We start from the raw sequence: 59465 nt of genomic DNA, 5'->3' as shown, positions 1-59465 counted from the left end.
CCAGGGGATTCAGTGCCTCTGGTCTTTGAGCCCACTCATGCATTGAGCACACACGTGCACACACACGTGTACACACACACACTATTAAAAACAAAATATCTGAAAGAGAAGCATGTGTCTTTACAGAAGAGCAGAGGTTGGCTGGGCAACGTAGCACACACATGGAATCCCAGTCACCTGGAAACAGATCTAGAGTTTAAAACAGCAAGGGAGAAAGGGAGTCTAGATCCTGAGTCTCTCTGGCTGCCTGTCTCACACAGTCCTGCCAGGATGCTGTCAGCACATGTAATGTAGACAATGAGGTCTCAGCAGAGGCTAAACTGATTAGCTCAATCTTGGCCTTCCGGCCCACAAAACTGTGAGATGAATAACCTTCTTTTCCTTATAAAGCGCTCAGCCTCGGGTATTTGGTGATGGCTACAATAAACAGACAGATTCTCAACAGACTCCTCAGAAACACTAGCCTGTCCACCCAAATAGCGCGAACTGAGCCACTAGCCCCCAGGTCCCATGATGAATGCTGTCCCATGGGCTTGTCACATGGGCACAAGCAAGTCCATGTCATCCACTAGAGTGCCAAGCACTGCATACGAAGTTCCTAAGATCACATCACGAGTGCCAGGTACTAACCAACACGCAGTGCAAGGCATTTATAGTACAAGACTGGACCTAATCCCCTCCTGAGTTGTACAGGGCCTTGACCCCAGCAGAGAGTGATTGGTTACCTCCCACGCCGCCTATAACAGATGTGCCACTACCACACGAGTGTGCGAATGCTGCATGCCATGCTGGTATTATAGTTCATAGGGTATAATCGTCTCCACGATTTTTCTCCCCTATAACCTGCATAACACCTTTCAGTGCTACGAAAACCACCCAGTAGGGCAGCAATGAAGAGTTCCAACTGACTCACTTACATCTCGAATCAAAATGTGTGGTGTCTTCAGAGTAAGCACTTGCCATGTAGGTCTGATGGGCAACCTAGAGGACCGACAGGAGCCTGTATTATCCAGGGCCTTCTTGGACAATGAATCATAAGGGTTTATCCTACCCTTGGCACTGAGAATCTTGCTTAATGATCCATAGCTTCTGGGAGAAGCTTTTCAGGGAATCTCTTGTCATAGTCTCTTCTTAGTAGATTAGATGGATGGATGGATGGATGGATGGATGGATGGATGGATGGATGGATACATAAATACATGTATACATACATAGATGATAGAGGATAGATAGATGATAAATGGATAGATAAGTAGACAGGTGAGAGATGATGGATGGAAGGATGGATGGATGGATGGATGGATAGATGGATGGATTGATAGATGACAGATGGATAGATGATACATAGATGATAGATAGATAGTTGATACATAACTGGAGATATATATATGGTTACAAGATAGTAAATTTCCATATGACTTTTCCATATTTCTTTCTAACTCTTGCTTCCCACTTCCACCCCCTCCTTGAACCTGTCATCCTCTTGACTGTCATATTCCCTGTGTTCTGTTGTCCTCTGTCCCAGCAAAGCCCCCACCATGGCCTCTCTCTAGTTTTCTGGCTTCTACTGGTTCTCTAGATTGAACTCACACCAAGAGACACAATACCAGATCCCACATGAGAGGGAGAACATGCAGCCACGGCCTCTTCGTCAGCCTGGGTGACTCAATTCAATGTTTTTCCATGTCTACTTACGTATCTACAAATTTCATGATTTAATTTTCCTTTACAGCTGAGCAAAAGCCCAGTGTGTAAATGTCTTCTTCTCCAGTGGGTGAACATCTGGGTGGCTTCCACTGCCTTGCTACTGTGAACAGAACAGCAGTCAACATAGATGAGGAGGTTTCTCTGTAGAAGAATGAAGCATCCTTTGGACATGTGCCAGGAGTAGAATAACTGGGTCACATGGTAGTCCTATTTATAGATTTTTGCAAATTCTTCACATTGATTCCATAGTGGCTTCCCAATCCCACCAAAGGTGAGTGTGGGTTTCATTCCCCTGAATCCTCTCCTGCACTTGGTGTTACTAGATTTCTTCATTGCAGGCTTCGCTTGGCTAACTGTTCCCTCTGCTGTACATCATAACTTCTCAGGTTCACAAGGCCCCATTCATCAGTCATTGGCCTTATTTCTTAGACAGCTGGAGTCCTGTAGCAGAGACTGTAGGGATCCTGTATGTGCACAGTGCCCACATCCTCCAGCGCTCACAGAGTTTCCAGTTTTATGGTGAGGTCTTTGATGCTTTGGGGGTTGGTTTTTGAGGGTTGAAAGATAAAGATCTGGGTTTGTTCTTGCATTTGTCATCTAGTTTTGCAGAGTCACTTGTCGAGGTGGTATTTTTTTTTCTCCAGTGTGTATTTCTGATGACTACAAAATGCCCAGGTACCCAGAATTGCATGGAGCTACATTCGGGTCTTCTAGTGCTCTCTCCTTTGCTGTCAGAAACTGGGCTGTTTCTATTTCGATGGCCCTGAAGTGTGACTTGAGATCAAATATGGTGATGTCCCCAGTAGTTATTCTGCAAGGAGAGATGCACAGTTGAACACGGAGCACCACCACCATTAGGCTGTGTGCATGTCTTGGTATACGTGTGTGTGTGTGTGTGTGTGTGTGTGTGTGTGTGTGTGTGTGTGTGTGTGTGTGTGGGCATGCTTCTCGGGTCATCAGGCCTGTCAGCAAACACCTTTACCCACTGAGCCATCCCAGCAACCCCAACCATTTGGTCTTTCTAGAATGGGATACCCTTGTCATTCTCCCTCCTGGGAGCAGGGCTCCTTCCCAGGTTACTGTGAGGAACTCACACGGTAGCCTTCCCAAAAGCCCAATCTTGGGACTGGGTTCTGGCTAGGTGAGTATGAATGTGCTCTGATCCTTCCTGTCTCCTGGCTGCTCACCTCAGTGGGCAGGCCAGCTGCTGCACGATGCCCAACGTACCCTGGGAGAAAGTGAAACCTGTTTCTCCTGGGGGTGGGAACAGGGAGCTGAGAAGCAGAAAACAGCCCAGGAATTTGGACAGAATCAGACCCATGCTCCTACAGGGCGGGGTTGGGGGAGGACAGCAAGACGGAGGCGCTAAAATAAATAAATAAATAAATAAATAAATAAATAAATAAATAAATAAATAAATGCTCAAAGACTCAGTTATGACCCCGACATTTTTAAACGATTACATTTTTAGCCCTTCTCTCCATTTGTGAGGTAGAAGTTCAAAGAGGTCTCCTCTCTGGAGCCTCCCAGATGCCATTAAAGATCACCAGCCAACTCCAAGAGAGATAGAGACTTGCAGAGGAAACGCTAAGGCCAACACTGCTCTCCCTCCCACGGGCTGACCCCTGTGTCCTGTTGGCTATGTAACCACCACGCTTAGGAGCTGGAGAGGAAGTCCCAGACACGAGCCCCACCCAGGCCTTCTGTGGGCTGCAACGAGGAGTGTATGACTCACAGTGTCTTCCTGTGTGCCCAGGTTCTGCTTCTGTCCTGTGAGATTCCCGGAAACAGGCAGTTAGGCAAGCCCAGATGGACATTCCCACACAGGGTGCCCAGTTGGGTGCTGGGTCCAAGCACACCCAGTGGCCTGCCAAGGACTGGTTGGGGGTTCTAGCCGAGCCTGTCTCCAAGGAGCAAGCTCTAAGTCTGCCTGGAAGCCAGTGGTGAAATACAACCGGGCAAGCCTTTCTTGAGATATGCCAGACAGACATGACAGTCCCCCAAGGCCTCTCAGAGCAAATGTTCCCTCACCCCACCTCAGAACACCATGTGCCTGGATCCCAGCGAGACATAAACATCACGGCTGAGCCCTTGTTACTTTATGCTCAACAGAAACTCCAGATCCTTCATGCCTTCCCATTCCCACGGGTGCATAGCCATGACCGCCACATCTGAGAGGGAGGCAATGCCGTGACCTTTGACAAAATGTCTCACGAGGCTCCTGAAGAAAGGGGGAGTTCATTTTAGCTCATGGTATCCGAGTACTTCACAGTGGCATGGCCAAGGGAGGGACTGAGCCCCCGAGTGCCAGGAGCTTGGTCCGTCTGACAAAAAGAAAGAAGGACTCCGATGGGGACTAGAAGGAGGAATTGCCTTCAGTGCCTCCCCACCAGCCAAGCCACAGCTCCTGGAAGTTCCATAGCCTCCCATACAGTGTCACTATCTGGAGACCGAGCGGCCGGACGAATGAACCTGTAGACACTTCACATCCCACCCATCACAGGGGTTTACCGTAGTGGGGTTTTGCTGTGTGATTCTGTTTGGTTTTGTGTTTTCATGTAGCCTAGGATGGCCCTTGAACTTAAACTCAATATAAAGTTGAGGGTAGCCTTGAACTCCACATGCTAGGGTCCCAGGTGTGCACCATCACACCTGGTTATGCAAACCCAGAGCTTCACCTATGCTGGGCTAACACTCTACCCAACGAGCTACAACCCCAACATAACCCGGGTGGTTGAGTTTGATGCTGAGGAACCAAAATCATTCCCCAACCAAATCTCTCTCAACGTCCCGATATAACAATACAGAGGAAAGAGGAACAGAGGAAAGAGAAAATCCCAGTCCACAATGACTCTCTGCCATCACCCCCCAAGGCAGCCACAGAACCCCAGAGAATCCACTTCATAAACCACTGCCCCAGACACCTGGAGAAACAGGCCCAGAAAGGAACTCACCTGGCCCAAGATTCTGGAGAGAGAGAGAGAGAGAGAGAGAGAGAGAGAGAGAGAGAGAGAGAATATGATGTTTGATGTTTGTACTGACTGGTTCTGTGTGTCAACTTGACACAAGCTGGAGTTACCACAGAGAAAGGAACCTCCCTTGAGGAAATGCCCCATAAGACCTAGCTGCAAGGCATTTTCTCAATTAGTGATCAAGGTGAAAGGACCCAGCCCATTGTGAGGTGGTGCCATCCCTGGGCTGGTGGTCCTGGGTTCTATAAGAGAGTAAACTGAGCAAGCCAGGGGAAGCAAGCCAGTAAGTAACATCCCTCCATGGCCTCTGCATCAGCTCCTGCTTCCTGACCTGCTTGAGTTCCAGTCCTGACTTCCTTTGGTGATGAACAGCAATGTGGAAGTGTGAGCTGAATAAACCCTCTCTTCCCCAACTTGCTTCTTGGTCATGATGTTTGTGCAGGAATAGAAACCCTGACTAAGACAATGTTACAATGAGGCCCCTCCCTGCCCAGCAGACAAACTGGCCCCTGACCAAGACCCAGTCAGGCTGTAGGTCTCTTCTTAACAACAGGGGAGAAAATGATGGGTCTGCTTGTTAGGAGACTAATTGGCTGCTCGCATGACTCTTGAGGTAGATTGGCCGCCTCATTACTTCATTGAATCTTCAGGTGGATGGCTGTGCAGTTGACCAGTTGGACAATCAGTCCGTTGATCGGTTGGCCATCTGGTTGATTAAATAATTAGCCGGTTTCTCTGACTGGCTCCTCAGTTGTCTAGGTGAGTGAATGGGTTTACTCGTGATTGGGCAGGTAAGTGAACAGGCGTGGGCATGGGTGGGTGGGTGTGGGTGGGTTCAGGCCAGCGGGCAGGTGACTGTGAGTGGGGTGTGTGGGTAGAGAGTGGGGAGTGGATGAGGAGGGACAAGGGCACATGGGTGAGTGGGAAGGTGAGTCACAGTATGCATGGGGGACGGGTGTGGGGTTGCCTCAGTGGGCTCTGGAGAAGACTGAGACCTGGACAGGACCCACAATGGAAGAGGCACTGAGCAGACAGCATGGTCAGAAGATCCATGGTTGTCACCACGTCACCAGAGCCTGGTATGGGACAGACACATGAGCCAGTGACTGGGAGCCTTCTAAGTACTGTGCCATCCAGGATACTGCAGGTGTCCTCACCTTCCCAACCCAGACATCCAGGAATGTATTTCCTCATCTCCTTCCCAAACAGCCCTGCTCTCCCACACTTAACCTTAGATTGTGCCACGCAGCAACTAGGTTGTGGGGGGGGGTAGCTTAGATGTGTTTAGATGTGTGTGCCTTAGCATGCACATAATATCTTGGAACAGGTAGAACCTGGTTTGTAGCAGAGAGTCCCTGTGGGGACAGTCATTGCAGCCCCCTGCCCAGCAGGAAATGTAGCAGAGAGTCCCTGTAGGGTCCAGTCGTTACAAGCCACTACCCAGAGGTAACCGTGCAGGCGGTAAAGGTGACAGAGCCTCTTGTCTTAGCCATTCCAGGGACCTCAGCTCTGAGGATTGACTCAACCTCACGTCAAAGGCAAGATCCAAAGAGGGTCGGGCCTTTGTTCTGGCTGGGAGAAAGTCACTCCAGTCTCCAAAGCCGGAACATTGCATCCTTTCTTAACCCGGACCACTGGGTGTTCAACTACCCCAGGGCCTCCCTAGCCTGCCTTCTCCCGCCCCAAGGCTTCAGTTCCCTCCCCGTTGGTGTTCCAAATGCCAACGGTGCTGCCCATGGGGATCCCACGGCGCTGGCCTCATGATTCCAGACAGAACCTCGGATCACAGCCCTGTCCCTGGAGCGAAACCAGTTCTCAGAGTTTGTTTGCAAGATTAATGGCTGGTACAAATTGCTTCTTCACCTTGGGACCAGAAAATCTGGAGAATACCATGCATCAGTCTCATAAATATCCCTGAAGGCTATTCCAGCCATCTGCCACACCCTCTGCCCTCTGACAACTGACTGTAGGTGCCTCGTGCTTTCCCATATATCCTTGCGAGGCCGGGGAGACACAGCGGGAGATGGGTCTGGTTTCGAGGGGTAGAGGAAATTGAGTTCCCTCCCCGCTGAGGGCTTCACTAGCCACTCTTTCTGGGTATTCGGGGAAAGATGGCGGTTCAGGGGGGCGCCCGCTGCTCCCCCCACCCCCCGTCTTAACTCCTCTAACAGAGGTTAGGGGCTACAGACATGGCCACACGGGTAAAGAACGCGCTGTAGAGGCGTGTGAATCAGAGTCTGGATTCCAAACCACACATAAAAACCCAGGTAGTGACAGCAAATCGGTAAACGCCTGTAACCCCGCACTGGCTAAAGCAGAGACGGGCAGATCCCGGGTATTCACTGAACCAACAGCCGGCAGAGGCAAAACACCGAGCCCCAGGTTCAGGGAGAATGTGGAGCCCTGCAGCAGTGGCTCGGAGGTTAAGTGAGCTCGCTTCTCTTCAAAGGACCCGGATTCCATCCCTAACACCCGTGTGGTGGCTCACAACTGTCTGTCTACAGTTCGAAGAGATACAAGGCTCTTTTCTGGCCTCTCTAGGCACCAGGCATTCTCATGGTTCACACAGACTCAGGCAAACGTATAAAAATAAATAAATCCTTCCAAAAAAATGTTTAATAAGATGAAAGGGCTCGAAGGAGACTCATTGTTGAAAGGACCACTGCTCTTCAGGGGAACCAGCACCCGCACGGCAGCTCAAAACCACCTGCGACTCTAGTCCTGGAGTTCTGATGCCCCCTTCAGGCCTCTGCAATACTGCACACATGTGTTGGGCATACACACATACATGCATGCATGCACACATAGAAAATAAAATTAAATCCTTCAAATTTTTTAAATAAAGTGGGCCAGGTTTGGTGATGCACACCTTTAACCCCACCAATCAGGAGGCAGAGGCAGCCTATGAGTGTGAGGCTACCCTGGTCTACATAGTGAATCCAGGTCAAGTTACATAGAGGGGCCTTGTCTCAAGAATAGAGAAGAATGACAGAGGAAGATGACCTCTGGCCTCCATGTGTATGAGTAAGCAGACCTGCATACACATGCACAAGCACACGCGTGCACACACATGTACACATAGGCATACAGACATGTACAGTCATGTGCGCACACGCACAACTAACAACAACGGTGCCATGTAGCTGATCCACTTTGCAGGCCTGCCTGCCACTGAGCAGACTCTACACATGTTCTCTTGGTCTAGCACCAGCCTCTCAAGCTCCGTTCTCTGCCTCCATGGGCAGATGACATAGCTGAGGCCCAGGGGGAGGAGCCACTCACAGCGGACTGGAGGATTCAGGCTTCTGGAGCTGGGGCACTTTCACCCCAGTGTGTGTTACACAGACAGAAGGCATAAATTTTACACCTGCCTCAGGGCCACAGCCCCTGGCAGAACTAAGAGAGAGAATTTGACCCTAGGGGACCGCCAGGGATGAACGCTATAAACTGCCTGCTAGGAACTCCTCCACTTCTGTCTGAGCCAAACTTGCCACTTAGGAGCTGCCCAGTCAAGCCTTACATCCTGGCCTTGGCCTCACCACCTCTCACTGCGGAAGCTTTGAGCCTTCTGAGCTTGTGTCATCTCTGCCCAGCTTTCATACGCTTGTTTTTATTACCAAGTAAAAAGGGCTCACAATTTAAAAACTCCTACAGACACGGCACCGCAGGCTTGTGACCCCTCAACCGCTCAGGAGCCTGAGGCAAGAGAACCCCAAGTTCAAGGACAGCCTGGGTTACGGGGGGCGGGGGTGAGCATCAGTTCAGAGGTCAGCCTGGGCAATTTAGCAAGACCAGATCTCCATCGTGCCAGAGAGTAAAACCTTACATCTTGTGGGGAGGCACCTTCAAACAGGACTCGTCCTACACAGCATGTTCTAAGGGAAGGGCCATACATCAGGGGAGCTAAGCTCAGCAGGTAAACAACCAGAAGCTTCACGTCCCCCAGACTAGCCAGGTTTGCTAGGCCTCTCCCTCCCCACGCATCTTTAATCCATATAAGGCCTGCCCAGAGGCTCTTTCAGACCAGCTCTAGTGCCTGGATAGGACATCCCCAGCCTGTGGAGCTGCCTGCAGGCTGTGCAGCGTGCTCTAGGTTCCCAGATTTTATGAGCTGTCACCATGCGGGGATGTGCTTTGCTGATACCGCTGTTTTAGAGTCCCTCCTGCTCCCGGGAGCAACCCCAGTAAAACTCATTGTTCGCCAAGTGGGATTATGGTGGTGTCCATGCTTTGGTCTGTCGTGGATTCCCTGTCTGGTGGGAGGAGACATCTGTTCATGTCCCCCCAGGAAAAGTGTGATACAACTGGTGATACAACTCAGGGAAGATCACACTCCCCCAGCAAGGCCCTCAGTCCAACCCTCAGCCTCTTGCTTTAAAAACCACAGTGTCCCTTTGTGCTAGTCAGCCTTCCGTTACTGTGACAAAATGCCAAACATAAGCGATGTTAGAAGGAAGAGAGGTTCGGCTTGGCTGGGCCATGGTTGGCTGGTTCTGTTGCTTGGGCCTGAGACAGTATGCTGAGGCAGGAGCACAGAGGAGGCAGGCCTGTCACTTCAGAGCAGCCAAAGAGGAAGGAGCCACAGCTCCACACCCCCTTCAAGGGCAGGGCCCCCTCCACCTTCCTCCTCACTTGACTCCATTTCCCAAACCTTCTCCCCGCCCCCCCTCAAAAAATGGAAGCCACACTCCAGAGCCAGGGATGCGCAGTGGGTAAGAGCACTGCCGTGCAAGCAAAAGACCTGAGATCAGACCCCAACACCCAGGTGGAAACACCAAACCTAGTTGGGCGAGCCCACAACCCCAGCTTCATGTGGGCTGAACAGGGGCTGCAGGCAGCTAATAAATGTCAAAGTGGGCTCAGCGAGGTCCTGTCCTAAGAGAATAAGGTAGAGATTGGCAGAGCAAGACAGGTCTTCCTTTGACCTGTATGCACAAGCAGGGCACATACATACACATATACACACGCACACACACACACATATACACACATACATATACACATATACACACATACATACACACATATTCATACACAACACACACATACACAACACACACATACACAACACACACATATACACATATATACACATACATACACACATACACACACATACATATATACATACACACATATACACATACACACATACACATATCACATATACACATATATATACACATGCACATACACACATATACATACACATACATACACATATCAGATACATACACATACACATATACACACATATACAGACATACATACACACATATGCACACATACACATATACATATACACACATACATATATGCACACACACATACACATATACACATGAACACATATATACACATGAATATATACACACATACATATACACATACATACACACATCATACAACACATACACATATACACACGAATACATATACATGCATACACATATACACATATGCACATATACACTTATACAGATATCACATACACATACTTATACACACAAATACCTACACACACACACACACAAACACACATGTCCCTTTCCTCTCCTTGTATCAACCCTTATATCATGGTTACTGCTTTCTTGTCCTTTTTCCTGGCAGCCCATTACAGCCTGCACTCCAAAACACTGCCTAGTATAGTGGCTCTCGCCCTTCCTAACACTGTGACCCTTTAACACAGTTCCTCATAGTGCAGTGGCCCCCAACCATAAAATTATTTCCTTACTATTTCATAACTGTAATTTTGCTACTGTTGTGCCTCACAATGTAAACTCTGATAAGCAGGATATCTGATATCCGACCCCCAAAAGGGGTCCCAACCCAGAGGTTGAGAATCACTGATCTAGGGTGTTCTTGACACAGAGTTAAGGCTGTGAGGACTCAACTATCCATTCCACTGATCTTTTCTTTAAATGCCATATTTATAGTGTGTGAATGTGTGCATGCACACCTGTGCACATGTACCTGTGTGTGTGTATGTGTGTGTCTCTGTGTGTGTATATGTGTGTATGGTGTGTGTGTATGTGCCTGTGTGTATGTATATATGTATGTGTGTATATGTGTGTGTCTGTATGTATGTATATATGTGTGTGCAGTGTGTGTATGTGTGTGTGTATATATGTGTGTGTGGTGTGTATGTGTGTGTGTATGTGCATGCATGTGTATATGTATATGTGTGTGTATATGTGTGTGTGGTGTACGTATGTGTGTGTGTGTAGTGTGTACAAACTCAGGCTTGGTGGCAAATGCTGTCACCCACTGAGACTGAGCCGTCTCTCCCCAGCTCCGCTTCGCTGATGAATAGAAAGGTTGTAATTGCAGCACAAGGCTGGTCACACAAGTCAGAAACAAACAACAGACATCATCTATCGAGCGATGCCCATGTGCTGTGTGGCTAGTCTGGTTCTAGACTTTTCCCAGCTTCCAAGTTCCCACAAGAAGCCCAGGGCGTGAGACCCAGCTGCACTGTTCTTCCGCTGGGGACAATGGAGGGTACCAAGGTCAAAGCTTGGCCAGGTCTCTCCATCAGGAGAAGTTCTGGTTCAAATTCTGGTTGTCTGAGTTCAGAGCCTGTGTCCTTAGCCACAGTAACCCTCAGGTCACTGTGACCCTGGAAGCAGTCCAATAAGAATGTGTTATGACCCCACCACTGTGCCAGCGTGGGAGCGGCACTCTGGAGCTTAGTCACCCCACCCTTTTAATCAGCTCTGTCTCCTTCCTGCCCCCTGCTTAAGCCCTCGGGTCCCACCATTGAGTTTGCCCTCTCTCTGTCACCCCCAGTCCTGCCACTCAGCCAAATCCCTCCACCTGTCAGCACTGCTGTATTTCAGATATGAGGAGCATCCAACAGAGGCCCTCAGGTACAGGCTTGCTCCAGGGTGATGGGGTCAGGAGGTGTGCTGAACATTGGCTAATGAAGCCTTATGCCGGGATTCTTGGTACTCAGACCCAGCTCTGAAGGAGACTCTGGGGCTCTGATTGCTTCTTCTTTTTGCTTCCTGGCTTATGATGTGACCTCTCATCTCGAACATGCTCCCTGACCTCACATCGAAGACCCTCCCCACAGGGGAGCCTCAGACAGGCACTGCACCTGGAGCTTCCAAAACAGATGAACCTCTTTGTACATATGTCAGCAGCCTGCAGTGTTTTCTGTAGACACATAACTGACTGATGTTACCAAGAGGAAAACGGTTCTGGTGGGTAGGAAGACGGAGTTGGTCTGCCCTTAAGGAGACTCTCACCAGCCCTCACCCACTGTTGTTACATTGTAACAACGATGTAATCTTTGAGAGAAGCATGTGACCACGCCACACTCCAGAGGGACGGTGAAAGACTTTAAGAGGGACAAGATGGAACAACCTTCAACCACCAAACATGAGCATAAATCTGGTGTGTAGGTATCTGAGCTCTCAGTAAATGCTTACTGAGCACCTACTCATTTCCTGGCTCTGTGCTAGGCTCTCAAGATACAGTAGGGAATAAAGATGGGGCCTGGGGCTAGGAGTGTGCTCTGAGGGCCTTTGCAGGGGCAGGGAGATGCTTTCCTTCAAAGGATGAAGATGACCAAATGGTCCCTAAGGACATCCCAGTTGGCTTTCTATGGCTTTGATACACACCATGACCAAAAGCAATGGGTTTGATTTGGCTCTGTTGTGCAGGGTCGGTGTGTAAAAGGGTGCTAAGAGGAAGTGTGGGAGTGAGCGGGCTGTGACATCTGTCATTTCTGATTGCCAGGGTTGATTCGGTGATCGGCTAGCTAGGTAAATACCTCCTTCTTTCCTCACCACGCCACACCGTGCGAGTCTCTCCATAACTTAGATCAAAGAGGGTGAAGCGCCTTGGGTGCGTGAGTAGCTGTGATCCTCCGCTAGATGGATCTGGAAACAGAGCCCTATGGGGTGATTGGGGTGGGGCGGGGCAGAGTCGGGGTGGGGGAGGGGCAAGGGTAGGGGTTGGGCCTGGTAAAGGAGGGTCAGGGGAACCATCTGGGGAACAGAATAGGTAAACCCTGAGAAGCAGTGAGACAAGACTCACAGAGGACCCAGCAGACCTCAATATGGCGGAGAATGGGAGGCAGTGAGCGAGGTTCAAGACAGAAGCCAAGGCCAGGCCTTGGAGACCCACAAGGAGATAGGGCTTTACGCAGAAGGCCACTGGAAGCTGATAAGGGTTCTAAATGTAGGTGAGAGTTCCTGGAAAGAGTCATACTGTGCCTTTCAGGGATTTCGGGGAGGTTGGAATGGTGCAGGTCCAACGCCTAATTACAGTTCACCTTGGGTTATCTTCAACCCCGGTAATAGAACTCCCGCCTACCTCTGACTCTGACTCACTGTCCTTTGTGACTAATGGGTGAGACCTTCTGGAATGCACTAATTTAATAGACAGGCCGCTTACTCCCACCAACCAAAAGGCTGGGTGTGGCAAGATGTGACCTGAAACCTGTCCTGAAAACTGAACTTTCTGATGTCTCCTGAGTTCTGTTTTTGAGTAAGACCAGGGCATGGGTGGGGTCCCTCTCCTCCAAGACACCATAACTGCCTCCTAATGCAAAAATCCATTCAGTACCCCAGAACACCATTACCTCATTTCACACGAAACGAGCAGGTTTGCCGAGGCCACCTGACCTGTTAGGACCGGCCTGGATGAGCATGTGGGCACCCATCTGGACATCTTTCTCCTGATCTAACTGTTCCTCTCGGAGCGCTGAGGTCCATGAACACCATCTGCCCCAGCAAGCCTTGCCAACCCAGGCAGGCTTGGCACTGGCTCTGCCGAGGAGGAAGAACGTCTCTTGGCTCCATACTCTAGCTGCTCTTTTCTGCCTGGGCGGCTTCAGTCTGGCTTACGTCATGCCCTAGTGCCCCACCCACCTGGGAAAGTAGGAACCCTGAGTGGCCCAGGAAGGAAATTCAGTGGAGCCCTGCCCTACATCCAGTCAGCAGTCCTGGTCAGGAGACCAGGTGACTGAAACAGGGGACCTGCAACAAACCATAGGAAGAAAGAAAAGATACAGTGTGGGTCTTGGCAAAGAAGGAGAAGGCTCTCTGGGAAGGGCTTCTGCCCTTGCTACACTCCAGGTCTAGGCCATTAGGTGTCATGTCTACGCCTCTCCATGTCCTGGTTCAGCTCTATACCTCTGAGCATCCCACCCCAGTGCCTGGGTCAACCGAGGGACCATCTACTTTCAATGAAAGGAAGTTTGGGCAAGGGACAGCAGGCCTAGAGAAGTCAGGAGCCAGGCAGCTTCTGATCTGGCCCAGGCCCTAGAGTCCAGGGCACTGGGATGAACAGAAACTCCTTTCCCACGGTTCTAATGGCCCAGAAGTACAGAGTCCAGATGCCAACATCTGGCGAGGGGCTTCACTGCCACATCATGACCTGCCTTAAGGGCAGAGGAGGAAGGAGAAAAGGAAGGAGGGAGGAAAGGAGGGAGGAAGGGCAGTCAGGTCACTCCCAGAAGAGTGAGTTTTTCATGAAAGATGGTGTCCTAGTCACCATTCTATTACTATGAACGGACACCATGACCACAGCAACTCTTATAACAGAAAGCATTTGGTTGGGAGCTCGTAGTTTCAGAGGTTAGTCTGTTATCACCATGGAGGGGAGCACGGCTGGTGGTGGCACGCAGGCAGGTGCTGAAGAAGTAGTTGAGGACCATACCGTGATGTATAAGGGGTGGGGGGCTGGGCCTTCTGCGAGCTTTTTGAAACTTTGTTTCCCACCCTAGTGACACTCTCCTTCCAACATGATCACCCCCTCCTCCTAATCCTTCCAATCCTTTTCAACAGTTCTACTCCCCAGTGATTCAGTGATTCAATGGGTGTTGGCAGGATATTTGATCACACTGTGAACCTCAAGAGGAAAGGGAAGCTACTTACAGGGCAGAACAGAGGGGAAGGGGGAGGGGGAGTTACCAGGACAGTGAGAGAGAGAGAGAGAGAGAGAGAGAGAGAGAGAGAGAGAGAGTATGTATGTGTGTGGGGGGGGGGGGGAGTCTGGTAGAGTGGGACAGTTCTGGAAGATACTTTAGCAACATTCCCTGTGGACAGGCCACAGGAGGCAGCAGACAGCTGTCACCATGTCCCCGTTTGCAAAGGGCCTTAGGAGATAAGCTAACCTGAGAAGAAAGAAAATATGCCCAGCCGCTTTCTCTCTGACCCGGGAAAGCTTTCTGACATCCAAGAAAGGCTGAGCTCCCACCAAGGCTCAGGTCACTCTAAAAGGGCTTTTAAAGACACAAGTGTTTGATTTCTGATCTGGCTGAATCGAGAGCTGAAAGGAGGTGGACACAGAGCACGCTCAGTGTTTCTGAGCTACAGGCCACTCCACACCTGCCCATGGCAGCAAAGGACAAGTAGTCCCCTGGCCTCAGTCCCCTGAGCTCTCAAGGAGGGGTCTCCCACCCACATTCATGGGTGTATCGGGGTGGGAACAAGTCAAGTAAAGATATTTTCATCCAGCAGGAAGTTCAGTCAGGAATTCTTTTCTCCTCAGAAGCTTCGGGAAAACTGAGGCAGCTCAGTAGCTAAAGGTTTCAAAATGAGGAGAGGCAGGTCTCTGATAATATTAAAGCCTAAAGCATCCGGTCAGACTCAGAGTCTATGATGAAATACCGGAAGCCCGGTCCTTTTTTGGTTCTTTTTTTTTCCCGGAGCTGGGGACCGAACCCAGGGCCTTGCGCTTCCTAGGCAAGCGCTCTACCACTGAGCTAAATCCCCAGCCCCGCGGCCGGTCCTTTTACATGTAAGAGGTTTATGTGTTCTGAGTCCTGGAGGCTTGGAGGCTTGGCAGTGTTGTGGCTACCATCTGCTTGGCTCTGCTGAGGGCCCCAGTGGTGGATGGCTTTATACACCAGGAAAGGAAGCAAGAAACAGGAGGGACCAAAATCACTGGTGTGACCATCTGTTCTAGTGGGCACATAACCAGTCCCGCTAGATTTGACCTGTTCCCCTGAGAGGGCACGAATTCAAAACTGGAGACCCTACTATCCAGGCACCTTCCACTAGACCCTGCCTCTCCCATTAGCATCTGCATTAGTTATTTGTTTTGCTATTGTAGCAAGATGGCAAACAGAAGAAATTAAAGAAAGCAAGTGTTTGCAGTTCCCATGGATACAGCCCACCAGGGACAGGGAGCCCTGGCAGCAGGATCCTGAGGAAGTGGGTCACATTGTATCCACAGTCAGGAAACAGAGAAGGATGGCTGGAGTGGTCAGCTACAGCTCTCCATTTTATGCGGGTGGTGCTCTGGCCTAAGGAATGGTGCTGCCCACTTTTAAGGGGGCTCTTTGGACCTCTATTTACCTGATCTGGACAATCCTCTCAACAGCTGTGCCCACAGGTGCCTCTTGGATGACTCTACATTCTGTCAAGTTGACTATCAACGTAACCATCAGAATTAGGGACCAAGTAGCTAGCCCTGGAGCCATTCACAGGCCTCCACAGCCTTGAGAGCAGATCATGGTAGTCCCATGGCCTTGAGAGGGAATTGTAGTGCCCCCATGGCCTGCTGGGAAGATTTGCAGTGGACAGAAAATGCCAGATAATTCCTCACTTCTGGCTCTTCTCCCTCCCTAACAGGAAGTTTTAGTGAAGCCCTCCAGGCAGAGACTCACTAACTGCAGCCAACACAGCCACCTTCTTGTAGCTCAGGGGGAAACATCCCCGTGTGTCTAACCCAAGGTCAGGGCTGAGGATACACAGCACATTCCCCAGCATCCGTGGGGGAAGCTTTGCCCTTCATCAGTGCATCCTGCCCTCCTTCCCCCACCTCCCTGATGCCATTAAGCAGTTGAGCCTTGCAGCTCCATAAGCAACAGCAAGGTAGGGAGGAGAGAAAACAGCAATTTCCGAAGGATTTGCGACCGTGTAATTTCCTCTCCCCGCTGGCACTGCCCTGGGAGCGAGCAAGAGAACGAAGCAAGCGTCCTTCAGCAGTCAATGACTTCAACGTTTGAGAAGCCTGCCCTGGCTCTCCCCAGGGGAATTGTGGGAGTGCCTCCATCATTCTTGTTTAGCTCTCCCAGCACTGAAGGGGCGAGGGCTCCTCTGAAGAGCCCTCAATGTCAAAACAATCCCAGCCACTGCAGAAAGCGTGTCTTTATGTATGCCTGCCTACCTAGGGCTGGAGAGATGGCTTGGTGGTTATCAGCACTGGCTGCTTATTCTGAGGACCCCGGGTTTGGTCTCAGCACCCTCATGGTGGCTCACAACCATCTGTAACACCAGGTCTGGATGATCTGATGCCCCTCTTCTGGCCTCCACGGGCACTAGACACATGTTACACCTACATACATGTAACATATACATATATGTAACACCTACATACATGTTACACATACATATATGTTACGCACAAAATACTGGGTAAGCCAACAGCTTATTATCAATGAACTTCAAGAAAGAATCAAACAGACAGCTCCATATCTTGTCAAGTGCAGTAGAAATTACATCTCATGTATGGAACTTATCACCAAGTACAGAGCCCTGGAATTAAACAGACCCAGGTTCTTTCTGACCTTCATTTGTAAAATAGAAATAATATAGTAATTCTTGAGGTTTTGGGGGGCAGCGGGGACCCGTGGGGTGGAGTTGTATGCAGAAGAGCGGCTGCAGAAGAACGGCATGGGTGAGACTCTGAGAACTTAGAGAAACATCGGTTCATGAGTGTGTGAGTGTGAGTGTGTGAGTGTATGTGGTGTGTGTGTATAAGTGTGTGAATATGTGTGTGAGTGTGAGTGTATGAGCATGTGAGCATGTGAGCGTGTGAGTGTGTGAGTGTATGTGGTGTGTGAGTGAGTGTGAGTGTATGAGCATGTGAGCATGTGAGCATGTGAGTGTGTGAGTGTATGTGGTGTGTGAGTGTGAGTGTATGAGCATGTGAGCGTGTGAGCGTGTGAGTGTGTGAGTGTGTGAGTGTATGAGCATGTGAGCGTGTGAGTGTGTGAGCGTGTGAGTGTGTGAGTGTATGTGGTGTGTGAGTGAGTGTGAGTGTATGAGCATGTGAGCATGTGAGCATGTGAGTATGTGAGCGTGTGAGTGTGTGAGCGTGTGAGTGTGTGAGTGTATGTGGTGTGTGAGTGAGTGTGAGTATATGAGCATGTGAGCGTGTGAGCATGTGAGCATGTGAGTGTGTGAGTGTATGTGGTTTGTGAGTGTGTGAGTGTACGAGCATGTGAGCGTGTGAGTGTGTGAGTGTATGTGGTGTATGAGTGTGAGTGTATGAGCATGTGAGCGTGTGAGCGTGTGAGTGAGTGTGTGTGTAAATAAGATGCAGGAAAGAGGGGGCAGGCAGTGACCAACCTGGATAGCTCGAAAAGCAACTACTGGACTGTCTTAGGGTTTCTTTCATTATGATGAAACACTATGACCAAAAAGAAGATGGAGGTGGGTATCTGGTTTATATTTCCACATCACTGTTCATCACTAAAGGAACTCAAGACAGGAACATGGAGGGTGCTGCTTACTGCCTTGCTTCCCATGGCTTGCTCAGCCTGCTCTCTTATAGAACTAAGGACCACCAGCCCAGGGATGGCCCCACCCACAGTGGACTGGCCCCACCCATGTGGCTTGGCCCCACCCACAGTGTCAGGGCCCTCCCCATCAATCACTAATTATGAAAATGCCCCACAAACTCGTCTACAGCCTGTTCTCAACTGAAGCTCTCTCCCCTCCAGTAACTACAGTTTGTGTCAAGCTGACAGCCAGGGCACGGTGATCGAGGCATCCTGGCAGTGCCAAGGGTGTCACTGGCTTCCTCTTCTTGCTTATGGTAGAGGCAGGAGGCATGTTGGAAGAATGATGGACCAAGAAGGAACAAGGACTTGCTGCGTAACTTCAATTTGGCCAGCTTCAGTAATGAGACTTTGCCTGGGCTGGTAGCACAGCAGAGTGGTCAACGAAGGGAAGCTGGACGTAAAGAACTGGGGGCAGAGGTCACCATCCCTCCAACACTGGGTTATGATAGCATCATCCTGGTACACAGGCAGAAAGAGGGGGAGAGGGAGGCGGGGGAGGGTAGGCACATAGACTGAGAGCCTGAAGTGGGCTTTTGAAACCCCCTCGCCCACCTCCAGTGACACACTCCCTCAAATAAGACCATGCCTCCTAATCCTTCTAATCCTTTCAAACAGTTCCATTCCCTGATGTCAAAGCATTCAAAGGAGCCTATAGGGGTCATTCTTATTCAAAACACCACACTGCTACAAGGATCACAACCTGAGAGCCCTCCAAATCCCAGAGAGAATCTCATCACATGAAGTCCTGGTGTCCCATCAGTCACAGTCACCAGTCCATAAATGCTGACTGACAGAGGGTCAGATGTCTGTGTGCAAGCGAAGCCTGTCTAGGTATAAGCATCTGGCTCTAATTTCTTACTGACGTATTTTAAGTCAGACTTCCTTGTAGCTCAGGTTCTCTTAGAGCTCACTATGTAACTAAGGATCAAGCCAGCCTCCACCTCCGTAGCGTTGACATGGTAAGTCCAAACCACAGTTCCCAGTTGATGCAGTGCTGGGACAAATCCAGGGTTTCGTGTGTGCTGGGCAAGTGATCTAACAACTGAGCTACATCCCCAGCTGGGGAGATGGCTCTGTGGCTCTGTGCTCTCAAGAACACCTGAGTTCCCCAGCACCCACATAAAAGTCAGGTACAACCATTCATGTCTGTAACCCCAGAGCTGGGGAGCAGAAGGGCAGGCAGACCCTGGAGACTTGCTGGCCATCTAGTCAAGCCAAAACAGTGAGCTATGATGGGTTCAAAGAAGAGCCTGTCTCAAACAACAAGATAAAAAGCAGTAGAGGAAGCTATCCTGTGCACAGCCCTGAGCATGAACACACACACACACACACACACACACACACACACACACAGTGCATACACACGCAAGCACACACATGCACATGAACAAGAACACGCTGGGGTTTGATCTAAAGAAATGGAGGTGAGGGGAGAGGGTTACAGAAGAGAGAGGAACCAATCTGCACCTCCAGAAGATTGCCCTGGGTAGTGTGCAGAAGTATCAGGGAGCCCAGTGTTGGGGACTACATCCATTCTTTTGTGTCCCAGGACACATTTCTAGGACTCTGCCCAGGATAAACAAAGGACCGAGCTGGCTCAGGTCACTTGGATCTCTCCATCTGTGTGGCCAGAATATAATTACATTTCTTCTGCAATTCTCCCAGGCAGGATCCCAGACCAGGGGGGAGCCAGAGGCGACTGGAGGTGCCCTTGAGTTAATTGGGAACACCTGGGAAGAGATATGGCTTTGCCTTCGACTTCGTAAGTCTAATTAAGGGAGCCACGGTCTTGCTAAATGGACTGGCTCCAGCGGATGCGCACGGCAGAAACTTTTTAATCATCTTTCTGAAATATTCCGGGAGGAGTACAGTGGGATTTGGTAGACACGCATAACCTGGCGAAATTAGATTTCCAGGACTCTGTGGTGGTATTATATCAGGATCTGTCCTTTATTCTACAGTGTGCTGTGTCAGTGTGAGGCACACAGCTGTGAAGGAGACAGATCGAGCCCCTACATCCCGGAACAGAGTCTGATGAGAGACGGAAATTGGCGAGCCGTTATTAGATGCTGATGGGTGAGCATTGCCCTCACCCCAGCCACGCCCTCTTTAGAAGTCTATCTTGCATAAACATTCGCCTGGGTAGATGGTCGCATAATCTGTGCCACTGTCCCCGAAAACATCAGTAGTAAAAGATGAATCGGTGACACCCTATAACATCACTTCAGATGCAAGACCAAGGACCTGGGGTCCTTGTAGCTGGATTTTTAAAACGTTCCACAGAGAGATAGCCCTGTGATCTTGCCTGCATCCTAAAGGTCCATCGCCAAGACGGACAGAAATGGGCCCCATCCATTTGGTGTCTGGATGCTTTCCCACTCCATCTCCCACACCGGAACTAGGCAGGGAGATCTCCTGACTCCCAGTTGAAGCGCAAACTTCACTCTCTTGACCAGGGAGCACGGATGCCAGGTCCGTTTGCCGATTCCCTGGGCCTAGAGGAACTTCAGGCAGTGAGGATCCTGGGCAAATGGCAGTCACCCCGCTTCACCATGCTCTGTGCAGGATTTACTGATGTCACTGCAGCTATACAACGCCCACGGTTGAAGAATTACTAAACAAGATAGTTCAGCGGCTGTTGATTTATGAATCCGTGGAACCATGCTGGGCAAGCCAATCAATGGGCAGAAATTTGCATATTAATGAAACTCATAAATAATGCAGCAATGGCAAACAGTGTTGATGCGGGCTTCGGGGAGGCAGGCCCTCTATGGCAGGGGCACTTGGTTCTGTAACCCAGCGGGGTTTGTTATAACCTGATGTTACAATCTTGTCCCAGGATGTCCTTTTAGGAGATCTGTAGGGTGTGGCCTGTGAGTCACACATAATCAGTTACCAAGAGCTGCTATGGTAACTGCCACCCCAGGAGATACATACATAGGTGTATGAGCACGTGAGTACACACACACACACACACACACACACACACACACACCACACACTCCCATGTGGAAGTCAGAAGTCACCCTCCAGTGATGAATTTTCAAGGCAGGGTCTCTTGTTGGAACGTGAGGCTTGCCAGTTAGGGTAGGCTGGCTGGTCAGGGAGCCCTAGGAACCCACCTGTCTGCACATCCCGGACGCTGGAAATACGTAATCTGAGCTTTTTTACCCGGATTCTAGAGATCAAACTTGGGTCCTCACTGTTGCACAGCAAGTCCTTCACTGACTGAGCCATCTCCCCAGTTCCCTCCCCTCCAGGAAGGGCACTGGCCACTGGGAAGGTGGGGGGGGCTGGGTCAGCGTCCTTGATCACCCTGTCTGTAAGATAGGGCCTTGAACAGACCCTTCTCAAAGGGCGCTGGGTATGGTCTTGGTGTTGTCGTTATACGGATGCCTCTGTGTATGTGTGTGTGTGTGTGTGTGTGTGTGTGTGCGTGCCCCTGTGTATACATGCCATGTGTGTGTACACACCATGTGTGTGAGTGCATACTGTGTATGTACACACTGTGTGTGTGAGTATGTACATGCCATGCGCATATGCACACTGTGTGTATGCCAAGTGTGTGTACACACTGTCTGTGTGAGTATGCATGCCATGTGTGTGAGTGTGTATATATATGCCAGGTGTGTACCCACTGTGTGTGCTCATGAGTGTGTGTGTATATATGCCATGTGTGTATACACGCTGTATGTGTTAGTGTATGTATGCCATGTGTGTATACACTGTGCGTGTGAGTGTGTGAAAGAGTGTGTGAGTGTGTGTTGTGTATGCTATGTGTATGCACTATGTATATGCCATGTGGGTACCCTCTGTGTGTGTATGAGTGTATGTGTGTGTGCCATGTGTGTATACACTGTGTGTATACCATGTGTGTACACACTGTGTATGAATGTGTATATGCCATGTGTGTGCACACACTGTGAGTGTGTATGAATATGTGTGCATACCCACACTATGTGTGTGGTCGCGCCTTTGGAGGCCTGAGGAGGCTGTCAGATCCCCTGGAGCTGGACTTACGGGCAGTGTGTGCTCTTAAGCAATATCCCCCAGCCTCAAGTGGTTCTCTTGAAGCTCAGATGAGGAGATACACCATGCTGGGCGGGTACCTGTGGGGCAAGAAAGCTCCAGAGGTGACAGAAGGAGAACGTAGGTCCCAGCAATTATGGCACTATTGTTTCCCTTTCCCCAGAGATAACTTAAGCCTTATATTGTAAATGTAGAGACATCCAAAGGCATCTGTGCGGACTCCTCAAACATGATACTTCTTCACTACCTCGGTTCGATCACATAAACATATTCAGGGAAGGAGCGCTCGTCTCCCAAGGTTGCTGTGTGACAAAGAACCAACATTGCTGCTTTAAAAAAAAAACCTCATATTTTCTTCCAGCTTTGAAGTTAAAGACTGTGAAATTGCTGAGGTCAAGGCGTCCTGGGCTGATTCCTGCGATGGATGACCTGCCTCTGAGGCCATCCACAGCATCAACTCAGGTGTCTTCTTTCTTCCAGCTTCAAGGCTGCGATCTGAGCGCTATCAGAGGCCCCTCTCTGCCTGCGCCATCCCTCCACCCCATGCTATTTATAACTTGCTCTGTTTGACCCTCTTTCTGCTGAGGAAGCACGGGATTCCTTGGGCCCCTGGACAACCCCGCATGCTCTCCTGGCCTGAGCATCTTTAGCCCAACCACATCAGCACAGTCGTTTTAGCCTGGGAGAGTGACGCCTATCCAAGCTCACGGCTGAGATGGAGGGACGCAGAGATGTGTAATTTTTATGTATGAAACACAAATGTGATTATCCTCAATTGCTTCGAGGGCATCTTAGCTGCAGAGATACACCCATAGCTACGAAGAGGCACAGCGGTGAGAGTCGTTTCTCAGACCCGATGGTAACCCCTTCCCATTAATATATCAACATAGTTACGTTCCTAGGAGACGCAATCCCACAGCAAACTCCCCGATCCTCTGGCTCTCGCCGTCTTTCCACTCCCTCTTCTGCAACCATCCCTGAGCTTGAGGCGTAGGGATATTCTGTCGATGTATCCTCTGGGACTGGGCTGGCAGGTCTGCCTTTTGATTGGCTGTGCTTTTCTCTAATGGTCTCTGTCTGTTGCAAAGAGAAATTCCTTCGACGAGGGGGTGAAGACTGCACTCATCTGTGGGTGAAGAATGAGTATTTGTAAATTGTTAGGGATTACGCTGGTTAGGGTTAGGGATTAAGCCGGCTACAGAGCCTCCTCCGGAAACCATGACTTTACCAGCACTGGGTTATTGGTTAGGTTTCCAGCACCAGGCATAGTCGCCTTCAGGTTGAGCGGATCTTAAGTCCAATTGGAGAACTGTTGGTTACTGCCACGATGTGTGTGTCACTACTACACCCTTAGGGTTATGGTGCCCTGCTGGTCATTGATGTGGTTCACAGCTGCGCGGTGCTGTTGGCTGTCCCCCTCCTTTGAAAGGTTGCCTGGGGCTGGAGAGATGGCTCAGAGGTTAAGAACATTGACTGCTCTTCCAAAGGTCCTGAGTTCAATTCCCAGCAACCACATGGCGGCTGGCTCACAACCATCTGTAACGGGATCTGGCGCCCTCTTCTGGTGTGTCTGAAGACAGCAACAGTGTACTTATGTATAATAAATGAATGAATCTTTAAAAGAGAAAGTTTGCACGAATCTGGTCCTCAGGGAGGGGGCTTCCAAGTCAGCTCTGGCTCAGTGGGTCTCTGGCCCTGCATTTGAAGAAGATTTAACAGGGGCAGGCTGTCCGCTGGTCCCTCCAGAGGGAGGTGGTCCTCTGTCTGCTTCACTTCAGCACAGTGAGAATGATTTCAGACTTCTGGCCTCCAAAACGATAAGAGAATAATAAATCCATGTGATGTTGTTATTTTCCACAGCAGCCTCGTGGCCCTGACATGGCCACTAAGTATTTAGTTTACAGCTGTTTTGAGACTGTCCTGTTACTCATTGAGTGACCACCGCCATTTTCTGTACTTATTATTATCATCCTCATCACTATTATTACAGTGGTTGCGGAGCTCCGTCCTCCCAGCCTGACAGCGATTGCTGTCTTGACACCAGAACAGCTGTGATTCCCTGGTTCACCAAGCCAGCATCTGCCCAGCCAGATGCCCATGACAGCAGGCATAGCAGTGAGAAGGTAGGTCCATGCCAATGGGGGGAAGGGGAGGAGCTAACCAGAGAGAGGCCTTAGCAGGGAAAGGGGAGGAGCTAAGTGGGGGCGGGGAGAAGAGCTTAATTGGGAGAAGGGAAGGGGCTAAGCAGGGGAAGGGGGAGGGGCTAAGCCACGTGGGGCCTTCCACGTGTGCTGCTGAACCAGATGCTGCTCTTCAGTCAGAGAAATTAATACAGGTGACAAGATTTTTCAGGCTGTATTGCACCTTGCTAATGACATCTTTAAGAGGCTGAATCCCAAGACCAGTTAGAATTCACCTGGGTTGGACGACAGTTCGCCTTCCTTCAGCGTGCATGCTACCTCAAGGTCACCCTCATGGTTCCAGTGTTCCTCATGGGATGGTGAACTGGGACCTTACGGCGCTACCTGCCCATTCTGTGAAAAAGGTGTATTTCCTCAGTGATACAATGCTCACTTCTGGCTGCTCGGTGGATTTAGAAAAGGGGACTGGGGAGATGGTTCTGTTGATAAAGCGCCTGCCTGTCACGCACATGAGGATCTGGATTGCTACCGCCCACTAAAATTCAGTCACGGTGGTGCATGTGTGTATTCCTAGGACGGGGGGTGGGGTGAGGTGGGGGAGGGGGGGAGGGCAGGGACAGATGGGTCCCTGGATCTAGTCTTGTCTATCAGCTCTGATTTCATTGAGGGACCCTGTCTCAAAAATTAAGAGATGGAGGGAGATGCCTAATGTTGATTTCTGGCTTCCACATGCAAGTGAAAACACATGTGCACCCAACGCCCCCAAGTGGGTGTACATGTAAGCCCACACACACCAAATGTGTGTGTGTCAGTGTGTGTGTGTGTGTGTGTACATGTAAGCCCACACACACCAAATGTGCGTGTGTCAGTATATGTGTGTGTGTGTGTATGTGTACAGGTAAGCCCACACCAAATATGTGTGTGAGCACACACACACCAAATTGTGTGTGTGTGTGTGTGTGTGTGTGTGTGTAAAGGGGGGGGCACCTGGAGGAGACATGGGTGCCCCTAAGGCTTGAGAATGAGAACACCGTCCACACAGGCAGAAAACCCAGGCTCCCTGCAGAACTCTGGGGACCACTGCAGTGTGGCAATAACCTAACAAGGTTATTAAGCAAATGTTACAGCAGCCTACACCTGTGAGTGCAAACAGCTGCAGGTGTCTGGGATCCCCTGGGAATGCTGGAGTAATTTCATTCCCTAGCTCACTCAAGTTGTCCTCATTTCTATAACTGGATTTTTTTAAAGTTGGGGGGAGGAAGAGGCCTGTTATAGGATAGGGACTGAACCTCTTAAGAGGCTTTTGAGCGGGGGCTGGGGATTTAGCTCAGTGGTAGAGTGCTTACCTAGGAAGCGCAAGGCCCTGGGTTCGGTCCCCAGCTCCGAAAAAAAAAAAAAAAAAAAAAGAGGCTTTTGAGCCAGTTGAGGTCCTTGTAGGATGGGCTAAAGGGATGTGTACCCCATTACCCCAGCGCCCTTGTTTGTGTGCTGGAAGTTGCTAGAAGCTCAGAGGGTTAAAGGTGGTGTGGGGGTGGGGAGGGGCACTATGATAGAAACAATGTAAAAAGACAACTCCAACAGCAACCTAGGGATTGATTCCAACTGTGGCCAGCAGCAGAATTCCTTATACAACAGTGGGAAGAGCTCATCCCCAAATCTGTGGCAGTAAAAACCAGTTAGGAATTTGCACTGGAGGGCTTCTGGTCTTTCTGAGACAGTGCCTAATCGAACTGCAAAAAACCCCCAGCAGACCATAGTTACAGTGATGTGTGGTTTTCCTGCCCTGCCACCAACGTCACACAGTGTCCTTTCAAGTCACTGAGCTTCCCTGAGTAATCAAACCACAGAAGGCACCGGAAGGGGTGCTGTCTGTCCTGTGCCCCATGACGACACAAGCAAGGGACCAGACAGGAGTGGCCGCAGCCGTGCGTGCAGAGTGTGGAGGCCATGTGGCTTGAGGCAGAAGGAAAGAGAACCCTGTGAGCTGAGCTAAGAGCAGCATAGGGAGAGCTGGCTCAGGCCTCAGCCTGTGCCGATCTAGGGTATCAGCTAGGCTGTATTCAGATCCACTCATGGATGGGTTGGCCGCGGTGAGGACAGCAGGTGTGCATAGGAGTGTCCAACCAAGCCCAGTGGGAATGAGAGGCCCACTCTAGCAAGCACAGCCCACTAAGTCCTCTAAGGGACCAAGAAATCGGTGGCCTTCCTAAAATGTGAGCTGTCCGTCCTCGGGTATACTCCAAGGCTAGTCACTGGGTTTGTATAAAGTCCGGCCATGGGTGAATCAAGAAAGCTAGAAAGCATGAGGACTTCTGGCATTGCTATGGAATGTCTGACGCTCTGTATGCAGGACAGACCCATGAGGCCAGCTCCCAGTGATACCCACAGTGGACAGAAGCTATGATGGGGCCAGTGTGGGAATCTCTGTGTCCAGCACAATGTTGGCATAGGACCCATGTCTGTGCGTGGGGTGAGAATATGTGCCCTGTGTGTGCATGGCCTAGCCCTCTAGAAGCATTTTCATTCAAGCTAACAACAGGTAAGTGTTTGACCACCAGAGGCCACGGACACTGTAGCCCAGACTACTGATGGAGACTGTCTTAGTTAGGGTTTTACTGCTGTGAACAGACACCATGACCAAAGCAACTCTTGTAAGGACATTTAGCTGAGGCTAGCTTACAGGTTCAGAGGTTCAGTCCATTATCATCAAGGCAGGCATGGTGCAAGAGGAGCCGAGAGTTCTACATCTTCCTCTGAAGGCCACTAGTAGAAGACTGACTTCCAGGCAGCTAGGGTGAGGTCTTAAAGCCCACATCCACAGTGACATGCCTACTCCAACAGGGCCACACCTCCTCCAACAAGGCCACACCTACTCCAACAAGGCCACACCTCCTAATAGTGCCGCTCCCTGGGCCAAGCATATACAAACCATCACAGTTATTAAGTGAAAATTCCAATACCAGGGATGAGACACTTTCTTATCAGTCATTGGCCAGCAAGGCACCCAAGGCCCACAAAACACAACAGTCTATTGCCAACGATGTTTGCTGGGAACCAGAACTCGATAGTAAGAGTCTGTTGGTGAAGACGCCACACACTAGGTTGGGCCACCAAATGACAAGAATCCCCCGCAGCTCCCAAAACTGATGTTCATCGTTTACGTATCCTCAAGTGGCCACGGGACTCTGAGAAATCGGCCAGGCACTGAGACAGAACCTTCTCCCAGGATAATTGGCTTTCCTGGAAACAGGAGGCACCATGTAAGCTGCTGGGGGACAATGCCAGCCAAAGTCCTGCTTAGTCATGGGGGTCCTGCATGCTACGCTGCAAAGAGACACACGTTACAGCAACTGACACAACAGTGGTGTGGCTGTTATACAGACAACCAACTACTTTCCTACTGGACTTACAGTGCACAAGAAGGAACCCACATTTGTATTGTAAGCCAGAGGGGCGGGTGGAGGGTAGGAACTGAGGCTGAGAAGGTCATAGTCCTCAGTGTGGAAACACGATCACTTTTTGTAAAGTGGCTGTGATGTCGCTGGGTACAGAAGCATATATTTGTAATTTGAGTCAGAAGATTGCCATGATTGGGGACTATCCTGGGCTACACAGAGAGTTCTAGGACAGCCGGGGATACATAGACCCTGTCTTTAAAACGTAAAAAAGCAATGTGATAGGGGTTGGGAATTTAGCTCAGTAGTAGAGCGCTTGCCTAGCAAGCGCAAGGCCCTGGGTTCGGTCCCCAGCTCTGAAAAAAAAAGAAAAAAGAAAGAAAAAAAAGAAAAAATGCAATGTGATAAAATAAATGAATAAATAAATAAATAAATAAATAAATAAATAAATAAATAAAAGGTGTGTTGTGATGTGCCCGCCAAAATGCTTTCTAACATCTGTACTTCTACCCTAAGCTTCTTTCACAGTATTATTGCCAAGACGGACAGCCCATCAAATGTTCAGGATAGGGACCACTGCTTGTGATATGATTCAGCCTTAAATGGGAGGAAATAATCGGACATCTTCTCACTTCCTCTGAACCCCAGGAAACTCCCTGGTGGGAGATGAGTAGGAAAGACTGTAAGCGATACACACAGCATGGGATGTTGTAGAAGAACTATCTTTCAGACCCATCGTGGCCTTCGCCTGGGACTTTGGTGCTGGGGATCTCTGGGTCCACTTTCGTGGACTCCCTAAGCTTATGCTCAGACTTACTTTGCCAGTAAGTTGTGCCATATTGAAGACTTCCTGGGCTTGAGCACGCATGCTCACAAAGCGAGCATGCGCAGAAAGCAAGCACGCCCATAGAGCATCTGCCCTTTGCAGGGCAACAGAGGAGCTGAAACCCTCCTTATGGTTACAAGGTATCTCTTCCTGACAGATGGTCCCACCCACTTCCAGTCTTACTCCCCCACAGCTCCACTGAACCTACCCTGTCACAGTCACCTCCCAGGGCCAGCTTGACTTCAGGAAAACAGGAAAAGGTCAACTATAAAAGGTAGAAACCTGTAGTACCGCTGGTCCAAGAGACACATTCTTCACATTCTTCATGTTCCTCTATGGGGTTGGATGCTTTGGGCAAGGAACTGGCTGCCGCCTGTGGAGCAGAAGCAGGATTCAAACCCATATCAGCCCACACTCAAAGCTACGGCTCAACCACGATGCACACAACCTCTCTGCCCACCTCCCCATGACCAGAGGGACCCGGATTGTAGAGGACACAGCTGCGGTCAGCAGATAAGGACTCACATAAGTCCCCAGAGGCAAAGGATTCCATGGTGGCCCTGTGGTCAGTAAGCAGGTCCCTACCCACAGCCCAGGGCACCTTCCCTTCCTAAGCCCTTCGACAAGACTGCCCATCCTGCAAGGTAAGGGCACTCACGTGTGAGGAAGAAGACAGCTGAGGATGCTCCCTGGAAACCCAGCTCTTAACCTGAGGGAGAAAAACAGTTTCAAACAAAGAAATGGGAGGGAAACAGAGACACCATTGTCCTTGATAGCAGGTCAGAGATTGTAATGTTGCAATGGAAGAGAAATGGGGGAGCAGAAGGGAAAGGGGGTGAGGGCAGGGAAGGAGGAATCACCAGCCCTAGCTAGAAGGCTGTGGAGTGCCGTTCTGTACTGTAAATGGGCGAATCACTCTCTGTGTAATGTACCAAAACACGGACTGCTCTCAAATAGGACTCAGGAAGCAGCTACTGATTACCCTCCCAGGACCAGCACCCCTTCTCCCTTACCCGGTCAGCGCTGAGAGCTCTGTTGAACGATCGATCACATGGCCAACTCTGGAGGACAGATTTAGACTTGTCTAAAACAGGCTGAGGGGACAGCGAGATGGTTTGTTGGTTAGAGGTGATTGCCACCAACTCTGACGACCTGAGTTTGATCCCCAGAACCCACGTGGTAGAAAGAGAGAAGTGAGTCACAAAAGCTGTCCTCTGGCCTGAACACATGCACACGTGAGAGTATACACACACACACACACATACACACACACACACACACACACACACACACTGAAAGAAGTAAAGGGAGATGGTTCTCTCGGTGAATTGTTTCCAAGCAATCATGAGGACCTGAGTTAATTCTGAAGGACCCATTTGAGAACAAAATAAGCAAAACCAAGGGTGTGTGAGCCGGAGAAAGGATTCAGTGGCTAAGGGTGGCTGTCTCTCACTGGAAAAACCAACAACCAAGTAGCTGCTCAGTCCACAAGGCCGCGGTGCCCCAGCAGACAAGATGGCAGCAAAACCCTGCAGCTCCCTGGAGAGCCGCTGGTCTTGTTGACACAAAAACCACAGCTCTTATCTTAAAGGAAATGTTTATTCTGGGCCCATTTTGAGTGACCGTGGCCTGGAAACACAGATTTAGGCTGCCCCAAATTCTAACCTGCAATTGGTTTTAGGAAGTTTTTGTAGTTTTACAGAACAAAAAAGTCATAAACCAAGGCAAGTTTAAATACATTGGTGGGTACATCAGAGAGGCAGGTACAGAGAGACAGGGGAGTGTTTTCTATACACCAAGATGACGTTCTTAGCTTTAGGGTTGGTGGAAGCTAGCTGTCTCTTAATAGATTCCAAACAGGTTACTGCTACTGGTTAGTTAGTAAGGGATGTTAGTTCCAACACAGAGGTGGCAAGGAAAAGCTATCCAGGGGCTAGAACTAGCCCAAGGTAATTAATTAGTCCCTGGATCTGCAACAGTGTGGTTGCAACCAATCAGTCAGTCTCTGCAGACACAACCTTTAGTCCATGATGGAAGCCTGCGCACCCGGGGTTCTGATGTCAGCAAACGAATCCGCAGCAGCAGCAGGATGAGTCAACCCGGAGGCAAGAGAGCAAAAGGGGGGTGACCCTCTTTCTGCCACAACCTTCTAACGACACTGCTACCAGAAACCACAACTGGGCGGGTCCTCCCATGTCACCCAAAGAAATCTGGGCGTGTCCTCCCATGTCAGTCAAAGTCATCAGGGCAGCTCCTCTGGTGGGGCTCCCTACGCAGGTGAGTCCAATTCGTGGCAAGTTGACGGGAAAATGGCCATAGTAACATTTGACCTCTGGCCTCCACGTGAGTAAACGCACAGAGGAAAAGAGAGAGACACCTAGAAAACTATCTAACCCCATCATGCTGCCCTGTGTAGGGCTCAGATCTGAACCAGGGAGGAAGGCGCGCGCATGCGCAGAGAAAGGGCTGCCTGGCTCTCATCTGCGCTTCCTGGTGTGGAGCCCTGGCTTGAGTCTTGGAGCAGCAGCAGCTTGTTACCGTGAAGATCGCCTTCGCCTACACGATAGAATCAGCAAGACAAAAAAAGATAGGAAATATCCATTACACGATTACCTTCTAGAACAATCTTTTACCAGGCATCTTAGTGAACAAATAAAGGCCATGATAGCTTAAGCTCCTCTTTGTTGGGGGTCGTTTAGTTTTTTGTTTTGTTTTGGGTTTTTTTTTTTTTTTTTTTTTGTCTGCCACATAGTAAACTCTTGGTAATAAGTAACAAACCATTTCGAGCTTGCAGACAGCAATGATTCCCTTGCGAGTCTTAACTCTGTGGGTGAAAGCGATATACACCCAGAAGTCTGGTAGAGCTAAACTTGAGTTTTAATCTTTACCCCACACCACCACCACCACCAGCAGCAGCAACCCCCTCGGATTGGTGACACAGGGTGACTTCCTTTCTGGCAGGGCTGGACAGCAACAGTGAGCCGGTTCAACCAAGCAGTCACCTTAGTGGCCAGCTGAGTGAGAGAGGAAGATGTTAGATTTTTGTCAACTTAACCCAAACTAGAATTGTCCAGGAAGAGGAACATCGTTGGAGAGAACGCCTCCATCAGATGGGCCAGTAGGCAAGTCTGTGAGATGTTTTCTTGACTGATAAGCATTGGAGGGGGAGCCAATCCACTGTGGGTGGTGACACTCCTAGGCAGGTGGTGACACCCCTAGGCAGGTGGTCCTAACTGTCAGAAAGCAGGCTAAGTAAGCCGGTCAGCAGTGTTTATCTACTACCTGTGATCCAGAGGTATGAGCCGAATAAACCCCTTTACCCAAACTTGCTTCTGATTTGGTGATTTGCCCCAAATTGCCTTGATTTGGCAACAGATACCAAAGTAGATGGGTAGCGGTGGCACATACCAATGTTAATCCCAGCATTCTAGAGACAGAGGCAGATGGCTCTCCGAGTTCCGGGCTAGCCTGGTCTACATAATGAGTTCCAGGACAACCAGGGCTGCATGGAGACACTATGCACGAGAAGGGGAAGGGTATGACTGGGTTGCAGGACCTACCTGTTAATCTGCATTCTCCCAGCTTCCTGCTAAGTGACAGGCTGCTGGCTCTCTGCCCACACCACAACCTGGATCAGGGTGGCTGGTGCAGATCTTGTCTGCTCAGTATCAGCCTCCCCTCAGAAGCTAGGAATCCCCTGGTCTCTCTTCCAAGGCTCCAGAACAAAGGCTGATGGGTTTGGTGTAGGCCAGGGACCATCTGTGACTTGAGCCACCCTGGGCAGGTTTGGAGGGTTGCACCTAAGCACAGTGAGCAGGAGCAGACAAGGAGACCTCAAAGGGAAGGTGGAATGCCCAGCCAAAAATGTCCACTGAACTCTGGGATCCAGTAGTGTTTTCCAGGGTGCGGTTGGAATGTAGGGTCCACGTTATACACATCTGTTTCCTACCTCGCGTGGGATAAAGAGTCAGCCAGACCCGGCTGTGGCCCTTTGCAGCTGTAAGGAGGCACCTGCCTGACCCTCTGTCTCCTCGTCTCTAAACGATTAGTGGCATCCTTCCTGCTCCGTTCAACAGCAGGAAGGAGTCTGGGGCAAAGCTGCCACCAGCATGACAGGCACGTGTCCCCTTGATCTCCTCTGCTTTCTGTTGCCTGTAGGGGAGGTGGAAATCAATTCGTTCCCCATGGCTTCTGTACCGTGAACACTGTCACCCGGAGACTCAGGTCCACTCAGAACCTATGACCCTGACCTTGTTTGAAAACAGGGTCTTTGGAGACGTGACCCTTCTGGGGGGGAAGTCACAAATGGTCTGGAGAGGGGACTCACTTCAGTGACAGGTGTCTGTATAAGGAAAGATTTAGAGTCATCAGCACATGGGAAGGTGGCATGTGAAGGCAGGCAGCGGGCTGAGCAGTTAAGAACACGGATACAAAGATAAGGGGGGTATGTTCTATGGCGGTGTGGTGAGGTGTGGGGGAAGAGAGTGCCTTGGTGGACCCATGCTGAGGCATCCCTTCCCCCTGAGGGACCGGCCACTTGATGGTGTAGTATAGAATAGAATTTATTCAGGGTATAGGGAGGGGAGTTAAGAGGATAGTAGAGGCAGAGGCAGAGAGACACACAGAGACACACAGATAGAGAATGTAGAGGAGTAGAGGCCAGCCATGAGCACACGGAGAGAGAGGGGAAAGGGAATTGGGAGACAGCGGGGACGGGAAGGCAAGAGCAAGAGAGGAATAAGAGAGCAAGAGTGAGAAGGGGACAAGCAGCCCCTTTTTATAATGTCAGGCATACCTGGCTGTTGGCAGGTAACTGTGGGGTAGAGCTTAGACAGAATGCTAACAGATGGGATCCTTAGGAGGCAGGACAGGTCCTATAGACACTTTCATTCTGGACCATCAGGCCTCCAGAGCTACATGGGTAGCTGGCTAGCCACTCATTTATATTGTGCCCCTGCTTTGGGTCAAAGGTTCAGTACTGGCTGTATCTTCACTTGAGGATGAATTGGGGAACTGGCCTCTCTTTCTAGTTCCTGTCTCCTCCCCTTGCACCTGAGTTTTGATGGATGGTTCCCTCCAAGAAGCCACCCATGCACACCGCCCAATAAAAGGAGAGAGGAAATCTCATAAGATTCCAAATGGCCTTCCCCTGAATGCGAATGGCCTTCATATATTAAGCCACCAGCAAGTGCGGCAGCTCAGGGTTCTCCCCCTCAGCGCCTCCCTCGTATTCTCCAGACAAGTTCCCATGCTAATGAATTCTAGATTCTCATTTAATAAATGTTGCGTGGGAAGCCTCATCATTCTCGGCTTCATCCATCTCCCGCTGGCACACAGACGCCCCTGTGGAAACACCTAGGATCGATAGAGCATGGGGCTCACGTCCACGGTCCTCCGATCTGCCACCTACAAGAATTCAAGTAATTGAAAAGACCTTATAAATCAATACAGCCAAATTGAAAACTCCCAGAGAACAGCACATCATTCAGTGGGGTGCGTTTGTCAGGATTTCTCTCTGCCTTCCTGGGAGGGGGAAATGCAGAAGAAGGGCAGGCAGGCAGGAAGACAGCTACTGTCCTGGCCCGGGGAAGGGGTGCTTAGCACCGGAGTTCATCTAGCTTTGATTGTTTGTCTGGCCTGGTTCATTTTCTTTGTGTCCTGGCATCTAGTCAAACACTAGATTTTACCACTCCAGACAAAGGTTTGAGTTTCTTCTAAGGAGATAGGACTTCAGAGTTGCCTTGGTGCTAATTACACCCTGGGGAGGGCCCCTCTCCAAGATGAACAGAATGCTTGGAGCTCGCCATTCACCAAGCAGAAAGGAAATGGTATGGAGGACCAGGAGAAAGAGAGGGTATGCTCGCCCAAGGAAAAGGAAGGTGTTTGAAAGCCGGAAAAAAGAAAGAAAGAAAGGAAGGAAGGAAGGAAGGAAGGAAGAAAGAGGAAAATCTAGTTAAAACAATAAAAGGAAGTCTTATTGTCAATCAGATTAGCCAATATTAATTGCCCACCCTTGACAAGGCAGAGAGAGGTGGAGACCCTTCAGCAAATAGGCAAGAGCTACAAGCCTGCAGGTCCACCCTGCCTCCTCTCCCACAGAAACCGGTACAGACAAAAGGAAAAGCTGGAAGCCTGTGTTGGTCCACAGGGGGATAGATAATATCCTGTTAGGTTATTAAAGAGCTCTTTCAAAAAAGAAACCAGGTCTCCTTGTGCCCAAGACTTACTTATAAGTAACTAAGAAGAACTTGCAACAGTCTGTGTGAGTGCCTGCCCATAGCAAGTGTTCAAATGGGGAAGAAAACCCAGTAAGCACCAAGCTGTTGGGAAGTAGACCGGGAGGACAGTCTGGACTGATACTTTGTATTCTAGGCAAAGAAGAAAAAAAATCTAAAACAGAATAGAAATAAACAAGGAATGAGGTCTATGGGTAGCAAACACAATCGCCTGCCTCAGCTGTTCTTTAATTTTATTTCTTTCCAGTGCATACTGTGGCCCCCACGTGGAGGTCAGAGGACAGCTTCCAAGAGTCACTTCCACCATGGGCTACAGAGATCAAACTTGGGCCACGCAGCCTATAAGCAGTGCTTACTGATGGAGCCCTCCTTCTGGCCTTGGCAACGTGGGTCCTCACCTTAACTGTTTAGAAGGCTTTCAGGCATCTTGCTTACTTACCTCTGACCCCTTAGCATGAGGTCCTTATGGGCTGGTCATGGGGTGTGTGGCCACCAGAATTCACCGTAAATGAACAGATCTAGACAATCTCCTGGACTTAGTCATAGACTTTGAGCTCACCCATTCTTCGTGTTTCTGTAAACCATTATTTCTGGTTTGTTTCCCTTGACACACTGGAGTCCCCTGGCAATGAGTATTGTGATCCTTCAGCCTTCCTTGGTTACAAATGAAACTGAATTAACAGAAGGTAGAACTCATTACAGGGTTCAACAAAACATCTGCTGTTCCGGCTGCCTCTATTAAAAGCAGAACTTGGCTGGGTTTCAGGACCGGCTAGATCCAGGAACTTGCACTTTCTCACAAAGCACTTCACCTGCTTGTGTTGTCTTCACACTGGAGTCTGTCACATGTCAAGGCAGTTTTAGCACAGCAAAGTAGGGGGAAGAGGTCAGCTACCAATGTACATAGCTCCTTCCTACGGGTACAAAATCACTCAATGACACACTCACTGAGGAAGCTCTGGAGTGAGATGATATTTTATCCAACCTATGTGAACTCAACAGGGGTGCCCCCCAATAAAATTTAAAAAACAGAGGTGTGGCTGAAACCCACCCCCCCCCACGGCTTCACATCATCTCCTCCTTTTTCCTTCTCCTTCCTTCTTCCTTTCTTCTTCCCTCCCTCCACCCTCCTTCCTCCCTCCTCCCTCCTTTCCTTCTTCCTTCCTCCTCACTCATCCTTCTTCCCCTCTGTCTTTGAAAACTAACTTCCATGGGCTAGCAAGACGGCTCAGCGGTTAATCACGACAAGAGTTCAGATCCCAGTACTCCTATAGAGTGTTTCACAAGTTGTTCTCAAGAAATCAAACAGCCTCTTCTGGCCTCTGAGGGCACCTGTGCACACACACACACGAGTGCGTGCAAAAATTATTAAAAACAAACAAATAAACCAAAACCCAGGTTGCTTTAGGCATCTTAAACTTGGTAGCTGGAACATATACGCCTGCCATCAGCTCCCACATCCACTTACCCTGATTCTCTCAATACCAAGTCTCCGAAGGCAGGCCTGTGTCAGTCACCTCCTGCTGCATAACAAAGAGCCCCGAGCTGAGTGGACTGGGATTCCACATAGCTCCCATAGTCTTCTCCCATAGCTTCCACATAGTCTGGTGTTCTTGTAGCTGGATCGTACTGGCTCTGCTATTCCAGAAGCTGTAGGAAGGCTTGGTTAGGGCTGAAGAAGCCATCCCAGGATAGTTCCTGCAAATGTAAGGCAGATGGGGTTGGGGATTTGGCTCAGTGGCAGAGCGCTTGCCTAGGAAGCGCAAGGCCCTGGGTTCGGTCCCCAGCTCCGAAAAAAAGAACCAAAAAAAAAAAAAAATGTAAGGCAGATGAGCACTGGGGTTCACAGGAGACTGGCAATCCCCACACACAGCTGCTGATGTGCCCGGAAGTGAGGGATGCAGGTGTTGAGCATTCGCCAGGAGCCACGCTCTCTGACCAGCCATGGAGGTGGCTTACCTCGTGGTGGTCACTGAGCCCCACCGAATGCAAGCAGCGAAATCACACGGCATCACGTGGGGGAAAAGAACACTGGAGAGCATGTGGTCCTGTTTCAGAGCCATCACCGGGTGAATGGTCTTTCTTAGAATAAATTTTCATCCTCGAAGCACGATCTGTGACCAGCAGTGAGGGCTTCCAGTTATTCTCTCTGTAATCCTATAGGTATGGATGAGAAAGAAGTTTCCAGAAAGAGAAGCCTCACAAGGAGGGATGGGGGAGGGAGGGACGGAGAGGAGAGGAGAGGAGAGGAGAGGAAAGGAGAGGGAGAGAGAGGGAGAGAGAGAGAGAGAGAGAGAGAGAGAGAGAGAGAGAGACAGAGAGAGACAGAGAGAGACAGAGAGAGACAGAGAGAGACAGAGACAGAGAGAGAGAGACTCTTTTCCTCCAGCAGATCCTGGCAAAGGATTCTCATTGGCTCAATTGGCTTCAGACCACTCTATGGAGAGTGTCAATCACTGTGGCCAGGGGGCGGGACTTATTGCTAGAATGTGGGAATGGAGGTGGAGTTACCCCGGTGACATGTGACATTCTCCACTGAGTGTTTTTGGACTTTGGATATGGAAGGGGACCCCATAACCCTTGGAGCTGAAGTTACAAGTATTTGTGAGCCACTTTTTTTGTGCCCGTTTCTCGAAACCCCAAAAGACCACCAAGAAGCAGATCCCAATGCAATCACACTAGGGTCTTTTTTAAGCTTGAGTTTGGTCCCCGCTGCCATCACTGACGCTGCAGGATGGGAGGGTGAAGCCCTGAGCTCAGTTTCTTTTTTTTTTTTTTTTTTTTTTTCGGAGCTGGGGACCGAACCCAGGGCCTTGCGCTTGCTAGGCAAGCGCTCTATCACTGAGCTAAATCCCCAACCCCCTGAGCTCAGTTTCAAGCAAGCGTTTATAGAGGCAAGGGGGTTTCCACACATCTGATTGGGTGAGGGTGAGGGAGCTGTGGAATATTTTCCCCTTTAAAATGATTGGCTGGTGTCGGGAGCAGAACCATAAACTTAACTTCTGCTTTCTTCCTGATGGGCGGTTGTTAGGGAGTGAACTGGAAACTGGTGCTAGGTTGCAGGCTTGTTGGTTAACTCGAGTTCAACCTCAGGTTCAGGCTTCTCTAAGATAGCGCCTGAACCCAAGATGGAGTCGGTCTGGTCTCTCGACCTAACGCAGGTGCTGAGATCGGAACTCTGGTCCCCATGGCTGAGCAGCGAGCACTGACCACTGAGCCATTTCTCTAGCCCACATAGAGCCACCAGGCCTTCTGCAGAGTTGCTCTGACAGCCGACAGACCTGTAAAAGCACCGTGTTCAGCATCACCAAAGTCTGATCAAAGTTTTCTATACGGAAGATATTTATTATGGGGTCTTTACAGAAGAGTTTCCAGACCCTTCTGTGCAGGCAAATTTTTCTGTCCCTGTCCCCTCTCTGTTGAGCAACACTGTGACAAGACAGCAAAGCAGACCTCTGCAAGCAGAAAAATCCCCCCAGGTCCCATCGCTTCCTGTGAAGCCTGTGAGTTCACATCAGGCTCAAGAGCAAATGAAAGGAACTTTCACAGCCTCTGGAGCACAGACCGACTACTCCATTACCCATCGCAGAACCTCCCTGCTCAAAGATCAATGTTGTGCAGCCTGCCTGAGGCTGGCAGGTCAGGGACTGCCGCCCGGTCTTTTTAGGAGACAAACAGGAAGCCATCTCTAGCCTTTCCAGCCAGAAGACAGTCTTAGTTAAATGACTTTATCTCCTAGCTGAGCGATTCCGGGCTGCAAAGAGAAGCACAGGGCGTGCATGCTAAGTCGGCCTGGCCTGGGTGCGTGGCCTTCTGTGTCAGCGCAGTGCAGAGCCCTGGAAGCCACACTCTCGCGACTCCACAATAAAGATGGTGTCTGTCTCCTTTACTGATCTCCATAGCACCTGTCTGCTTTTACTCCTCCCTTTTTTATTTTATTTTCGTTTGTGGATGTTGTGTCATGTTTTGAATATCTTTGGCCCGGAAAGTGGCACTATGGGGAGGTGTGGCCCTGTTGGAGGAGGTGTGGCCTTGTTGGAGGAGGTGTGGCCTTGTTGGAGGAGGTGTGGTCTTATTGGAGGTGTGGCCTTGTTGCAGGAGGTGTGGCCTTGTTGGAGGAGGTGTGTCACTATGGATGTGGGCTTTAAGACTCTCATCCTAGCTGCCTAGAAGTCAGTTTTCCACTAGTAGCCTTCAGGTGAAGGTGTAGAACTCTCAGCTCCTCCTGCACCATGTCTGCCCGGATGCTGCCATGCTCCCACCTTCATGATAATGGACTGAACCTCTGAACCTGTAAGCCAGCCCCAAATAAATGTTTTTCTTATGAGAGTTGCCTTGGTCATGGTGTCTGTTCACAGCAATAAAACCCTAAGACAGGTTGTTTATTTGGTTGTTTTTTTTTTTTTCAAGACGGGGTTTCTCTGTGTAGGGTTTCAACAGCCCTGGCTGTCCTGAAACTTGCTCAAGGAGGCTGGCCTCAAACTCAGGGATCTGCCTGCCTTTGCCTCCCTAGTGCTGGGATTAAAAGCGTGTACCACCACCACACAGTTGTTCGTTTGTTGGTTGGTTGGTTGGTTCTGTTGAGACAGAGTCTCAGGTGACCCAGGCTAGCCTCGAAGTCACTACATAGCCAAGGATAACCTTGCTCTTCTGTTCCTCCCTCCTCTTCTCCTAACTGCTGGGATGATAGTCATTGAACACACCTGGTATATTCTGTTGTAAAATTATAAAAAATAAAGCAGTCTTTTTATCCCCACTAGGTCCATCACCGCAGTGCCCCAAGATATCTGCTGGATATCTTAATTCTCAGTCAGCAAAGCGTCTCAGCCGCTCTGCTCCATCCCATATCACACTGCCAAAGGCCTCTCCCTGAGCCGTCAGCAATCTCTCTACCTTTCTAGCTCCCAAGGCAGGTTTCCATGCCAGGAACACACATCCCAACTCCGTGGCGGCCCAGACCAGCTGCCGCACACTTTCTTACACTTAAATTGCTATATGAAAGAACACACAACACAATAACCTCTGGCCCAACTGATAAGATATAATTGCCCACCTAGACATACAAAGCCCAGTACACACCCATCCCTTAAGAACATTCATAACGGGGCTGGGGATTTAGCTCAGCGGTAGAGCGCTTGCCTAGGAAGCGCAAGGCCCTGGGTTCCGTCCCCAGCTCCGAAAAAAAGAACCAAAAAAAAAAAAGAACATTCATAACAACCTGCAAAGGTACAGCGTGGAATCTTTTTTTCGGAGCTGGGGACCGAACCCAGGGCCTTGCGCTTCCTAGGCAAACGCTCTACCACTGAGCTAAATCCCCAACCCCTACAGCGTGGAATCTTAACATCAGCTTCCATGTTGTCCCCGGCTCCTCCCCTTCCTCTCCTCTTCCTGTTCCAGTCTCCTCCCCTTCCTTCAAACCTCTCCTGCCCATCCTTCCTTCTCATCCAATGACAGGCCTCATTCTATCCTGTACCTGCCTCACCTGTGACATCATCCCACACTATTCACTGCTCAGACTCAAGCCCAGGACCTTGGGATGTCGCGCCAGCAGTGTGCCAGCTGAGCCACACCCCCAGCCCTCAACAGGCATCTTCCTCTATCCCTCTCCACCTTGATTTGTTTCCTTCTTTTGTGTGTATATGAATGCTCACATGTGTGTGTGCAAGGGCCTTAGGATGTTGGGCCAGCACTGTGCCAGCTGAGTCACATCCCCAGCCCCCAACAGGCTTCTTCCTCTCTCTTCACCTTGATTTGTTTCCTTCCTCTTGTATGTGTGTGCGGTATACATGCATGTACATGCATGTTCATATGCGTGTATACGCATGTTCAGGCCCGAGCTCCAATCTTCCACCTTATTCTTTTTTTTTTTTTTTTTTTTTTTTTTGGTTCTTTTTTCCGGAGCTGGGGACCGAACCCAGGGCCTTGCGCTTCCTAGGTAAGTGCTCTACCACTGAGCTAAATCCCCAGCCCCCTTCCACCTTATTCTTTGAGGTAGGGTCTCCCCTTCCAATGCAGACTTTGCTAATACAGCTAATCTCCATCAGCTTGCTCTGACGAGCCTGTTCCCACCTTCCAGGACTTGGGTTACAGATCCACCATCTTTCCTGCTTGGCATTTACAGGGCTTCCGGGATCCAAGCTCAAGTCCTTGCTTCCACTGGCTTTAACCATTAAGCCATCCCCTCGGCTCACCTCGGGTTTGATTTTGTTTGTTTGTTTTTTTAAAAGGTCTGTGTTTTTTACCTTTATTGTGTGTATGAGGATGTGGCTGCATTTATGCATGTGCAAACATCCTATGGTGCCTGTAGAGGTCAGAAGAGGACAGCCGATGGTCTGAATCTGGAGTTACAGATGGTTGTGAGCCACCATGTGGGTGCTGGGAACTGAACCTGGGCCCTCTAAAAGAGCAGCCAGTTCTCTTACATCTCTCTACCCCCAGGGTATTTTTTAAATACTTATTTTAATGTGTGTGCGTGTACATGTGTGTGTGTACACATGTGTGTACGTGTGTGTGTGTGTATATGTGTGTGTCTGGTCCTGCTGTCCAAATAAGGTCTCAGATCTCCTGGTACTGGAGTTACCAATGGCTGTGAGCCACCACGTGGATTCTGGGAACTGAATTCGGGGCCTCTGCAAGAGAAGCCAATGCTCTTAAAGACTAAAAGCCACCTTCATTTTCAAGACAGGGTCTCTCACTAAATCTGGGGGTCATCGAATGGCCAAACCAGCTGATCAGCAAAACCCAGGAGCCCTCCTGTCTCTGCCTCCCCAGCGCTGGGATTATGGGTGTAAGCTGCGACACCCATCATGTCCATGGGGGCTGGGGCTCAGACGGAGGTCTTTCTGTGTCGACAGCAAGCGTTCTGTTGACTGATCCATGTCCCCAGCGCCCAGCGACAGGTCAGGCTCTGATGGACTCTGGCAGGACACTTGTGCTGCAGATGGCCACTTCTCTCCACTGGAGGAGAGAGAGGCAGACTGTGACTGAGTGCCTGTGAAGCAGACGCGGCCCCGCCCCGCCCGCCCTGCCTGTCTTCTTTTTCTTCCAAGCTGCATCCAACAGAGAGGGGAGATCTCGGATAGCCCATCTGTTCTCATCCCTTTCTTGTAGCGAAACAGAACACAAATTAATACCTCAGTAAATTATCCTGCCACATAAAATTTCATGCTAAATCAACTATCTTCTCATACAAGCCAGAAGCAGGAGCCGATGATCTGAGTGGGGGAGAGGGAAGCAAAAGCCAATCCTATACGGTCTATGCATTTGGGGCTGGCATAGGGACATTTCCCCCCTATAAATTGGAAACATGATAATTTTGGTAGGAGGGAAGCACCTGGTAGACAGTAGGTGCTCAATAAATGTTTAGCCCAGCAGAATTTGAAGGGGTCAGAAGGGACAGCTCAGAGGAACCCCTCCGATGTAACACTACAAGTCACCCCTCTACTTCACCCCCGACACCCTGCATGTGGTGACCCCTTGACTCCTGTGGTCCTCAGAACCCTCCTCTGTTCCATCACCACCCTTTTCCCTAATCCAGAGAGGACCTGGGGCCAGATCAAGGGAATGAGATTTAGTCTGTACCTTTAACAAGTGACCAGGCAATGACCCAGCTTCCTGACATCACTTCCTCCTGAGTCAAGGGGGAGGGGAGCCTCCGTCCCAGTCTGTCCTGCCTGCCCTCCCAGATGAGTGGGGACATGGGCCATCATCAGAAGGCTAATACTAAAACAGACTGGGAGTGACATCAAGACAGACAAGGCCAAGCTATCACCTTTACCCCCAATCCAGCCCTATCTGCCACGAGCCCCCCTAACTCTGCCATCTCCTACTGTGGGTGCGGGGGAGGGTCCCTCTCTACTCTCTGACCTGCACCCTTGCTCTCACAGGCTGATGGCCCAACAACGCAACCAGAGCCCTTCCTTTTGAAATATAAACTGGACCTCACGTCTTTCCCAACTCCGGAGCTCCAGCAAAGGATTCTCAGTGGTACTTAATGCTTTCATTCCTCTCCCTGACAGGATTTGATACATCCATGGCCCCCAGTCTCATCATCTCCTGCACTCCGGCCTCCCTCACCCACCTGATTCCTTCTTCTGCCCAGGGAAACAGTAAACTCCTAGCTCTGCCCCTGGCTGGGCACTGCCCCTGTCCTCTCTGGAACTCCCAGCCTGTCTGCACCTGGGCTCTTCCTCTCACTTCAGGTCTCCGCTCATGGTCAGCTCCTTGGAGAGACCTCTCCAGACCCACCCAGCGTCCCCTCCCTCACTCCCTCCCTCACCAGCTCAGCAGCCCGCCTTATCCAGAGAACTCTGAAGTTTCACAAATCATCTCAGGTTCACCTCTCTGTTTATTGATTGATCTTCTGTTCCAGGCTGATCTAAACATGGCCAGAGTGGGGATCTGTCTGTCTGTTCACACATGCAGAACACAGGAGGTGAGGAACAGGGAGGTGAGCAAATGGAGGATCTGGTGGGCTTCTAGGAACATCTACGCCCACAGCCTTGGCCACCCATTGAAAGAACCAGTTAGCCAAGCAGGCCGGCTGTGCCCACCCCATCACTCAGCTTGCATTGAGGTTCATCAGGTAGCTAGGACCTCAGAGGGGACAGCTGAAGCCCTGCAGCCCCCCCCTCCCCTCTCTCTCTGTCCCCCCCACCTCATGCTACCACCACATCTGTTTTGTGGGGCTGGTACATCTATCCATCTATCTCTCCTCACTCTGTGCATCATAATCAGAATAGCAGACAGGGTTTGGGCTTCATAGAGGCTTTGAGCAGGATCTTTTTTTTTTTTGGAGCTGAGGACCGAACCCAGGGCCTTGAGCTTGCTAGGCAAGCGCTCTACCACTGAGCTAAATCCCCAACCCCTGAGCAGGATCTTAAAGAATTAAGACAGAAGAGCCCAATGCAAAGTACACGTGGTTTTGATGTTGGTGTTGGTGTTGGTGTTGGTGGTGGTGGTGGTGGTGGTGGTGTTGGTGGTGGTGGTGGTGGTGGTGGTGGTGGTGGTGGTGGTGTTGGTGGTGGTGGTGGTGGTGGTGGTGTTGGTGGTGGTGGTGGTGGTGGTGGTGGTGTTGGTGTTGGTGTTGGTGGTGGTGTTGGTGTTGGTGGTGGTGTTGGTGTTGGTGGTGGTGTTGGTGGTGTTGGTGGTGGTGGTGGTGGTGGTGCTGGTGTTGGTGGTGGTGGTGGTGGTGGTGGTGTTGGTGGTGTTGGTGGTGGTGGTGGTGGTGGTGGTGGTGGTGGTGGTGTTGGTGTTGGTGGTGGTGGTGGTGGTGTTGGTGGTGGTGGTGGTGGTGGTGGTGGTGGTGGTGGTGTTGGTGTTGGTGGTGGTGGTGGTGGTGGTGGTGGTGTTGGTGTTGGTGTTGGTTTTTTGGTTGGTTGTTTGGTTGGTTTTGGCAGGTGTTAGAATTCTCAGTTACAGACAGAGACCCAGAGCTGAGGACGGCACAGACTCTAACAGATTGGGGTTTTATGTGATTCTGGGTATCCGATTAGATAATGCCCCTCCCTCCCTTTTTCTATTGGTCTGAAGGTGTCCAGCACCCTGCCTCTGGTAGGGATTGGGTCTCTGTCCAGAAGCAGGGACATAACTGAACTGTTGACTGGCTGCATAGCTGTCGATTGAGATAAGCCTGGGCACCCAACCTCCTCTGCACTGAAGGATCTGTAAGGACTGCAGGCCCAAAACCCACCATGCAGTAGAGATAAGGGGACTTATTCCTCGGGACAAAGCCATAAAGAAACAGAAAGTTACTGCTCATTGCTGGAAGCCAAAAGTCTTAAAACCCAAACTGGGCTTGCTCCGTCCCTCCTCCTGTCCTAGAAGCCTCATGACAGCCTCACACGGTGGGAGCCATTCTCGGCCTATTTTATGGTTGGAGAGGGGCCGTGAGACTCAAGCTCAGGGGGCAGAAGGCAGAGCTGAGCCAATGCCATAGGAAGAGTTATACGGGGACACGTCACAGGGATACCCCAACAGTCCACACCAAGGCAGGAAGAAGCCTGCCCCAGCCTTTCTTTGCTGGGTAAGGCCCAGGAGCCCAGTTAAATCCAACCATAGCTGCATCCTTTCAATCAATCTCATGGTCTCTATAACAAGAAGAACACAGTATTGATTCTGCAACAACCCTGGCTGGCACTCTCACCCTCGTGAGCAGGTTCTGCAGGCCTGGGGAGACACAATCAAACTCAGCAACGGAATCCATTAAAGCCAAGGCAAGGCAGACAGATTGATGCTCGGAGGAGGGGCCAGCACTGACGAATATTTATGGCCATTTGTGGGTCAGAAATGGGGAAGGTTTATGTGTTGTGGGCCTAATTTGTTATCCACAGGGAACCTCAGGGATCTGTCCTAGCATTTCCTCTGTCCCGAGGGAGGTTAATCACACCAGGAGGAGCAAGTGTGTGGAGATGTTGGTACATCTCTGGTGGGGTGCCTGTGTGTGTGTGTGTGTGTGTGTGTGTGTGTGTGTGTGTGTGTGTGTGTGTACACATATGAATTTGTGTCTCTGTGTGTAAGCCTCCATGTATCTGTCTGTCTTTGTGACTGTGTTTGTGTTTCTATCCAGACCACACCTCTCACTCCTCTGTCCCCGTCCCTTTTAAACCTTTCGAGCCATGACTCAGTTAGGGTTTTACTGCTGTGAACAGACACCATGACCAAGGCATCTTTTATAAGGACAACAATCGGGGCTGGCTTACAGGCTCAGAGGTTCAGTCTATTATCATCAAGGCAGGAGCATGGCAGCATCCAGGCAGGCATGGTGCAGGAGGAGCTGAGAGTTCTACATCTTCATCTGAAGGCTGCTAGTGGAATACTGGCTTCTAGGCAGCTAGGGTGAGGAGGGTCTTAAGCCCACACCCACAGTGACTCCAACAAGGCCACACCTCCTCCAACAAGGCCACACCTCCTCCAACAGGGTCACACCTCCTCCAACAGTGTCACACTTATTCCAACAAGGCCACGCCTCCAAATAGTGTCACTCCCGGGGCCAAGAATATCCAAACCATGACAGAAGACGACAAGATCAACCTTGCTCCCTCAGCTACATCTGAGATGCCTTTCCTTCCTGAGGCACCTTCTCCCCTGCTGCTCAGAAAGCGAATCTTAGAACCAGTGGTGGCTTCTGTTCTGGGATAATAAGAGCATGTGACATAGTATGATAATAAACAGTGTGTGGTGCCAGGGTTGTCAGTGTGCCAGTGTGTGTGTGTGTGTTGTGGTATGTGTGTGTGTGATAGGTGTATGGTATGTGTGTGTATGTGTGTGTGTGATATGTGCATGGTGTGTTGTGATATGTGTGTGGTTGGTGTGTGTGTGTGTGTGGTGTGTGGTGTGTGGTATATGTGTGTGTGTGTGGTGTGTGTGTGATATGTGCATGGTGTGTGTGATAGGTGTGTGGTGTGTGTGTGTGTGGTGTGTGTGTGTGTGATATGTGCATGGTGTGTTGTGATATGTGTGTGGTTGGTGTGTGTGTGTGTGTGTGTGGTGTGTAGTGTGTGTATGTATTTGTCTAAGCACATTTATCTATGCACATTTCTCTCTGTGTGTACATGTATATGTGCAAATTTATCTCTGTGTGCATGCATTTATCTCTGCGTGCACGCATGCACATATATATATATATACACCATGGTGTACATTTGGACGTCAGAGAACAACTTGAGTTGTCAGCTCTCCTCCTCCCACTGTGTTGGACCCAGGAACGGAACCCCAGGCTTGGCTGTAATCAGCCTCACACCAGCCTTGTTAGTAAGTCATCCTCGATTAGAGCCAAGATTGTCGTTATTGCCGTAGAACACTTATTCCAAGTTACTCATTTTTATGCAAAGGTTTCTCCCCTCCACAGACTTGGGATGGCCGCATTCTTTAAATCCCTCTTGGTGTAAAATCTTAACCTTTGGCACCTCGTGGGTGGTTATGATTTACAATTCAAGTACAGAGCTGAACAGAACTGACAGAGGTGAGTTTTAGGTCCTGTGTGATTATGGACACTCAGTGTCCTCAGTCATCCATCTGCTGTCCCCTGCCTCCATGGCCTCAGAGCTACACACTGAGGGGACAGCCTGGAGACTTTGGGAGATGGGGATCTCACTAAGCCTGGAGCCCCCTGATTTGGCTGGGCAGTGAACACCGCTGAGATCCTCCCCACCCCACCTCCCCAACACTCAACTCACAGGCTTGTGTCATCGTGCCACCAAGCCTGGCTTCTTCCTGTGCGGTCTGGGCTGTTAAACTCAGGTCCCCAGATGAGCCCATCGCCACCTGAGCCATCCCCGGGCCAGACTTGGTCCTGTTCTGCTCTGAGAGCTGACAAACCTGACCTCTATGGCTGGATGACCCTTTCGTTCGTTTTTGTTTGTTTTGTTACTTTAAAGATGTTTAAATCTGGGCTGGAGAGATGGCTCAGTGGTTAAGAGCACTGACTGCTCCTCCAGTGGTCCTGAGTTCAAATCCTAGCAACCACATGGTGGCTCACAACCATCTGTAATGGGATCCGATGCCTTTTTCTGCTATGCAGGCATACATCCAGATAGAGCACTCATATAAATAAATACATCTTTTAAAAAATGTTTAAACCTTATTTTGAAGGTTCACTTATTATTTTTTGGTTTGCATTTATAAGTTGGACTTCTTTTTTAATTTATTTTAATTAAAACGTTGCATTCTTTCCTCTTTACCTTTACTTCTCTCTCCTCTCTCCAACCAACCCCTCCCCTGTCCCTTCCACCTTCCCCCATGCCCAACCTCACTTCCCCTCAACTCACTTCCCCTCTTTTTCTTTAATTACTATTGTTACACATGCATACACACACACACACTCATGCTCGTGCAAATATATAAATACAACCTGCTGATCTGTTTAGTGCTAATTGTGTGTGTGTGTAGTTTCAGGGATGAACACTTGGTATTGGAGAACCAATTGGGGGTCGCGTTCCCTAATTAGTTAGCCGTACACCTTTGTCCAGGGATGAGCTGGTGAGATTTTCCCCCTTTCACAACAACAGCACAACTATTGGCCATTGTACTGGCTGGTTTTGTGTGTCAACTTGACACAAGCTGAAGTTATCACAGAGAAAGGAGCCTCCCTTGAGGAAATGCCTTCATGAGACCCAGCTGTAAGGCATTTTCTCAATTAGTGATCAAGGGGTGGGGGAACCCAGCCTATTGTGGGTGGAGCCATCCCTGGGCTGGAGTCAGGTTCTATAAGAAAGCAGGCTGAACAAGACAGAGGAAGCAAGCCAGTAAGCAGCACCCTCCATGACCTCTGCATCAGCTCCTGCTTCCTGCCCTGTGTGAGTTCCTGTCCTGACTTCCTTTGGTGATGAACAGCAATGTGGAAGTGTAAGCTGAATAAACCCTTTCCTCCCCAACTTGCTTCTAAGTCATGATATTTTGTGCAGGAATAGAAATCCTGACTAAAACAGTCATCAACGACGTGTGTTCTTGTCTCTCACAGCATCTGGAGGGGGGCATGTGCTGTAAAAATAAATCTCAAGCCAACACCATCACCCAGCCCTGTGGCACGCAAGGGGGTAAGAAAACCCACCCATCCTTTCCAGGGTGACAGGCAGGAAGCCCAGCTTCCCCTGTGACCCTAAGGTTCACAGTCACTCCCTGAGAACTGAGCAGCTCCTGCAGAAGGAGCCGGGATGCAATCCTTTCTCTCTGCAAATCTATGGGATCCAAAGATGCTCTTGCCTGGCCAAGTTCCAAGAGTGCCTGCTCTTTGGCGGCAAGCAAGATGGGTTCCTGAAATGGTAGGTGACCCGAGTTCAAATCCCAACACTTCCTAGCTGTGTGAACTCAAGAGCTACTTCGCCTCTCTTGGGCCTGTGTGCTTGGTCTGTAAAATGTAGACAACACGGGCACTAGCTGCCTCAGGCTGTCCTGTGGTCTACAGGAAAGGAAACAATTGTTGCAACTGAGTGAAGAGCCACAGCCCTTCCTGCTGGCAGAAAAGATAAAGCGCTTGTGCTTGAACACACTCCTTCACTAGCCAGACAAAATGACCGACAGCTCTTTGGCCACCATTTGGTCTCGAATGCTGTCCCCAGAAGTAAACTTGACTTGAGGACATCCCTGCAGTTAGTACTGCTCTTCACCCAAGCTTGGCTTTAGAGGCTGTCGCTGTGACTAAGGGTGGGGTCTACTGCTTGCTTGGGAGAAGATAGAGGAGGAGGAGGAGGTAGTGGAGAAGGAGGAGGAGGTGGAGGAGGAGGAGGAGGAGGTGGAGGAGGAGGAGGAGAAGGAGGAGGAGGAAGAGGCAGAGGAAAAAGAGGAGGTCAAGGAAGAGGAGGAGGATGGGGGAGGGGCAAGTGTCATGGTCTGGGCATTGCTTTAGCCAAGTGACCAAGAGAAGCCCCAGGCAATAAGGAGGCTTCCCTATGGACAACATTCAAGTCACTTCATGGTGTTCCCCCTCCCCCCACACACACAGACACACATAGTTCACGGTTATATACTCCACTGATAGTCTGAAATATCTGTCACCATTTTTAAAGTGTAGTGTGGCACTGTGAGGTATCATTGTTTCTGTTGGTTATTAAAGTCTTGCTTTTTTTTTTCCTCCCAAAAAAAAAAGCCCTTACGGACCCCAGCCCCCACCCCACCCACCCACCCCTTCTCCTTCTCGGAACCTCACCGTACCAGACCGAATGAGTATAAATAAATAAATAAATAAATAAGTAAACAAACAAACAAATCAATGCTCTCCAGTTCTCAGGGCCCTCCTGGAGCCATTTGTTCTACCATGAGGGTGGCTTTTAATTCCACTTAGGTGAGAGCCTAGCTTTCATCTTCCCTCTCTGCTGCTATGGCAACCAATGTACTGGCAACATGGCTGGAAGAGAACTCATTCTCCTTCCACCAAGCTGAGAAGAGTGGGGAGACCACCCAGGGAGAGGAGACAGTTCAGGCAGCCTTTGTAAACAGCCCGTAGAAAGACGCTCAACTGACTTCAGGACCATGGAAAGCTCCGAAGGAGGCAGGAAGGCGGCTGGAGGTGGGGGGCGGGGCTGAGAGGGAGGAAGGGAGCCAGGGAGGGGGAAGGAGAGAGGGAGAAGGGAAAGGGGATGGGAGAGGAAGGAGGGGCAAGTTTGGTTAGTGAGTGCATCCTTAGCTTCCCCAGAAAGTGATGTGGGGGAGGTGGAGCTTGGTGGAGCTTGGTTTGTTCTCTGCACCCACAGAGGACTTTGTCATCAATGGGAATTCAGTTTCCTAAAGCCTGCTGGGAAGGAGGGAGCAGCCTCCCAGCCACTGTAAACAGTCCGTCCACTGAGCTTTCTCCCCACCTCCAGTGGTGTGCAGGTAGCTGCACTGTCCTGGTCAGTCATGGCAGTATGTCCCTGTAACTCCAGGCTGAGGCAGGGCAATTGTGAGTCTGAATCCAAGGAGAATGACATATTGAGTTCAAGGTCAATCTGAACTACACAGAGAGACCTTAGCTGGGGCTGGAGGTGCGGTGGGGGAGACGTCAGAGACTCATCGGATGAAAGCACTTGCCGTGCAAGCCTGACAACCTGAGTTTGGCTCCCCAGAAACCATCAGTGATGAGACAGGATGGTGCATGTCTGAAACCCCAGCACTCTTACACTGAGGTGGGAGGCAGAAACAGGAGACTCACTCACCCAGAAGCTCATGGGCCATGATGTCTTCCTACCACGATGATGAGACACTTATCAAACTTATCAAAGACAATGGGGTTTGGGGGGGCTGCGGTTCCAGAGGATTAGAGTCCATAGTGGTAGAGGGAAATCATGGCTGCAAGTGAAAGACCCCCAGAGCGGGGAGACCCTCACTCAAGTCTCGGGATGATGTGACCCCCCCAAGAACTCACACAAGACCATCCTTGCTGTAGTCACATGAGGTTTACTGATAGGAGCCAGTGCACTGGGGTCGAGACTCGTATCCCACACAGGGGCAGTGGAGTTCGACCCCCAGTAGCAAAGAGAAGGGGGATTTAAAGGAAGAAACCACAACCCAAAGGGATAGGGAGGCGTCACTGGAAAATGTCGAGAATACCAGTGAAAAATCACAAGGAGGAGCTTCCTGTTTCTCAAGATTGTTTAACTTTATGGTCCTCCAGTTCCTGGGAGAAGCTTCCTGCTTCTCAAGGTTGTTCTCTAAGATTTTAATCTAACTTTATGGTCAGCTACCTGCCGATGTAATTACCAATCTATAGTCCTAGGAGAAGCTTCCTGGAACATACAATCCCAGGGCCTAACCGGTTTTTTTTCTTTTACTCTAAACCTTTGTCTAGTGGGGGGAGGCAACCTTAAAACTTCTACCTTTCGGGGCTGGGGATTTAGCTCAGTGGTAGAGCACTTGCCTAGCAAGCGCAAGGCTCTGGGTTCAGTCCCCAGATCTGAAAAAAATAATTAAAAAAAAAACAAAACTTCTACCTTTCAGTAGAAAAGCCCTTCACCTACAGAGCCACCGTCTAATCTCCTGAAGAAGGTCTCCCTGTGCCCCCAGTCGAGGCTGCCACCAAGTCAAACCAAGCCCACCACCATCAAGTCATGGACTACCCCTGCGGGACCAGCCTGAGCTATCCCCTTTCCCTCCACGGACCCCCCCCCCCACCGCTCCTTTCTCAGCATCCAGCGGTGGCGCCTGGATGCCCAAGAGCCTGAGAACTGAGGACCCTGGCCTCCTTGCAGGCTTGAGATCTCCGGCTGTGTCCACTGAGCTTTCTCCCCACCTCCAGTGGTGTCCTGCGGCTTCCCACAGCCAGACACACGCCCTGCCTCAGCAGCAGCGGGGGCACGGTGTAACTGAGGTGGAGCAGATGAGGGAACCCCCACAAGAAACCTACAAGAAGCCATCAGTGGGACCACACAGCAAAAGCACCACTCCGCTCTGGTACCACGCACAGCTTCCGGGGAAATGCCCTAACCTGGGAGGCACATCCCTGTGAGCTCATTCACTGTGACCAGGGAATAGCTAGGCACTGGGCACACCAGCCCAAGGACACTGTGGCTCACAGACAGATAGCACAGGACAGTAGGCTGGACAATCTTTTTTTTTTGGGGGGGGGGTTCTTTTTTTCGGAGCTGGGGACCGAACCCAGGGCCTTGCGCTTCCTAGGCAAGCGCTCTACCACTGAGCTAAATCCCCAACCCCTAGGCTGAACAATCTTGTAAGCTCTTGGTAGCAACAATACATCCTGGCCTAAAACCAGGAAGAGGGCTCAGTCGACACATGAGGGAGTTTGTCCGTTGTGCACAAAAGCCAGGGATGAGTGAGGGAGCTAAGCCAAACCTGTGGCTGGGTCAAAGCACCCCATACGGAGCATCACTGAAATGCACCCCCCCCTCCCCGTGAACTGCTAAATAAAAAGCGCGAAGGCAGAATTACAGTCATCAGTTTAATTGAGTGAAATTGGCCGCACATTAATATTCATGATTATTAGAGCGGCTAATTTTCCTCTTTATAGAAAGCAAACGGGGGTTCGTTTCAGCTGCAACTTTTTTCCTCCCGTGGATTTGTGCAGGGGAGGAGGTGGATAAATGACAAGGCCCTTGGAATCAGCCACCCAGCTCTGAATGCTCATGCATGATTGTCAAGGACCTTTTAATGGCTTTGACCTCCTAGAGGGGGCTGGGGAGAAGCAGCTTATGAATATTAAATAAAGCACCCAAAGGCTTCTAAGAGAGCCCCGCCCCCATAGATCAGGGCAGGTCACCAGAAGGAGAGACTCATCCTGCTTACTCCATTGTCCTGTGCCTCTGAAGAAGAACCAGGACTAGAGCAGAAGCCACAACAGGAAACCCAAACCCTGGAGGGACAGGCATGGGGTACCCACCTGAGCATCCTCGTGAGACGGAAGACAGGGACAGCCAGTGGGGTAGTAAATGTTTACAACAGTCCAGCGCTGGAATCTAAGGAGAGTGATGGCTCTCCAGCCATCCCAGGAAGGGAGAAGCAGAGACAGAGCTGGATAGTGAGAGAAGGAGACCTTCACCCTTGAGAGCTCATCTAGAGAAAGGACATCTAGAAACCACACACACACATACACACACACACACAAACATATACATATACAAGTACACAAGCACACACAACTACAGAACTACACAAACATACATACATATACGTATATACACACATACACACACATGCACATACATACACACATGCATACACATACAAACACACACAAACACACATGTACACACACAAACACACACATATACAACCACACACAACTACACATACACGCACATATACAACACATACACGCACATATACAACACATACATATACACACAAACATATGTACACATACACAGAGACATATATACATATGCACAAACACACATACACACACACACAAAAATACACACACACACACACACACACAGCTTGTGTCCGCCCCAGGGGCATGTAGTGATGTGCCACTAGCTGCAAACATACCTGACACCATCGTTGTTCTAGATTCTCTGTTAAGTAGAAACAGTGTTCCTTTGAGAGGCCTGATGCCAGTGATTCTTCTGGCAAGGGGCCATGTTGTTCCAGAAAGCAAGGAGTACTCAAAGAATCAAAGAAGTCGAGAAACAAGGAAGCTTGAAGGGGACTTCGATGGCCAATGAGGCAATGTAAGCATCAAAATCAATGTCAGTGGAAACAGATACAACCACTCAAGAAAGATGGAGGGGGGGTTGGGGATTTAGCACTCACCTAGCAAGCTCAAGGCCCTGGGTTCGGTCCCCAGCTCCGAAAAAAAAAAAAGAAAAGAAAAGAAAAAAAGAAAGATGGAGACACAGCCTGGTGTGGTGGCTCACACCTTTAGTCCCAGTACTCAGGAGATAAGTGTGAGGCCAGAAGTGGGTGAGTTTGAGACCAGCCTGGTCTATGTAGTGAGTTCCAGGACAACTAGAGCTACATAGTGAGACCTTGTCTCAAGAAAGGAAGGAAGGAAGGAAGGAAGGAAGGAAGGAAGGAAGGAAGGAAGGAAGGAAGAAAGGCAGGCCTCAAAGTTACTCCTCATGAAACCACTTCTAAAGGTTTTCTTTTTTGAGGGGGTGCATTTTTAACGTATATGAGTATTTTGCCTGCATTTATTCTGTACACCACATTAATGCCTAGTGCCTGCAGAGACCAGAAGGCAGCATCAGAACTGGAGTCACAGATGGTTGTGAGCCAAATTACCAGTGCTGGGAACCAAACCCAAGCCTCTAAGAGAACAGACAGTGCCCTGACTGGCTGAGCCATGGCTTCTGCCCCACAGACCGTGTTCTAATAAAAGCCCTTGTGTGCTGCTGGGCCACATGTGACTGAGGTGGTCACTGTGGGAATCAGCCTGGAGGCTCCTCAAAAACCTACAAATAGAACTACCCTGTGGACCAGCTATGCTGCCACACAAAGGGTCCAAGCCAGCATTCCACATGAGTGTCAGTGCTGATGTTCTATCCACAGTAGACAAGATAGGGAAGAGACCAGGGCCACAACCAGATGGGGAAAAGGACCGTGCCATGCACAGAACAGAATAGTGAGTTTTAAAGAATGAAAGAGGGACATTTGCAGGGAAGTGGGTGGATCTGGAGATCTCTGCAACAGGGGAAAAATGTCAGTCTTTAAAAAGGACAATATTAGTGGGGATGGGATAGGGGAGTTGTGGAGGGGAAACCAGGAAGAGCAATAACATTTGAAATGTAAATAAATAAAATAACCAATAAAAAAGCGCATACTGGAGTTGGGGATTTAGCTCAGTGGTAGAGTGCTTGCCTAGCAAGCACAAGGCCCTTGGTTCGGTCCCCAGCTCTGGAAAAAAAAAAAAAGAAAGAAAAAAAGAAAAGAAAAAAAAAAGCACATACCAAAAAAAGACAATATTGTAGATTTTCTCTCATACTTGCAAACAAAATTTGTGCACATAAGCATGTGTGTACATATATATGTATGTGTGCACGTATGCATGCATATATGTATATGCGTGTGCATTGAGCATTTGTGTGCATGTGTACATACACACATACATGTGTTTGTGTGTGTGGACATGATAATGTATGTGTGTATGTATATGTGTGTGCAGGTGTATATATGTGCATGTATGTACATGTGTATCTATGCATGTATGTGTATATATGTATGTGTATATGTATGCATGTGAGCATTGTGTACATGTGTGTTTGTGTGCCTGAGAATGCCTGTGTACATGTATATGTGTGCACATAGGTGTACATTGTTCATGTATGTACATGTACATATGTGTGCGTATATGCATATATGCATCGAGCGTGTGTGCATATGTGTACATGCACACATACATGTGTTTGTGTGTGGAGGCATGATAATGTATGTGTGTGCGTATATGTGTGTGCATATGCGTGTATTGTGTGTATGTGTAATGTGTGGATATGAGTATACATGCGTAAGTGTGTGTATGCATATGTTTGTGTGCATGTGCAAAGGACATAAAAATAGAAAAGCAGCTGTGAGAGAAGAGACATGAGAGGAGGAAGAGTGGGGAGGATGTGGAATAGATGCGCCCTCTTCTGGCCACTCTGGGTACTGCATGCACATGGTGTCCATACATACACACACAGGGGTGCACAAATACTCAAATCTTTAAATGCACTTCCTATTATTGCAAAGGGATGAAAGCCCCAAGAGGACAAGACATCTCTCTCTCCTGCCATTATTATTAAAGATGCACACCCTGGACCTAATCACACAGAAACAATACACATGCATGTACACACGCACCCATGGGGTATCCCAAGAAGTGACAGCCTGTCCCCTTCAGAACTGTCCAAGTCACATGGCACAGTGATTCAGGCCCATAACCCCAGAACTCAGATGGAAATGGGAGGGTCAGGAGGTCATCCTCAGCTACAGTGGGCTCAAGGCCAGCCTGGAACACACAGAACCCTGACTCAAAAGGCAAACAGGGCCTAGTCCAGATCACAAGGGTCAAAGAGAGTCAGAGGAATGTTCCAGGTTGAAAGAGACTCAGGGGACAGCACAACTACATAAAATAGTGATCCTGAACTTGCTCACTGGGACAAGCAGACTTGGTGGCATCTAGGTTCTTAATGACCAGAATGCCTTGGGGTTAGTGTCCTGAACATGACTTTGGTGTAAGAGGCAGCTACTGTGCTCACGGGTGACAGGACATCATGTTAATAGTTCCTCATTTTCTCAGGTGTGGGAGCAGGAGGTCACTGGGATTGGATTCTTGACTTAGTTTGTTGTACTAGGGACTGAGCTTAGGACCTTCCATGAACTAGGCTAGTCTTCCCCTAATGAACTACATCCCCAGCCCTCTGCCTTCCTGTAACCATAGTAACTGTTCATTTGGTGCCTATTATGTGCTGTGCAACATTGTAACTGCTTCTATTTATCCTAATCCTACAAAAAAAAAAAATCACTCGATGGATTCCCATTTTACAGGTGAGAAAATTGAGATTGGAAGAGGTTAAACATCCACACATACACACTAGACCATTACTTCTCTCTGATGTTTACCATATGTCTGGGGACTGTGCCAAGCACTGAGCATAGACTGAAGAACAGAATATTCATGTCCTCCCCCTGTAAGGCGGACAGTCCAGGAGGAATAATGGGACACAACAGTGGTGAAGGCCAGGACGGTACAACATGGGGCTGGGAAGGAGGCTCACGCAGGGGAGGAGAGGGCTAAGTAAATGTGTGGGGCCCAGATTTCTGCTTCTTAGTAAGTCAGGTGGCAAGCACGACATGGAAGAGACCTGAGCAGTGCTCTGGGGATGAAGATTTTGTCTGTGATGTTACTTGCATTTGACAAGACCTTGCTCTAACCCAGGCTGGCCTGGAACTAACTCACTGTAAATCCGGGCTCATCCCAAACCCATGACAATCCTCTGACCTCAGCTTCCCAAGTGTGATTTGTATTTCAGAGGTAGAGAGAAATGGGTTGAAAGACGGAAACGGTACAACAAGCAGGGCTGGGGCTTTACCAGAATCAGCGTCCCAACCCCACAACTGTCTGGCTGCTTTCTGGACACTTTTTTTTTTTATTCTTTTTTTCGGGGCTGGGGACCGAACCCAGGGCCTTGTGCTTGCTAGGCAAGCGCTCTACCACTGAGCTAAATCCCCAACCCCTCTAGACACTTTTTAAAAAGACATTGTTTTTTATGCATATGGGTGTTTTGCTTCCATGCACATGTGTGTAACACGTGTGTGCCTCATGGAGATCAGAAGAGGGTGTCAGGTCCCCTAGAACTGCAGTTTCCAGACTGTTGTGAGCAGCCACATGGGTGCTGGGAACCAAACCCAGGTCCTCGGCAAAAGCAGCAGTGATCTTAACCACTGACTCTTTCTAACCACCTATAGAACTCCGGATGGACATGGTAAAAGGTTCTGTGGATATCTTCCACCCTTCCACACTCCCCACATCTGGATACCCAAGACTCCAGGGCAGTACCCAGAATGAGTATTGCCCTGGCCACTAGGGAAGCATCCTTTGGCGAATGACAGGCAAGCATTGGTAGATAATGCCCTACTGTTGTTGGGATGCTTTCTCCCGGGGAACTGTTAGCCAGAGGGCCACTTTTCAGTCCTTGGAGGATTCCATAATTTGTGAGCTGAGGGATGAAGGGAAGTTCAGACCCCCAGGTCCTCATCTCAGCCGAAGACAAAGGTGACATGCACCAGGCCCCTAAAGGTCAGGCTGGGAAAGACCAACACTTTATTTGAAAGCATCCCCACCTCAGGTTTTGGAACAGAATCTACAACGATGGTGGTGACGCTCTGTGTGCTGTCCCTCGCAGTGACCACTGGCCACGCAGAGCCACTGAATGCTGAAAATGAGCTCCGTGCAACTGAAGAACTGATTTTTTTCATTTTACCTAAATTTTCATTATAATTAATTCTCATAAAGACTTATTTTATGTATATGGGTACTGTTGCTTTCCTCAGACACACCAGAAGAGGGCACCAGATCCCATTACAGATGATTGTGAGCCACCATGTGGTTGCTGGGAATTGAACTCAGGACCTCTGGAAGAGTCTGGAAGAGTGCTCTTAACCTCTGAGCCATCTCTCCAGCCCTATAATTAATTTTAATGAATTGAAATGCAAACGACCCTTGTGAGACTGATGGTGATTGTGCTGGACACTGGGAACAAAGTCCTAAGGCATAGCACAGTGACACTTTCACCCGGCTCCTGAGTTCTTCCAAGAAAGCAAAGCCTTTCTCTGTTGCCCTGTCCTTGCTCTGTTGCCTGTCCTTGGTGCTCCCGTCCAGAGCTTTACCTGCAAGGCTCAACTCTTAGCCTGCATGGCTGTCCCCTTGACATGGTCCCCCTAAGGAGACTTCCCCTGGCTGACCCATCTTGCAAGCTTCTAAAGAACCCTTTCTACTGAGCCCGGGCCACTCAGCAAGGCTGGGAGGAGGGATCCAGTTCTCCCTCTTGCCAGTTTGGGCACAGCTGATGCAATCTGTCTCCTGCTGAGATGCAGAACTGGGCCCTGGAGCAGGAGCAGGAGCAGGAAAGGCCTGCTGTGTGGCCAGCTGAGTGCCATGTGGCCAGGTCTGTTACAGCCAGCATCGCCACCAGGGAGCCTCAGCTTTCCTCATACCCTGAGAAGTGAAGAGACCCGTTTTGTCAGAGTTGGATAGATAGGTTTCATTCTCTAACATCGAACTATGGTTGCCTTTTTCTTTTCTTTTCTTTTCTTTTTTTCGGAGCTGGGGACCAAACCCAGGGCCTTGCACTTGCTAGGCAAGCGCTCTACCACTGAGCTAAATCCCCAACCCCACTGTGGTTGCCTTTAAGGGGCAACTTCCAGCAACTCCTACCCTGGGTTGTTCTCCAGTGGCCTTTAGATCAATCACCCAGCCTTGAGCTCCCCAGCATAGCTGGACCCGACTCTTGCCCCTCCCCCCACCCTAGCCTGACCCCGTCCTCTCACAGTGATGAACCAGCCTTGTCTGAAATATCCTGGTTTCTGTGCTTTCACCAACACCCGCTCTTCTCACACATCCGGTCTTGAAACAGGCCAGGTCAGGTTAGAGTGCTCTAATGAACGGTCCCCCAAGTCCCCTGGTGATTGGACCACCAAGGCTCAAGATGCATGCATTCAACAAGTCCCCACTGGCAAGATTCAGCCGCCACCCCCACGGGCAGCTGCTGTGGCCTGTGAGGGAGGGAATGTTCTCTACAGCGGGGGTTCTGAGTCCCAACCCAGAACCAGCTGCATGACCTGCCTGAGCGTGGATGCAGAGAGAAAGGTACCCCAGGATGGACCTGACGGGGCTCTGACAGGTGGGGAAACAGGGTGGGGGTGGGGGCAGAAGCAAAGTTAACTTATCCAGAGCAACACAGCAGAGCAAAGTAAGGTGTCATCCACCTTCCGTTCCTGTGACAGAACACGTTAGAAAAGTAGCCCAGAGAGGCGACGTTCATTTCTGCCTACGGTCTTGGATCTCAGCTCACACACTTGGGTTTCATCATCGTAGAGTTGTCAAAAGGCAAAGAACTGAGATGCAGATTAAGGACAAGATGTACCCTTTAAGACACACAAAATGCCTACTTCTGGACAGGTCAATGTCTCACCGCCACTAACCACAAATCCAACCAGGGAGGGTTCCAACAGTGAGCTTGGTACACTCATGACCCAACTGCCTTTCAACAGCGCCACCTGCTGGTCA

General features: G+C 49.8%; 1 protein-coding gene across 3 annotated transcripts; it reads right to left on the bottom strand.

Moving 5' to 3' along the window:
• Nucleotides 1-22950: 22950 nt before the first annotated feature.
• Nucleotides 22951-37693, bottom strand: LOC120095863 (uncharacterized). 3 transcript variants are annotated; one of them, XM_087579767.1, is made up of 6 exons: nt 35271-35409; nt 30990-31151; nt 29609-29689; nt 29254-29304; nt 28878-28968; nt 22951-23359 (listed from the first exon to the last, which is right to left on the bottom strand). In XM_087579767.1, the coding sequence occupies exons 2-6, from the start codon at nt 31074-31076 to the stop codon at nt 23124-23126; spliced, it is 546 nt and encodes a 181-aa protein (XP_087435893.1). In that variant the 5' UTR covers nt 31077-31151; nt 35271-35409; the 3' UTR covers nt 22951-23123. The 3 variants fall into 3 exon arrangements, 1 of the variants encoding a protein (XP_087435893.1); XR_015634969.1 differs by lacking the exons at nt 22951-23359; nt 28878-28968; nt 29254-29304; nt 29609-29689 and adding exons at nt 36300-36529; nt 36791-37693 and having other exon boundaries at nt 30176-31151; nt 35271-35745; XR_015634970.1 differs by lacking the exons at nt 22951-23359; nt 28878-28968; nt 29254-29304; nt 29609-29689; nt 30990-31151 and adding exons at nt 33730-34001; nt 36300-36529; nt 36791-37197 and having other exon boundaries at nt 35271-35745.
• Nucleotides 37694-59465: the final 21772 nt, after the last annotated feature.

The sequence above is a fragment of the Rattus norvegicus genome, chromosome 12 (assembly GCF_021556685.1).
Source record: "Rattus norvegicus strain SHRSP/BbbUtx chromosome 12, alternate assembly SHRSP_T2T, whole genome shotgun sequence".
Taxonomy (NCBI): Eukaryota; Metazoa; Chordata; class Mammalia; order Rodentia; family Muridae; genus Rattus; species Rattus norvegicus.
This window is presented reverse-complemented; position numbering and strand designations above follow the sequence as displayed.

Excerpts from the sequence above, each read along its gene's own strand:
- LOC120095863 (XM_087579767.1), bottom strand. The coding sequence starts at position 31,076 with ATGAGAGCCAGGCAGCCCTTTCTCTGCGCATGCGCGCGCCTTCCTCCC. Across the intron at positions 29,690-30,989 it reads ACACAGGGCAGCATGATGGG|CCTGTTTTAGACAAGTCTAA; the intron begins GTTAGATAGTTT and ends CTGTCCCCTCAG. Across the intron at positions 23,360-28,877 it reads TTGGACCAGCGGTACTACAG|ATGAGTGCAGTCTTCACCCC; the intron begins GTTTCTACCTTT and ends CTTCACCCACAG.